At 50.6% G+C, this 71,744-nt stretch overlaps 1 protein-coding gene across 1 annotated transcript; it reads left to right on the forward strand.

Moving 5' to 3' along the window:
* The first annotated feature begins 7,034 nt into the window (after nt 1-7,034).
* On the forward strand, nt 7,035-60,420 carry olfml1 (olfactomedin-like 1). Its single transcript, XM_086008332.1, has 3 exons — nt 7,035-7,408; nt 12,911-13,196; nt 58,199-60,420. The coding sequence occupies exons 1-3, from the start codon at nt 7,277-7,279 to the stop codon at nt 58,990-58,992; spliced, it is 1,212 nt and encodes a 403-aa protein (XP_085864458.1). The 5' UTR covers nt 7,035-7,276; the 3' UTR covers nt 58,993-60,420.
* The last annotated feature ends 11,324 nt before the right edge of the window (nt 60,421-71,744 follow it).

Here is a 71,744-nt window from a genome sequence, read left to right on the forward strand (position 1 = left end):
ACACAGTAGATATTAGTCATAATGTGATAAGGCGTCATGCGGATCAACTGGTAGAGTCGAGAGCAAGGGTCGAACCCATGGTTGTGACAGAGACAACTGTGGAAGACGTTAATGAACCTGAAGCATCTACCTCGGCAGGGAATGTACTTGATGATGATGACACCCAATACATTGGAAACCAAATAGAGGAGGTACCTCAACAACAAGAATCAGAGACTACTGAGAGACGTTATCCAAGCCGCATCAGAAAGCCTCCTGAGAGACTGAACCTTTGAACTGTTATACCTGAAGTTATATATGTATATATGTTATTATGTTATGTTAAATGGGGATATGACTGTTAAGCTAAAAAGGGAGGATTGTGGTGTATGTAACCTGTTCCACCTTAAGAGAACTTAAGCCTGTTCCACCTTAAGAGATGTACTACTTTCTCTGGCTGCTGTATACGTAATACCGGTGGTAACCACACCGGTATATAAGCACTGTGTAGTAATATTGTATTCAGTATGGTCCCGACCTCCAACCAGTAAAAGGCCTGTTGAATTTACTCTTGTAGTCTGTGTAGTAATTATCACTATAACACACAGGCTTAACATTGTCCAAATACAGACATTTTGCTTCCATGCTTCCCAGCTCTGTCTGTTCTTTTTTTACCTCTACAGGCGCGTTCAATGTGACCCTTTTTGCCACAATTTCGGCATTCCAGCTCCGTACACCAGCAGTCATTAGCGTGATGGCCCGTTTTCCCACAACGGTAATGGGGACCGAGTGTAACATATCAAAGTTTGCAGATGATACTAAGATGGGAGGGAAAGTAGTGAGTGAGGAGGACATAAAAAACCTGCAAGGGGACATCGACAGGCTAAGTAAGTGGGCAGAGATTTGGCAGATGGAATACAATACTGGAAAGTGTGAGGTTATGCACTTTGGCAGGAAAAATCGTAGAGCAAGTTATTATCTTAATGGCAAGAAACTGGAAAGTACTGATGTACAAAGGGATCTGGGGGTCCTGGTGCACGAAACTCAAAAGGTTAGTATGCAGGTGCAGCAAGTGATTAAGAAGGCCAATGGAATGTTGGCTTTCATTGCTAGGGGGATAGAATATAAAAATAGGGAGGTATTGCTTCAGTTGTACAAGGTATTGGTGAGGCCGCACCTGGAATACTGCGTACAGTTTTGGTGTCCATACTTAAGAAAAGACATACTTGCTCTCGAGTCAGTACAAAGAAGGTTCACTTGGTTAATCCCGGGGATGAGGGGATGGACATATGAGGAGAGGTTGAGTAGATTGGGACTCTACTCATTGGAGTTCAGAAGAATGAGAGGCGATCTTATTGAAACATATAAGATTGTGAAGGGGTTGGATCGGGTGGATGCGGGGAAGATGTTCCCGATGATGGGTGAAACTAGAACTAGGGGGCATAGTCTTAGAATAAGGGGCTGCTCTTTCAAAACTGAGATGAGGAGGAACTACTTCACTCAGAGGGTGGTAGGTCCATGGAATATGCTGTCCCAAAAAGCTGTAGAAGCTACATCATTACATAAATTTAAAACAGAAATAGACAGTTTCCTAGAAGTAAAGGGAATTAAGGGTTACGGGGAGCGGGCAGGAATTTGGACATGAGTCTAGGTTCGGATCGGTCATGGCCCTGTGGGTAGCGGAGCGGGCCCAGGGGCCGTGTAGCCTGATCCTGCTCCTATTTCGTGTGTCTAATTCTGTTAGATCCAGGAGATGGTTCTGTGATAGTGGATTGGCGGTTAGGATCAGATCAGCCATGATCTTATTGAATGGCGAAGCAGGCTCGAGGGGCCGATTGGCCTACTCCTGCTCCTATTTCTTATGTTCTTATGTTATGTTCTTAGGTGTCGTTCTGCGCACCTTTAGGCTCAGGCGACACCTTGTGAACTCTCCCTGTTGAACTCAACTGGTGAGCCTCCTTTTCCGCCATCTCCATGGAGACACTAACTTCAATGGCCTTTTCAAGAGTAAGGTTGTCCTCAGTAAGAAGGCGCTTCAGTGTGGCTGCATTTTGCAGACCACACACAAGTCTGTCTCTAATGGTGTCATTCAGTACCTCCTTGAACTGGCAGTGTTCCGACAACCTTTTTAAAGCAGCAATAAACATCATCACTGATTCCCCCTCCTCTTGATTCCGTTTGTGAAATCTAAATCTCTCAGCAATAACCAGAGGTTTTGGTGAAAAATGTGCTCCAAGAATTTCCACTAGTTGCTTATATGTTTTAGTTCCTGGCTTATCTGGCTGCACGAGGCTGCGAAGTAAATTGAAAGTCTTCGGCCCGATTACACTCAAAAAGGTAGGCACGACCTTTTCATTTGCCACTGCATTCGCCAATACAAAATAGTCAAAATGTTCCGTATATGCGCTCCATTGCTCCAGATTTTCATCAAAATCACCAACGTTTCCTAATATAGTAGCCATCTCACGTTTCAAATTAAATTTTCTGTTTACTCACTGCACCCATAACGTACGCAGATTCATCCGCTCCTCGTTGCCACTTGTTGTGTCGGTACCTTTCTACCTAGACACAATTTAGGACTCAGAACTCAGAGATTCAAACATGAAGTGCTTTATTGGAAGGAAAGGAAGTTCTGGCAAGTTCCGAACAAAGAGAGCTAAACTTAATCGAGAGAATACCCAACCATTTATCTCCTGTGACAGCGCCACCACAGGTGGGAGGAGAACACACAATACATAACAGAGATGGGTAGGGAAGGCAGAGTGATGGGGATGCGATGAGTGGCACAGCAGGATGAGGTTGAGTGTGGCTTTGCAGTAACGTTTTGTGATCTACTGAGATCATTGAAAGGTTTGTGCCACTGCAGCCTTGTCCTCCTGACAACATCCCTGCTTGTGTCCTCCTGTGCAATGTGCAACCAGGCTGCGCTGGTGTCCTGGGGAGGTGTCTTTCCCCCATTGCAAGGGAAGGGAACCTCCCTGCGTGCTGTGACAGTCATGGGAGTGCCTGGGTGCAGCCGTGTACCTCTGTGCAGCGCCTGTCAGTGTTTGCAGCACATCAATGCTGTAGAACACTGACAGCACAACTGTCAAAATCAATTTGGACATGGCCCCTGTAAGGAAACCGACTGATGACGCGTCATCAAATGACGTCATCAGACCCGCTTCCTATTAATTGGCCGGGAACCTCGCAGGGCGGGGCTTAACAAGGCCAAAATCACTTGGAGGAGGAGGCGGGATGAAGACTGGAGCGGGGTTTGCGGCCGCTGTCTGCTCCGGCCGCACCGGACTCGCCCCGGCGGGCGGTATCGCGGTCTCGGAGTGGGGTCTGAGTCCACAGCCATCCCGACTCAATAGGTGAGCGTGCTACCCACCGAGATAAGGCTGACACCGAAGAAGCCGGGGCTCCTTTGCCTCACTGCTCTGTCACTGCAGGAGAGTGTTGGCGTCATGGTTTTAAAACCCCCTGCAGGTGCAGCCTTTTGTTGCTCCACTTTTCTCCTGCACCCTGAGTGCTGTTTGGAGATCATTAAAAGCCTTTGCAAGCAGACAAGTACTGGAGTCTGGACGGCTGAGTTTTTGCCCTCAAGTCCCCCAGCTTCCTCGCTGTTAGGAATAATTGTCCACCTCGAGCGCAGGCAGATTCTAAGCTGGATGGGTTCATTAGCTCGATGTGAATTCTTACGTAATTCAAATTAAACGACATTGACTTCTGCTTCACATTACGGCCGCTTGCAACTTTTGTAGCGCGGTGAAAATAAAAAAACGCACGTGTTGTCAATTGAGCTCCTATCAACAGCAGCTTGTTTGCTCTCAGCTCTTACCCTCATTAATGTTTCAGGGCGTTCAACAGCCTGAAAACGGTAGCAGCAGCGTAGGGGGGGCACGATTCAGTGGAGCAGGGTGTCAGCGCACAGCGGTAAAGAGATGGTGCGCGCGGCCGGTTCGCTATCGTCCGCTTTGTGTTACTGCCACCCAAGACAAATGCCAGGCCCAATAAGTTAATGATTTACATTTCCATGAGGTACAACAACTCGTTCGTTTCGGTTGAATGTGGAACTCGCTAGCGCAAGGAGTGGTTGAGGCAAATAGATGCATTTAAGGGGAAGCTGGATAAACGCATGAGGGAGAAAGGAATAGAAGGGTACGCCAATAGGGTGAGATGAGGAAGGGCGGGAGGAGGCTCGTGTGGAGCAGAAACACCGGCACGGACCAGTTGGGCCGAATGGCCTGTTCCTGTGCTGTAAAATTCTATGTAATTCTGTGTAACTAAGTATTATTCAAATTTATTCACAGCTTATCAGGAGAGAGCTAAGCTAAGTTTCTATATTATTGAACATAGAATCATAGAATGATACAGCACCGAAGGAGACCATTCGGCCCATCCTGCCTGTGCCGGCTCTTTGAAAGAGCTCTCCAATTAGTCCCACTCCCCCCTGCTCTTTCCCCACAGCCCTGCAAATGTTTCTCCTTCAAGTATATATCAAATTCCCATTCAAAAGTTACTATTGAGGATATAGTCTTGTTGTAGGAAGTCACTGAGTTATGTTCCCCACACTACCGCCTTCCCCCCCGCCCACAGACTGACTATCGGGCGGGGGCCGGAGGAACGCACGATAGTCTCGGCAGGAGGTCCAGCCCCTTTTGAGGTCCGGGTTCTTCCTCCCTCCTCACCCCCCCTCCAGTCTGGCGCCCGCCCACTCTGGGCCGCCGTTGCATCGGCCATCCCAGACGGATTCCAGACTAGAAGGTCCGTGGGGGGGGGGCGGGAGGGAAGAGGAGCCGAAGCAGCAGTGGGGCACAGGGGAGTCCGGATAGTGAGTGGGGGACAACAGGAGGGAGGGCGGGGGAGCGCAGAGAAGCACTGGTGGGCACTCACAGTGACGAAGAACAGCCGTTAAACACAGGTCCCTGCGGGATTCCACTAGTGACTGGCCCATGCAGAGCTGCTTCTATTAATTACTGCCCTTTAGCCCACACAAACGCAATGAATTCGCTTTCCAGTTTCAAATCTGTGTGATTCTTTGTTGAAAGGTTTTTTGGAAGTCACGATACAAGAAATCTGACTTAACAGCCTTCTTAAGTATAGACATCATTTGGGCCTCTTTATAGTCCATGCGAAGAGTCCCAGACCTCAATCAGTGGTTAACTAAGTGAGTCAACATCTCACATGTGTGTCCTGCCCAACATTCATCCCACAAGCAACATTGACGGAGTTCAGTGCGGAGAAGTGTGAAGTGATGCACTTTGGAAGGACCGATATGGAAAGACAGTAAACTATAAATGGCAGGATTTTGAAAAGTGTAGATGAGCAGAGAGACCTTGGTGTCCATATACACAAATTCTTAAAGGTGGCAGGGCAAGTTGATAAGGTGGTTTAGAAAAAGCAAATGGGTCACTTGGGTTTGTAAATAGAGGAATAGAATATAAAAACAAAGAGAAATCATGCTAGAACTTTATAAATCACTGGTCAGGCCTCAGCTGTATTTATTGTGGACAATTCTGGGCCCCACGCTTCAGGAAAGATGTAGAGGCCTTAGAAAGGGTGCAGAGGTTTGCCAGGATGTTACCAGGGATGAAGGACTTCAGTTGTGAGGAGAGATTGGAAAAGTTCGGACTGTTCTGGGAACAGAGGTTAGGTGACCTAATAGAGGTTTTCAAGATGATGAGAGGTTTCGATGGAGTAAATAGGGCAAAAATATTCCCTCTGGCGAGTGGGTCAACAACCAGAGGTTTATAGATTTAAAATCATTGGAAAAAGATCTAGAGGCGCAATGAAAAGAATTTGTTTCACTCAAGAGTTGTGAGGATCTGGAACGCTCGACCTGAACAGGTGGTGGAAGCTGATTGCATCAATAACTTTAAGAGGGAGTTGGACGGGTTCTGGAGGATGAGGAACTCACAGGGTTACGGACAAAAAGCGGGAGCGTGGGACTGAGCGCGACCGCGCTTTCAAAGAGCCAGCACAGGCAACGACGGGCCGAATAGACGCCAGCGGTTCTAGAAGGCGGCTCAACACCACCTTCTCGAGGGACGGGCAATAAATGCCGGCCTTGCCAGCGATGCCCACATCCCAGGAACGAATAAATAAAGAAACACATCGAAAGAAATAACAGGACACAAAAACCACAGCAGCGTACGGTAAAGAAGTGAGACATCAGGGCAGCTTCAACGACGCAACACTCTAGGTCTGGAGTGTCACTCAATGGGGATTGAGGCATCTCAGACAGGCCTCTTGATGCTCTATTGCCGATTCTGCGGCCCGTTATCTCATCAATCAAGGATAGGAACACAGGAGTAGGAGTAGGCTTTTCAGCCCCTCGAGCCTGCTCCACCATTCAATTTGATCATGGCTGATCTGTTCCTCAACTCCAGCTGTACCTCAACGCCTTGGCTCCGTAACCCTTAATAATCTTGCCTAACAAAAATCTATCAATCTCGGTTTTGAAATTTTCAATTGACCCTCACCCTCAACAGCTTTTTGGGGGGGGGGAGAGTTCCAGATTTCCACTACCCTTTGTGTGAAGAAGTGCATCCTGACATCACCCCTGAACGGCCTGGCTCTGATTTTAAGGTTCTGCCCCCTTGTTCTGGACTCCCCCCACCAGAGGAAATAGTTTCTGTCCAATCTACCCCATCAAATCCTTTAATCGTCTTAAACACCTCAATTAGATCACCCCTTAATCGTCTATACTCGAGGGAGTACAAGCCTGGTGAGCACCGTATCGCTAAATGTACCCTACTTCACCATCGTGGAAAACTTGACACAACAGAAAGCCGGAGAGATTTTCAAAGCAATTACCAGATGTTGATGGCTTAGTGTATAGTGAGATTTAATCTGTGCCATGTTTAATCATTTTACTAGCGGTTTCTTCAATGTAAGTATGGTGTAGGAATTGCCTGTGTCTTGCAGTGTAATTAACTTGCCTTTATTTTTTTTATCATTACCTTTTGCTGTTTTATTTGGCTGCTTCTGAGCCCATATGAGTCATTCCACATGGAAACAATTAAGACCTGGAAAAAAAAAACTATCCCGACTCCAAGAACAAATGCACCCTTCGGATGCAGTCGGAGAATTCTGTCTGTTTAAGCCATTAAGTACTAACTTACCAGCTCTGGGCATTGAGCGTTTTAAATGCATCCGTTTTCTTAACTTCTCCGCAGAAATTTCAAACTGTCGTATCTTGTTGCCTGTTTTCAGGACGAGCGAAAACTGAAGACCTCCAATCAAAAAAAAACCCAGCAGGGGTTGGTATTTCACTCCGTACCCTTGAATTTCTTGGAGAAGATTCCCAATCATGGTGGATTGGGTCCTATCACCAAGGCCGTTGATGTTTCTGCTTTTAATCCAAACCTGTGGAGAAGCCCAACGGATGACTCAAGATGCTTTGCTCATGCAGTACATTGAGAGACGCATCATCATACTCGAGGTAAGTGATATAGTCAAAGCCGGGTACGTCTCACGTGCCTTCGAGCTTAGGCTGAAGAACAAAAGCTATAACCTTGAAACTTCTAATTGCTAACGTCAATGACTTGCATCTGAATCGCGTCTCTAATGTGTGCCGGCAGCATTCCTTTGTTGGCTACTTAACAGTGGTATTCAATACCGATAAAAGATCTCAGTGAAGGCATTTATTCTATAGAGTAAATAGAGAGAAATTGTTTCCACTGGTGGGAGGGTCAGTAATTATCAAAAGAACCAGAGGGGAGATGAGGAGAATTTTTTTTTATTTACGCAGCGAGTTGTTGTGATCTGGAATGCGCTGCCTGAAAGGGCGGTGGAAGCAGATTCAGTAATAACTTTCAAAAGGGGAATTGGATAAATACTTGAAAGGGAAAACATTACAGGGCTGTGGGAAAAGAGCAGGGGGGAGTGGGACTAATTGGAGAGCTCTTTCAAAGAGCCGGCACAGACTCGATGGGCTGAATAGCCTCCTTCTGTGCTGTGTTATTCTATGATTCTATGGTGAGTGTAGCATGTTTGAGAGGATCGGGTGTCTATGGAGCTGTGGTTCCCAAAGCTCTCCACCAATGGGGAGATCCAAAGTGGTTACATAGAAACATAGAAGATAGGAGCAGGGGTAGGCCATTCGGCCCCTCGAGCCTGCTCCGCCATTTAATGAGATCATGGCTGAGCATCCAAATTCAGTACCCTGTCCCTGCTTTCTCCCCATATCCCTTGATCCCTTTAGCCTTAAGAAATATATCTAACTCCTTCTTGAATATATTTAATGAATTGGCCTCAACTGCCTTCTGTGGTAGAGAATTCCACAGGTTCACCACTCTCTAGGTGAAGAAATTCATCCTCATCTCAGTCCTAAATGGCTGACCCCTTATCCTTAGACTGTGACCCCTGGTTCTGGACTCCCCTGCCATCGGGAACATCCTTCCTGCATCTAGTCTGTCTAGTCCTGTTAGAATTTTATAAGTTGACACTTAACTGCCCTGTGAAGATACTCAGTTGTCTCAAACTGCTAGAAAGAATATGGACTGCAACGGTTCAAGAAGACGGCCCACCACTACCGCCTTCCCAGGGCAACAAGGGATGGGCAATAAATGCTGGCCTAGCCAGCGACAGCCACATCCTGACAAAGAATAATGATTTCAAAAAATGATGTTCTCCTCAATGTAGAGGAGACTGCATCAGTGGCACTGAATGCAAAGTATTAACAGCACAGAAACAGTCCATTCGGCCCAACAGGTCTATGTTGGTGTTTATGCTCCACACGAGCCTCCTCCCGCCCCTCATGTACTAGATAGAAGGAACTACATGTATATTGCTGTCTCATGTATAAGCCATGGTGTGGAGATGCCGGAGTTGGACTGGGGTGGACAAATGTAAGAAGTCACACAACACCAGGTTATAGTCCAACAGCTTTATTTGAAATCACAAGCTTTCGGAGCGCTGCCTGGGTCCTAAGCTCTGGAATTCCCTCCCTAAACCTCTCTACCTCTCGCTCCTCCTTTAAGACGCTCCTTAAAACTGACCTCTTGGACCCAGCTTTTGGTCACCTGCCCTGATATCTCCTTCTGTGGCTCGGTGTCAAAAATATTTTAAATGATATTGCTCTTGTTAAGCACCTTGGGGGCGTTTCGCCATGTTAAGTGCGCTCTATAAATGTAGTTGTTGTTCACGTGCAACAATCATGTGGGGCCTTAGACAATAGCGTAGGAAGCAGTGTGCAGACGTTGCTCTGACGTGGCTTCTCTATTGATAAGTTATTGAACTGCCGATGAGTGAGGGCAGAAGTTCCAGCCATGGCCTTCATGCATTTCTGCTCTAGTAATCAGCTCTTTGCTGGGATCATCAGGGAAACATTTCCTTCTTAGTGGCTAACGCAACAACAAAGAAAAGACAGCCAAACCAGTTTCATCCTACAAAGATACACATTCCGTCAGCCGTTCAATGTCTACCATCAGTGCTGGTCATGGAGACACCCACACTGAAACCTGCCTAAAAAAGAAAGAATTGCTATAGCGCCTTTCACCACCTCAGGACGTCCTAAAGTGCTTTACAGCCAATGAAGTTCCTTTTGACGTGCAGTCACTGTTGTAATGTAGGAAACCCGGCAGCCAGTTTGCGCACAGCAAGCTCCCACAAACAGCAGTGTGATAATGAACAGATAATTTGTTTTTGTTATGTTGATTGAGGGATAAATATTGGCCAGGATACCGGGGAGAACTCACTCCCCTGCTCTTCTTCGAAATAGTGGCCGTGGGATCTTTTAAGTCCACCTGAGAGAGCAGACGGGGCCTCGGTTTAACGTCTCATCCGAAAGACGGCACCTCCGACAGTGCAGCACTCCCTCAGCACTGCACTGGGAGTGTCAGCCTGGATTTTTGTGCTCATATCTCTGGAGTGGGACTTGTACCCACAACCTTCTGACTCTGAGGCCACAGCGGACACTCTGACTTCCTAAAGAAGTAACTGCAGACGTAAAGAGAGCAAAACTGAGGGGAAGCTATTATTAATAAAAACAGGAAATGCTGGAAACACTCAGCAGGTCAGGCAGCATCTGTGGAGAGGGAAACAGAGTCAACGTTTCAGGTCGATGATCTTTCATCAGAACTGGAAAAAGTTAGAGCTGTAACAGATTTTAAACAGGTACAGGGGCGGGGAAAGGGGGGCGGGGAGGAAAGAACAAAAGTGAAGGTCTGTGATAGGGTGGAAGGCAGGAGAGATTAAGAGACAAAAGTGACGATGGTGCGAGGCAAAAGGAGATGGTCATGGGACAGGTTAAGAAACAAAAGATGGGTCTAGAGGAGGTGTAATTGGGAATGGCAGAATCATCAACAGCTGCCATCCGAAAAAATGGGGGCAGAGGTTATGGTCTGAAATTGTTGAACTCGATGTTGCATCCAGAACTCTGTAAAGTGTCTAATAGAAAGATGAGGTGCTGTTCCTCGAGCTTACGTTGAGCTCCATTGGAACAGTGTCGGAGGCCGAGGTCAGAGAGATCAGAGTGGGAGTGGAGCGGAGAATTAAAGTGACAGCCAACCGGAAGCTCGGGGTCACCCTTGTGGACTGAACGGAGGTGTTCCGCAAAGCGGTCACCCGATGTATTAATAACTGGTCACGACGGTTATGAAGTCTGTATCCCATGTGAAAAGAGGCTAAGTATTTCCAGTTATTTATTCAAGTAATATTGAAGTATTCGAATGCTCTCGCTAGAGGGCCATCAACATCAGTATTTAGTTTATTAACTTTGATATCATTATATCAAGTTCGGAGCAGCAGAGCACTTATAAAAGAACTCAACAAATTATTTATCGTGTAGTACTGAGCAGGGTTTCTAAGCTGGGTCTCGCCAATATTGCTCAAGGATTTATTTCTTAATATCCAGCAATTGGTTTTTCCAGATTTCTAGCTAAGAAAGGGTTAAGTTAGGAGGACAGGTTGCATAGTCTGGGCTTGTATTCCCTCAGAGAATAAAGAAGATTAAGGGGTGATCTAATTGAGGTGTTTATGATGATCAAAAGAGTTGATCGGGTAGATAGAGAGAAACTATTTCCTCCGGTGGGGGGAGTCCAGAACAAGGGGGGCGTAACCTTAAAATTAGAGCCAGGCCGTTCAGGGGTGAAATCAGGGAGCACTTCTTCACACAAAGGGTGGTGGAAATCTGGAACTCTCTCCCCCAAAAAGCTGTTGAGGCCGGGGGTCAATTGAAAATTTCAAAACTGAGATTGAGAGATTTTTGTTAGGCAAAGGGTATTAAGGGTTACGGAACCAAGACGGGTAGATGGAGTTAAAGTACAGATCAGCCATGATCTCATTGAATGGTGGGACAGGCTCAAAAGGCTGACTGACCTATTCCTGTTCCAATGTTCCTATTAAAGCTCCAGATGTGGAGACATCTGCCAAAAATAGCTAGGCCAGAGTGTGAATAGCATATTGAATATACTAGACATGTCGCTGTACAACTCCCAGTACTGTAATTGTAAGCAAAGTATCAGAGACCTACATACATCAACAGTGCCTCTCCATAATACATAGAATCATCGAATCGTACAGCACATTCAGCCCAGTGTGCCTGTGCCATCTCTTTCAAAGAGCGATCCCATTAGTCCCACTCACCCAGTCTTTCCCCATAGCCCTGCAAATTTCTCTCATTTAAGTAATTATCCAATTAGTTAACTGAGTTACTATTGAAGTTACTATTCCACCACCCTTTCAGTCAGTGCATTCCAGACTAAAAAGAAAAAAAAGAAAGTCTTGCATTTCTCCCGCGCCTTTCACGACCACCGGACGTCCCAAAGCGCTTTACAGCCAATGAAGTACTTTTTGAAGTGTAGTCACTGTTGTAATGTGGGAAACGCGGCAGACTAATTTGCGCACAGCAAGCTCCCACAAACAGCAATGCAATAATTACCAGACAATCTGTTTTTTAGTGATTTAAAAAAAAAAATTGTTTATGGGACGTGGGCGTCACTGGCAAGGCCAGCATTTATTGCCCATCCCTAATTGCCCTTGGGAAGGTGGTGGTGAGCCGCCTTCTTGAACCGCTGCAGTCCGTGTGGTGAAGGTACTCCCACAGCGCTGTTAGGGAGGGAGTTCCAGGATTTTGACCCAGCGACGATGAAGGAACGGCCAATATACTTCTAAGTCAGGATGGTGTGTGACTCGGAGGGGAACTTGGGAGGTGGTAGTGTTCCCATGCGCCTGCTGCCCTTGTTCTTCTAGGTGGAAGAGGTCGCGGGTTTGGAAGGTGCTGTTGAAGAAGCCTTGGCGAGTTGCTGCAGTGCATCTTGTAGATGGTACACACTGCAGCCACAGTGCGTCGGTGGAGGAGGAAGTGAATGTTTAAGGTGGTGGATGGGCAGCCAGTCAAGTGGACTGATTTGTCCTGGAGAGATAAATATTGGCCCCAGGACACCGGGGATAACTCCCCTGCTCTTCTTCAAAATAGTGTCGTTGGATCTTTTACATTCAGCTGAAAGAGCAGACGGGGCTTCGGTTTAACATCCCATCCAAAAGACGGCACATCCGACAGTGCAGCACTCCCTCAGCACTGCACTGGGAGTGTCAGCCTAAATTTTTGTGCTCAAGTCTCTGGAGTGGGGACTTGAACCCACAACCTTCTGACTCAGAGGCGAGTGTGTTACCCACTGAGACACAGGTGACACATGGCTCAGATCATAAGAACTCGCTGTGTAAAAAAAAAAAATTCTCTTCATCTGGTTCTTTTGTCAATTCCCTTAAATCTGTGTCCTCTGATTCCCGACCCAGCAGCCACTGGAAGCATTGTCTAATCACATCCTACTGCTTTTATTTCAGGTAACGTTGAATTAGTGACATGCTTCCTCTAATAACGGCACTAATTTCATGCACGACATACCACTTGTGCGTTAGCTACATCATCTAATCCTTTTGATAGGAAGTCAAATGCTTAACGCTAAGGTTATCTCTTCATTAATTCACTTTTTAACAACAGGACCGGCTGGAAAAATGTAACCAGGACATGAACAAGTATGTCAGGGAGTTCAGAGACTTCCGGAAAGAAATCACAGTTCGCTTGGATGGGTTGAGTATTTACAAATCTGAGTTCAAGAATGAGGTGGACATTCTCGGATCCAGAATCGAGAGGATTGAAAAAGACATTGATTATCTGGAGGCACAGCAGCCAACTCAGCCGTGCGTGGAGGTTGACGACAAGTTGGTTGAAGAGCAGATCCAGCAAGCGGAGGAGAGGAAAAAAGCCAAGATCCGGATGGCTTCAGGTGAGAGCTGTTCATTTAATTTTCTTGTGGCAACGATTGGCTCCCCTGTTCTCCTGGAGAAACCTTCTTCTTCCTTTTAACTTGTCTGGGTGTGGGTGATTCTGGCAAGACCCCACATGCCACCCATCCTTCATTGTCCTATAAAGGTCCTGGTAGGCCTTCTAGTTGCACCACTGCAGTCTTATTTTACAGCGATTATTTTGTACAATTAAATTGAATGGACACTTCAGAGGGTGTTAAGTGTCAATCAAGTGCTGTAGAGTCACTTGACAGTTAGAAGAGGCTGGGGTAGCAGATTCCCTTTCTCAAAGGGGACTGGTTGAGCTTTGCAGCTTTCATGGTCACTATTTTGTTCTTGGCTCTCAAGTTTATTGAATGGAATTTCACAACTTACCATGGAGGCATTTGTATTCATGACCATTGGGTTGCTAGCCCAGTAATATAACCACCCAGCACCACACACTGCCATACCCAGACTACGTTATGGCAGGGTCATGGCCCCAAGTGTGCTGTCAGCCATGGCTCAGTGGGTAGTGCACTCTCACCTCTGGGTCAGAAGGATTGTGGGTTCAAGTCCCACTCCAGAGACTTGAACACAATAATTCTAGGCTGACATTCCAATGCAGTGTTGAGGGAGTGCTGCACTGTCAGAGGTGCCATTGTTTGGCTGAGATGTTAAACCGAGGCCCCGTCTGCTCGCTCAGGTGGACGGAAAAAGATCCCATGGTGCTATTTTGAAGAAGAGCAGGGGAGTTCTCCCCAGTGTCCTGGCCAATGTTGATCCCTCAATCAACATCTCTAAAACAGATGATCTGGTCATAATAACATTGCTGTTTGTGTGAGCTTACGGTGCGCAAATCGGCTGCTGCATTTCCTACATTACAACAGTGACTGCACCCCAAAAGTACTTCATTGGCTGTGAAGCACTTTGGGATATCCTGAAGATGTGAAAGGCGCTATAGAAATGCAAGACTTTCTTTTTCCAAAAACCTAAATAAAGCAAGACTTGCATCTCCATAGCGCCTTTCACAACCTCAGGACGTCCCAAAGCACTTCACAGCCAATGAAGTACATCTGAAGTGTAGTCACCGTTGTAATGTAGGAAATTACACTTTTATAATGAAGTGAATACCTCAGTTAAATGGCCATGTATGAACTAGAACGGTGAGAGTCAGCAGCCTATTCAGGCATTTAAGGGTATCACAGCAATAGCAACAAACAAACAACTTGTGCCTTTATATAGCGCCTTTAAAACCCAGTCCCATCTAACCCGCCACAAGAGAGAAATTCTTTTGTAATTGACTTCCTCAGAAAGACTTTGTTGAAACACCCACCACAGCCTGACTCGCGCTTCAGCATCCCCAGTCCAATAAGTGATAGTTAACTCTCTATTTAACGTACTGCTTTGAAACAAAGCTCCACCATCCAAGTATTGTCTAGGGTAAGATTTCTACAGGCACAAGTAAGCTTAAGCAAAACTCAGCTGCCCGTGTCCTAACTCGCACCAAGTCCCATTCACCCATCTCCCCTGTGCTCGCTGACCTACATTGGCTCCCGGTTAAGCAACACCTCGATTTCAAAATTCTCATCCTTGTTGTCAAATCCCTCCATGGCCTCGCCCCTCCTTATCTCTGTAATCACCTCCAACTCCACAATCCTCCACGATCTCTACACTCCTCCAAATCTGGCCTCTTGAGCATCACCGATTTCAATTGCACCACCATTAGCGGCCGTGCCTTCAGCTGCCTAGGCCCTAAGCTCTGGAATTCCCTCCCTAAACCTCTCCGCCTCGCTCCCTCTCTTTCTTCCTTTAAGATGCTCCATAAAACCTACCTCTTTGACCAAGCTTTTGGTCATCTGTCCCATATCACTTTACGTGGCTCAGTGTTGTTTGATAATCGCTCCTGTGAAGCGCTTTGGGACGTTTTGCTATTTTAAAGGTGCTATATAAATGCAAGTTGTTGTTGTTGTAAACACTGATATTCTATGTGGACCTTTCGGAGTGAGTGTTGAGGTGTAGCTGCAGATGGCTTTGTCTTTCCAGTGGCCAAATCCAACCATTTCACCAAAGATCCTTTGACTGCCAAAAATGTAATTTGTGGAAGCAGCAAACACTTAATCCAATAGCAAAATACTGCGGATGCTGGAAATCCGAAATGACAACAGAAAATGCTGGAAAAACTCAGCAGGTCAGGCAACATCCGTGGAGAGAGAAACCGAGTTAACGTTTCAGGTCGAAACCCTTCGTCAGGACTTAATCCAGTTGTATTAAAATTCCTCTCTCTGCTATTTTAACAGAGATTGTAATGGGGCAGTAATTCCTCCCCAAACGCGTGAGTATGGAAGGGGTACTCACGCGTCTGGTCGGAGGAAATGCCGGTTTTCAGCATGCACAGCGCATGCACTGAAAACCGGCATTTCCTCTCCTCTAACCCAAGAGTTGAAGAGGCTAGCGCGTGCGCTGTAGGGGGCAGCGCGTGCGTCTTGGATTTCCTCTGTTTTGGGGGATTTGCGCATGTGTAAAGGCCTCTGGTCTTTACGCTTGTAAAAAGCACACGTAAGTATTTATTTTTACAGGTAAGTGGTGTTTTAGTGCAATGTAGAAATTTTTTTTCCACAGGTTTATTATTTTAAAGAATCTACAATAAGGTAAGTTTCGTTTTAGACCCTTTTTATTAAAAAATTATTTTTTTCAAAAAAAAAAATTATTGTTTAAATTATTTTTTTAAACTTATTTATACTTAATTTAATGATTGGGATGTTTTTTAAAATGTTATTTAAAGTTTAAGTAGTGTTTTGTGGTGCAGTACTTCTCATGAGTTTGACAGTTCTTACTCTCAAACTTATGAATGAAGTTTCCCCTCCCCTGATTGGCTGAACAGTGCTCACCTGATCCCAGCCGGCACATCGCACTAACTACGCCGCTGGGTCAGGTTAGCACAGCGCGCTGACATCAGAACCGGGCCACTGACAGGAAATCCACTGCGGGCCAGGTTTCAGATGTCGGCGCGCAGGGTAAGTGCACATCGGGGGCTTGCACGCGCGGCAAGCCCTCGACACCAAGTTCTGGGCCAATCTGTTTACTTTAAATGGATTAACAGCTCCACTGAAATAGCAGTGAGTTCCTCTTCTGGTCCATTACCGACAGTCATTCATATCCTTGCATCACTACTTACTGTGAGCAGTTCTGGGCACCACACCCGAGGAAGGATATATTGGCCTTGGAGGGAGTGCAGCGTAGGTTTACCAGACTGATACCCGGACTTCAAGGGTTAAGTTACGAGGAGAGATTACACAAATTAGGGTTGTATTCCCTGGAATTTAGAAGGTTAAGGGGTGATCTGATCGAAGTTTTCAGAATATTAAGGGGAACAGATAGGGTAGATGGAGAGAAACTATTTCTACTAGGACTAGGGTCATAGTCTAAAAATTAGAGCCAGATCTTTCAGGAGTGAAATTAGGAAACACTTCCACACACAAAGGGTGGTAGAAGTTTGGAACTCTCTACCGCAAACAACAATTGATGCTAGATCAATTGTTAACTTTAAATCGGAGATTGATAGCTTTCTGTTAATCAAATGTATTAAGGGATATGGGCCAAAGGCGGGTACATGGAGTTAGGTCGCAGATCAGCCATGATCTCTCTGAATGGCGGAACAGGCTCAAGGGGCTGAATGGCCTCCTCCTGTTATTGTTTTACTACAATAAATGATTTATTTTTGTAGTTTATTTTCTCCTGCCCACCTTTCCCAGCCCCTCTAATCTCCCTGTGCCCCATGTACTGACAGGGTTAGACCACAGGTTTGGCAAAAGAACTAGAGGTAAAATGGGGAGAAATGATTTTCATAGAGGGTTGTTAAGACCTGGAACGCACTAACTGAAAGGGTGGAATCAGATTCCATAGGAACTTTCAAAAGGCAATTGGGCATGTATTTGAAGAGGAATAGTTTGCAGAGTGATGGGGGAAAGGCTGGGGAGTGTGACTAAAATGGAGAGCTCTTTCACAGAGCCGGGACAGTCATGATGGGCTGAATGGCCTCCTTCTGTGCTGTACGATTTTATGATTGTATGATTATAGGTTGGAGCTTGTTCCCGCTGTGTTATAAACACAAGAAATAGGAGCAGGAGTCGGCCATTCGGCCCCTCGAGCCTGCTCCGCCATTCAATAAGATCATGGCTGATCTTCGACCTCAACTCCACTTTCCCGCCCGATCCCCATATCCCTTGATTCCCCGAGAGTCCAAAAATCTATCGATCTCAGCCTTGAATATACTCAATTCCAAATTCCAAAGGTTCACAACCCTGTGAGTGAAGAAATTCCTCCTCATCTCAGTCCTAAATGGCCGACCCTCTTATCCTGAGACTGTGCCCCCACCCCCCTGGTTCTAGACTCTCCAGCCAGGGGGACACAGCGGATCACAAAGCAGTAAAGCAGCCTCCACAGCCCTCTGGGGCAGAGAATCCCAAAGATTCACAAGCCCTCTGAGTGAAGAAACTAAGGGTGTGCTGTTCCTCAGCTGGCCACTAGGAGATGCAGAAGCGCAGCCGAAGGATTGTGGGGCGAACGGGGGTGGGGGGGCGGGGGGGGGGAGGCTGGGAAAGGTGGGGGTTGACAGGCCCTCTGTTTTTTTTCTTCTCTCTATGGGAAAGCTCCCGGATGCTGTACAGCGCCTCCCAACATTTCCTAAAGGCGGAGATGCGGCCCTTGACACTCAGACGCAGTAATGGTTACGGTGCTGGATTGTGTAACCTTGGTGCGAATCCTCCCATGACAAGTCTTAAAATTGAATTCAATACAGTTGGTAAGCTGTGGGTTAACGCTGGGGGTGGGGGGGGGGGGGGGTGCAAAATGACCATGGAAGCTACGATACGAACCCAGCTGGTTTGCCAATGCCCTTCAGGCAAGGGAACATGCCTTCCCTGGCCAGTCTGGCCGGCTTGTGACTCTGCTGCGTGGCTAAAGAAGAAAGAAAGAACTTGCATTTCTATAGCGCCTTACACGACCTCAGGATGTCCCAAAGCGCTTTACAGCCAATGAAGTGCAGCCACTGTTGTAATGTAGGAAATGAGGCAGCCAATTTGCGCACAGCAAGCTCCCACAAACACCAATGTGATAAATAGCCAGATAATCTGTTTTTTTTAGTAATATTGGTTGAAGGATAAATATTGGCCCAGGACACGGGGGAGAACTGCCCTGATCTTCTTCGAAATAGTGCCATGGGATCTTTTACATCCACCTGAGAGAGCAGGCGGGGCCTCAGCTTAACATCTCATCCGATAAGACAGCACCTCCAACAGTGCGGCACTCCCTCAGCACTGCACTGGGAGTGTCAGCCTGGATTTAGGGCTCAAGACTCTGGAGTGGGGCTTGAGCCCATGATCTTCTGCCTTGGAGACGAGAGAGTGCGGCCCACTGAGCATAGGCTGACACTTGACTCTTAATGCCCTCTGAAGTTGCCTAGCTAGCCATTTAATTGTCAGGGCTACTGGAGATGGGGAATAAATGCAGCTTTGCTTGCGCGACTATTCACGTGAACAGGCTCACAACCTACCATTGTATGATACACTATCGTAGGTCGCTATCAGTGTTAGCCATAGCTCAGGGAGAAGCACTCAACCCTCTGAATCAGAAGGTCTATGGGTATAAGTCCCACTCCATGAAACTTGAGCACATAATCCAGGCTGACACTCCCAGTCCAGTACTGAGGGAGTGCTGCAGTGTCAGAGGTGCCGTCTTTCGGATGAGACATTAAACCGAGGATCTAACTACCCTCTCGGATGGGCGTAAAAGATCCCATGGGACAATTTTGAAGCAGAGCAGGGGAGTTCTCCCTGGTATCCTGGACAATAGTAACACCTAAAAACAGATTATCTGGTCATTATCACATTGCTGTTTGTGGGATCTTGCTGTGCGCAAATTGGGCTGCCACATTTCCTACATTACAACAGTGACAACACTTCAAATGTATTCCATTGGCTGTAAAGCACTTTGGGACGTCGTGAAAGGTGCTGTAGAAATGAAAGTCTTACTTTCTTGGAGACTTACACCTTCTAGTTCGTCTAGTTTTGCATTAAAGTTTAAACATTTGTCAAAGCTTCTTCAGCTGGTGATATTATGATGTAATGGAATCACCTGGAGCTCATTTCGCACACCTCTACGATCCTAGTAACATGTTTTCTCAGGCACCTTACCAACCCACAGTCTCGCTTTTAAGTCTTTGAGTCGGCAGGCAATTGCGCCCACGCAGATAGAACTAGGCCAGATTGTCTAACTGCAGCAGAGTTAATGAGACGCACCGACATTCCCTTCACTGATGCCAACTTTAAAACTGGGCCCCCCTGCCGAGTTTCCAGCTTCAACTGCAGCAACACTCTCCGAGTACACATCACCATCTTCTGATGCAGCAAGTCTTCCACAACGTCAAGCTGACAGGGAGACAAGTGAAGACCAAGATCGAAGACACACTTTCCTCATTTAGATGTGTGACCTCCTGTTAAACAATTAATCAGCGTTTTCTTCAGAAAAGCTGAGCTCGTTCTTTTGACTTTTTTCCATCCTATTGACAGTAAAATAACACTTGAGACTAGGTGTCAGCCATGGCCCAGTGGGTAGCACTCTCTCTCTCACCTCCAAGGCAAATTAAGTCGTGGGCTCAAGTCCCACTCCAGAGACTTAAGCCCATAATCCAGGCTGACACTCCCAGTGCAGTGCTGAGGGAGTGCCGCACTGTCCGAGGTGCCGTTTTTCAGATGAGCTGTTAAACCCAGGCCCCATCTGCCCCTCTCAGGTGAATATAAAAGATCCAATGGCACTTTTTGAAGAAGAGCAGGGGGAGTTCTCCCCGGTGTCCTGGGGCCAATATTTATTCCTCACCCAACATCACTAAAACAGATTATCTGGTCATTATCTCATTGCTGTTTGTGGGAGCTTGCTGTGCGCACATTGGCTGCCGCGTTTCCTACATTACAACAGTGACCACACTTCAAAAAGTACTTCATTGGCTGTAAAGTGCTTTGGGATGTCTTGAAGTCATGAACAGCACGGGAGAAATGCAAATTCTTTCTATATAGCAGCTCATCAGGATGAAACATCACAGAGCGCTTCCTACACAATGAATCGCCCTGAACTATACGCTGACTGTTCTTATCCAGGATAGCAGCAAAAACTTAATGGGCAGGATTTTCATTGGGCCGTGGAGGCGGGATTGGAGGCGTGTGGGGGGTAAAATCGCGCAATCGGGGGGCACGAACCCATCCCGCCCCCAACCCGCCTCCATGCCAGTTTCAAAGGAGGCGGGTACCCGACCTGTGCTGGGACCCGCCTCCCCGAGGTGGGAAGGGGATTAGTGCCAATTAACTGCCTGTTAACAGGTAGTTAACAGGCAGCTTTTAGCCTAATCCCTATTTTTATTGCTGAAGCGTGGGATTCCCGACGGCTCCAAACCACGCCAAGTTAGCGAGGCGGACCGTCGGGCTGAAGGGCTTGGAGGGTTCGAGATGTCCGGTGTTCAGGTGAGTGATGGGTGCATGAGTGCAAAGGTAAGTGTGTTTGGTGTGTGTAAAGTGTTTAAAGAAGTTTTACTTACATTTACAGCCTTCCTTCAGTTCTCGTGAGTCCCTCATCTCACCGGCACAGAAAGCAGAATGGCCGCGAGCTGTCAAAAATCGCAGCATTCAGCTTTCTGTTCTGGAGAGATCTCTAAATCAGCCTGAGAGGAAGGAATTAACTTGGAGTACAGATTGTCAGTGTTTGACAGCTTCAAAGAGCTGTCAAACGCTGATATTTTATCTGTCAAAAGGTCTTGACAGATGAAATGTCAATCTGTGACATCACCTGTTGCCGGGAGGCCCTTAATTGGCCGGCTGAGCCTGCTGGGCGGGCTCAACAAGGTCAATCAAGTGAAAGTCGCATGGATTGGCCACAACTCGATGGAGGCAGGACTACAACCCCGAAAGATGTAGTCCCGCCTCCTACACACCTCCAGTATCAAAATCCAGCCTCACAACTTGCATTTATATAAGCTTATCGTCTTGTGATTTTTTTTGACCAATTTCCACAAAAAAGATTTGGAAATAAGAGTTGCAGTTTTTTTTTATTTGCTCCGGGATGTGGGCGTCGCTGGCAAGGCCAGCATTTATTGCCCATCCCTAATTGCCCTCGAGAAGGTGGTGGTGAGCCTCCTTCTTGAACCACTGCAGTCCGTGTGGTGAAGGTACTCCCACAGTGCTGTTAGGGAGGGAGTCCCAGGATTTTGACCCAGCGATGATGAAGGAACGGCCGATATATTTCCAAGTCAGGATGGTGTGTGACTTGGAGGGGAACTTGGAGGTGGTGGTGTTCCCAGGCGCCTGCTGCCCTTGTCCTTCTAGGTGGTAGAAATCGTGGGTTTGGGAGGTGCTGCCGAAGAAGCCTTGGTGAGTTGCTGCAGTGCATCTTGTAGATTTACGGGTTGTGTTGTAAAGAAAAATGTATTCACTTAAGTTTAAAAGAAAGGCAATGATACAAAATATGATTAAAATGCTAATGAGTTAGACTTTGAAACTGTTTCCCCATAGCTCCTAAACAATTTCTTAGCTTGTCTCTATAATCGATAAATATGTCACACCCATTGTGCTGGGAAGTCCTTGGTTCCTGGACCCTGGTTCCAGTCACTCAGCAGCAGTTGTCTGACATTGGGACTGAACTCTCTCCTTGAGCTGTGAGCATAGCGAGGTTTAAAACAAAACTGAGACAGAAGCAGAGGAAGTCAGTCAGGATTTTAAACAGAAAGCTGCAAGGGCAAGCTTTCACAGGGCGCAAAATCAGAGAAATTTACTGCACAGAAGGAGGCCATTTGGCCCATCGCGTCTGTGCTGGGCGAAAACGAGCTATCCAGCCTAATCCCACTTTCCAGCTTTTGGTCCGTAGCCCTGTAGGTTTTTAAATGCGATGAGTGTTTCTGCCTCTCCCACCCTTTCAGGCAGTGAGTTCCAGCCCCCCACCACCCTCTGGGTGAAAAAGGTTCCCCTCAACTCCACCTCTAATCCTTCTACCAATTAATTTAAATCTTTGCCCCCTGGTTATTGACCTCTCTGCAAAGGGAAATAGGCCCTTCCTATCCACTCTATCTAGGCCCCTCATAATTTTATACACCTCAATCAAGTCTCCCCCCAGCTTCCTCTGTTCCAAGGAAAACAACCCCAGCCTATCCAACCTTTCCTCATAGCTAAATTTCTCCAGTCCCGGCAACAAAAATAAGGGAGAATGCAGTATGGTGGTTAGGAGCTTATTTTTTTGTTTAAATCAAGCAAGTCCACCCTCTGATGTGGGGAAGCATGGCATGTTGATTATTTTAGTATTACTTACACAAAAACAATTTGTACTGCAGAGTTAGGTGAGCCTGATCATAACCGTTGCTCTATATGTTCAATTGCTTTTAACTATTAACTTTTCATATCTGGCCTTGTCTTACCAGATAGTTTATCGGTCTGCTTTTGAGAAAGTTGAAGAGGCACATATAAAAGACATGAGTATCCAGTTCAGATCATACCCCTATGCTAATATATCTAGAAAATCTCTGGAATTCCCGCCCTGAACCTTTCCACCTCTCCGCCTCTCTCTCCTCCTTTGAGACGCTCCGTAAAACCTACCTCTTTGACCAAGCTTTTGACCTCCTGTCCTAATACCTCCTTGTGTGGCTCAGTGTCTGACAACGCTCCTGTGAAGTACCCGGGGACGTCTTACTATGTTAAAGGCGCTATATAAATACAAGTTGGTGTTGTATACTTAGCTATTGGACCGTGTGGGTCTACTCCAGAATGTAAGGGCGATAGGATCCACTTATGAGCGTGACTGATGCCACTGAAACTCCAAAGGTATCTATTGTAGACAGACTTTGTAAGAAAGTCCTCGGTTCGATTCACTGATTCCCTGCTCCTGGTAAGCAGCCACTGTCAAAAGGAGCACAGTTAAGAGATCTGTCCCCGATCTGCCACATTCCCTTGGAGCGAAGCTCCTAGTGAGAACTGCAGGATTGGTAAGCTTACCCTTTAAGGCAAGAAAGCTTCCCAAAGCGTTTCACGGAGATGAAACCAGATATTCAGCAGTGAAGCAGAAGATGTAAAGGGATGGTGACCAATGCCTTGGTCAATAAGGTGTGTCCTTAGGAGTTATTTGAAGGAGAGGAGTGAGGTAGCAAGGCATGGCCAAAGCCTCTACCACTAACGAGGAGCAGAGGTGGGTGAGGTACTAAATGCCAGTATCAGAGAGCAAGGGGCATGTGCTGGCATACACAACTGATGGGTTGGCAGCGCGAGAGAGGTGAGTCCATATTGGGGCTTGAAGATGAGGACTAGGATTTTCAATTCAATGCACTGGGGAATGGGGAGCCCATAAAAGTTGACGACACGACTTATATGGGTGTTGAAAAGCCAATGGTTGTGTGTGGTGTTGAAAACTGTACCTTCCAGATGGTGTGGGAGTTCCATGCTTGATGGGCCAGGTGAGGAATGTGTGCACAAATGAGGAGCGCGCCTCACTTCCAGCACACCACTGGTGGGAGGTTATAATTGCAGAGTGACAAGCTTGCACAGATATCCCATTATAAATGTGGATATCATTATCGAAAAAATAATGACAAATTGGACAAGATATATGACTTTAAATTGGGGTCTGAATTATTTCTGTGTAACCTTGCAGGTATCTTCCGCCTTCGAATCCCCTTCTCCTGAAGACTACACTTGGTCTTCACTGCTTGGGGAATTTTGGCTTTGGGCAATAGTGTAAAATGGGCAGTCTCGGATCAGCTGCCCACTATACGCCTCTCGTGATTTTCACTAAGGTAACTGAGGAGGACTTCAATCCTGCCTCACCATGAAGAAAGTGTTGACCATGAAGCATCATGTGCCACCCCGTCAGAGATCGACTAATACGTGTCTGCCTTTATCTGAAGGGACCCGGACGATATAAAGAAAGAAAGAAAGAAAGACTTGTATTTATACAGCACCTTTCACGACCACCGGACATCTCAAAGCGCTTTACAGCCAATGAAGTACTCTTTGAAGTGGAGTCACTGTTGTAATGTAGGAAAGGCGGCAGCCAATTTGCGCACAGCAAGCTCCCACAAACAACAATGTGATAATGACCAGATAATCTGTTTTTAGTAATGTTGATTGAGGGATAAATATTGGCCAGGACACCGGGGAGAACTCCCCTGCTCTTCTTCGAAAGAGTGCCGAGGGATCTTTTACATCCACCTGAGAGAGCAGACAGGGCCTCAGTATAACGTCTCATCTGAAAGATGGCACCTCCGACAGTGCAGCGCTCCCTCAGTACTGCACTGGGAGTGTCGGCCTAGATTTTTGTGCTCAGGTTCCTGGAGTGGGGACTTCAACCCACAACCTCCTGACTCAGAGGCGAGAGTGCTGGCCACTGAGCCAGGGCTGACACTAGGGATCAATGTTCCATTTAAGCTGTGGGGCCACAGGGTGGCACGGCCGCACAGCACTCTGGAGGTCCTGCGCAGCCGACTTACCGGCTTTTAAATGGAAAAACCGCGCATACGGCCCAAAATAAATCAGAGGGAACTTTGATAGGGATGGAAGTTATGTTACAGTTATATAAAGCTTCGGTCAGACCCCATCTGGAGCGATTGTGCTCAGTTCTGGGCCCCGCACCTCAGGAAGGATATACTGGCCTTGGAGGGGGAGCAGCCCAGATTCACCAGAATGATACCGGGGCTAAAAGGGTTAAATTATGAGGACAGGACTGGGCTTGTATTCCCTCGAGTGTAGAAGATTAAGAGGTGATCTGATCGAGGTGTTTAAAATGTTAAGAGAATTTGATCGGGTAGACGGAGAGAAACTATTTCTCTGGCGGGGGGAGTCCAGAACAAGGGGGGATCACCTTAAAATTAGAGCCAGGCCGTTCAGGGGTGATGTCAGGAAGCACTTCTTCACACAAAGGGTGGTGGCAATCTGGAACTCTCTCCCCCAAAAACGCTGTTGAGGCTGAAACATAGAAACATAGAAACATAGAAGATAGGAGCAGGAGTCGGCCATTTGGCCCCTCAAACCTGCTCCGCCATTCAATGCGATCATGGCTGATCATCCAAATTCAGTACCCGGTCCCTGCTTTCTCCCAATATCCCTTGATCCCTTTCACCTTAAGAAATATATCCAATTCCTTCTTGAATATATTTAATGAATTGGCCTCTACAGCCTTCTGTGGTAGAGAATTTCACAGGTTCACCACTCTCTGGGTGAAGAAATTCCTCCTCATCTCTGTCCTAAATGGCTTACCCCTTATCCTTAGACTGTGACCCCTGGTTCTGGACTCCCCAACCATCGGGAACATCCTTCCTGCATCTAGTCCGTCAAGTCCTGTTAGAATTTTATAAGTTTCAATGAGATCCCCTTTCATTCTTCTAAACTCCAGCGAGTACAAGCCCAATCGACCCAATCTCTCCTCATACGTCATTCCTGCCATCCCAGGTATCAGTCTGGTGAATCTTCGCTGAACTCCTTCCATGGCAAGAACATCCTTCCTCAGATAAGGCGACCAAAACTGCACACAATACTCAAGATGTGGTCTCACCAAGGCCCTGTACAACTGCAGCAAGACATCCTTGTTCCTGTACTCAAACCCTCTCGCTACGAAGGCCAACACACCATTTGCCTTCTTAACCGCCTGCTGCACCTGCATGCTTACCTTCAGCGACTGGTGCACAAGGATGCCCAGATCTCGTTGCACTTTCCCTTCTCCCAATCTATTGCCATTCAGATAATAATCTGCCTTCTTGTTTTTGATACCAAAGTGGATAACCTCGCATTTATCCACATTATATTGCATCTGCCATGCTTCTGCCCAATCACCCAACCTGTCCAAATCATACGGGAGTTTTTCGGCATCCTCCTCACAGCACACACGCCCACCCAGCTTTGTGTCATCTGCAAACTTGGAGATATTACATCTAGTTCCCTCGTCCAGATCATTAATATGTATTGGTAATATCTGGTGTCCAAGGACCGATCCCTGCGGTATCCCACTAGTCAATGCCTGCCACTCGGAAAAAGAGCTGTTTATTCCAACTCTTTGCTTTCTGTCTGCCAAGTTCTCTATCCAAGTCAATACCTTGCCCCCAATCTCATGTGCCTTAACTTTACACGCTAATCTCTTATGCAGGACCTTATCGAAAGCCTTTTGAAAGTCCAAATACACCACATCCACTGGTTCTCCGTTATCTATTTTACCAGTTACATCCTCAAAAAATTCCAGTAGATTAGTCAAGCACGATTTACCTTTTGTAAATCCATGTTGACTTTGTCCGATCCGGTCACTGTTTTCCAAGTGCTCTGCTATTACATCTTTTATAATGGACTCTAGCATTTTCCCCACTACCGATGTCAGGCTTACCGGTCTGTAATTCCCCGTTTTCTCTCTACCACCTTTTTTCAACAGTGGGGTAACATTAGCTACCCGCCAATCCATGGGTACTGTTCCGGAGTCTATTGAATTTTGGAAGATGACCAGCAATGCATCCACTATTTCTAGGGCCACTTCCTTAAGTACCCTAGGATGTAGATTATCAGGCCCAGGGGATTTATCGGCCTTCAATCCCGTCAATTTCTCTAACACCATTTCCCTACAAATACCTATGTTCCCCGACATCTCTGGGAGGTTATTTGTGTCCCCCTTTGTGAAGACAGAACCAAAGTATGTATTTAATTGGTCTGCCATTTTTTTGTTCCTCATTATAAATTCCCCTGATTCTGACTGCAAGGGACCTACGCTTGACTTCACCAATCTTTTTCTCTTCACATATCTATAAAAGCTTTTACAGTCAGTTTTTATGTTCCTCGCAAGCTTACTCTCATACTCTATTTTCCCTTTCTTAATTAATCCCTTTGTCCTCCTTTGTTGAATCCTAAACTGCTCCCAATCCTCAGGTTTACTGCTTTTTCTGGCCAATTTATATGTCCTCTCCTTGGATCTTATGCTATCCCTAATTTCCCTTGTTAGCCACGGTTGAGTCACTTTTTTTGTTTTATTTTTATGCCAAACTGGGATGAACAAATTCTGTAGTTCATCCATGCGATCTTTGAATGTTTGCCATTGCCTATCCACCGTCAACCCTTTGAGTGACATTCCCCAATCAATCCTACCCAACTCGCACCTCATACCATCGTAGTTTCCTTTATTTAAATTCAGGACCCTAGTCTCTGAGTCAACTACTTCACTCTCCATCTTAATGAAGAATTCTATCATATTATGATCGCTCCGACCCAAGGGGCCTCGCACAACAAGATTGCTAATTAATCCTGGGGGTCAATTGCAAATTTCAAAACTGAGATTGATAGATTTTTGTTAGGCAAGGGTTTAAAGGGTGACGGAACCAAGGTGGGTAAATGGAGATAAGATACAGATCAGCCACGATCTACTTGAATGGTGGAACAGACTCGAGGGGCTGAATGGTCTCTTCCTATTTCTGTGTGGAAAAATATCACCAAGGTTCATCATTAGATATGTACAGAGCTGGGAACAGTGTCAACTCACACGTTTCAAGGTTACTTGCCCAACTGTAATCCTAGATTCAGTCTGTTTCCCAATTCCCAGTCCCAGTCATACATTCAGGACATGGTTCCAGCGATTGCTAACAGCTGGATCCAATTGCAGTTCCTGGAAAAGGTTCACAAGCTCAGCCAACGTAATGTAAAAGACTAAACCAATAAGCTTTGCAAAAACATTGCCATTAATCACTGGGATAGCAATCCTTTTAAAACACTGATACGATTTGATATGTTTTAATGAGAGGGATCTTGCTGGAGCGGGGGCATCTCACGGCCTGTCCCATTAGTTAGACATTTTCCCTTCACACCTCAGTGCAAAAAGGTTTTGCCCCTGGACGTTGCCGGGAGTGCAAGCTGATAAGGGCGCGGCCGAGGACAACGGGGCATCTGGGACCTCGGTGAACGACAGGACCAACCATTTGCAATTGACCCCCAGCCTTTACAGCTTTTTGCGGGGAGAGTTCAAGATTACCACCACCCTTTGTGTGAAGAAGTGCTTCCTGACATCACCCCTGAGCGGCCTGGCTCTAATTTTAAGGTTCTGCTCCCTTGTTCTGGACTCCCCCCACCAGAGGAAATAGTTTTTCTCTATCTACCCGATCACATCCTTTAATCCTCTTAAACACCTCAATTAGATCACCCCTTAATCTTCTATACTCGAGGGAATAAAAGCCCAGTCTGTGCAACCTGTCCTCATAAGTTAACCTTAATCAATGAGATTTAAGGATTGAGAAAGAAACAAAGGAACGATGGAGCAGGAAATCAGGTGAATTAGAGTTAAATCTGGTACAGAAAGAGAAATAAAGAGAGGGAAAGAAAGATTGGATTAAGAGAGAGAGAAAAAAGAGATAGAAAGGAAAAGTAAGCTTTATTTTTTTTAAATTTATATTTGACATTTTTAAAATCTCCAACAACAATTCACTAACTGGGGGAATGAGACTCCACACTTTTAATTGTTCACTTTCTGGGCCAGAGAGGTTGATTGGCAGCAATTAACAATTATCACACCGTTAAAAGGATGCTTATGCTGTTAATTACTAGACTTAACTTTCTGCGGCGAGTTTAATGGGCAATTAATGTGCAAATGCAGCAAGTACATGAGACCCATTGGGAGATCGAGGGCGAGATGCTGTTTTGGTGAAGCTAATGGCGGAGCAGTACAAATCGTCCAGCAACTTGTGGTGATTCAGAACTCACGGGGAATCTCTCTCTCACCACAAGTTGCCAGAAGATTTACACATTAATAACAGCGCTCGTCATTATTTCTTTAGTAAATGCTGGCCCAATATGTTGTTATTAGGTTATTACAGCCTTAGCACAGATGGTAGCACTCTTGCCTGAGTCAGAAGGTCATAGGTTCAAGCCGCGACTCCAGCGACTTGAGCACAAAAATCTAAGCTGACACTCCACTGCAGTACTGACGGAGCGCTGCACTGTCGGAGGGGCAGTACTGAGGGAGCACTGCACTGTCGGAAGGGCAGTACTGAGGGAGTGCTGCACTGTCGGAGGGGCAGTACTGAGGGAGTGCTGCACTGTGGGAGGGGCAGTACTGAGGGAGCACTGCACTGTCGGAGGGGCAGTACTGAGGGAGTGCTGCACTGTCGGGGGGCAGTACTGAGGGAGTGCTGCATTGTCGGAGGGGCAGTGCTGAGAGAGCACTGCACTGTCGGAGGAGCAGTACTGAGGGAGCGCTGCACTGTGGGAGGGGCAGTACTGAGGGAGCGCAGCACTGTCAGAGGGGCAGTACTGAGGGAGCACTGCACTGTCGGAGGGGCAGTACTGAGGGAGTGCTGCACTGTCGGAGGGGCAGTACTGAGGGAGTGCTGCATTGTCGGAGGGGCAGTACTGAGAGAGCACTGCACTGTCGGAGGAGCAGTACTGAGGGAGCGCTGCACTGTCGGAGGGGCAGTACTGAGGGAGCGCTGCACTGTCGGAGGGGCAGTACTGAGGGAGCGCTGCACTGTCGGAGGGGCAGTACTGAGGGAGCGCTGCACTGTCGGAGGGGCAGTACTGAGGGAGCCCTGCACTGTCAGAGGGGCAGTACTGAGGGAGCGCTGCACTGTCGGAGGGGCAGTACTGAGGCAGCCCTGCACTGTCAGAGGGGCAGTACTGAGGGAGCGCTGCACTGTCGGAGGGGCAGTACTGAGGCAGCCCTGCACTGTCGGAGGGGCAGTGCTGAGGGAACGCTGCACTGTTGGAGGGGCAGTACTGAGGGAGCGCTGCACTGTCGGAGGGGCAGTACTGAGGGAGTGCTGCACTGTCGGAGGGGCAGTACTGAGGGAGTGCTGCACTGTCGGAGGGGCAGTACTGAGGGAGCGCTGCACTGTCGGAGGGGCAGTACTGAGGCAGCCCTGCACTGTCGGAGGGGCAGTACTGAGGGAGCGCTGCACTGTCGGAGGGGCAGTACTGAGGGAGCACCGCACTGTCACAGGGGCAGTACTAAGGGAGCGCTGCACTGTCGTAGGGGCAGTACTGAGGGAAAGCTGCACTGTCGGAGATGCAGTAATGATGGAGCGCTGCACTGTTGGAGGGGCAGTACAAAGGGACCGCCTCACTGTCAGAGGGACAGCACTGAAGGAGCACCTCACTGTCGGAGGGGCAGTAGTGAGGCAGTGCTGCACTGTCAGAGGGGCAGTACTGAGGGAGCGCTGCACTGTCGGAGGAGCAGTACTGAGGGAGCGCTGCACTGTCGGAGGGGCAGTACCGAGGGAGTGCTGCACTGTCGTAGGGGCAGTAATGAGGGAGCGCTGCACTGTCAGAGGGACTGTACTGAACGAGTGCTGCATTGTCGGAAGGGCAGTACTGAGGGAGCGCTGCACTGTCGGAGGGGCAGTACTGAGGGAGCCCTGCACTGCTGGAGGGGCAGTACTGAGGGAGCGCCGCACTGTCGGAGGGGCAGTACTGAGGGAGCGCCGCACTGTCGGAGGGGCAGTACTGAGGGAGCACCGCACTGTCGGAGGGGCAGTACTGAGGGACCGCTGCACTGTTGGAGGGGCAGTACTGAGGGAGCGCTGCACTGTCGGAGATGCAGTAATGATGGAGCATTGCACTGTTGGAGGGGCAGTACTGAGGGAGCGCCTCACTGTCAGAGGGACAGTACTGAGGGCGCACCTCACTGTCGGAGGGGCAGTAGTGAGGGAGCGCTGCACTGTCGGAGGGGCAGTACTGAGGGAGCGCTGCACTGTCGGAGGGACAGTACTGAACGAGTGCTGCACTGTCGGAGGAGCAGTACTGAAGGAGCGCTGCACTGTTGGAGGGGCAGTACTGAAGGAGCGCCCCACTGTCGGAGGGGTAATACTGAGGGAGCGCTGCACTGTCAGAGGGGCAGTACTGAGGTAGCGCTGCACTGCCGGAGGGGCAATACTGAGGGAGCGCTGCACTGTCAGAAGGGCAGTACTGAGGGAGCGCTGCAGTGTGGAAGGGGTAGTACTGAGGGAGCGCCGCACTGTCGGAGGGGCAATACTGAGGGAGCGCTGCACTGTCGGAGGAGCAGTACTGAGGGAGCGCTGCACTGTCGGAGGGGCAATACTGAGAGAGCACTGCACTGTCGGAGGAGCAGTACTGAGGGAGCGCTGCACTGTGGGAGGGGCAGTACTGAGGGAGCGCAGCACTGTCAGAGGGGCAGTACTGAGGGAGCACTGCACTGTCGGAGGGGCAGTACTGAGGGAGTGCTGCACTGTCGGAGGGGCAGTACTGAGGGAGTGCTGCATTGTCGGAGGGGCAGTACTGAGAGAGCACTGCACTGTCGGAGGAGCAGTACTGAGGGAGCGCTGCACTGTCGGAGGGGCAGTACTGAGGGAGCGCTGCACTGTCGGAGGGGCAGTACTGAGGGAGCGCTGCACTGTCGGAGGGGCAGTACTGAGGGAGCGCTGCACTGTCGGAGGGGCAGTACTGAGGGAGCCCTGCACTGTCAGAGGGGCAGTACTGAGGGAGCGCTGCACTGTCGGAGGGGCAGTACTGAGGCAGCCCTGCACTGTCAGAGGGGCAGTACTGAGGGAGCGCTGCACTGTCGGAGGGGCAGTACTGAGGCAGCCCTGCACTGTCGGAGGGGCAGTGCTGAGGGAACGCTGCACTGTCGGAGGGGCAGTACTGAGGGAGCGCTGCACTGTCGGAGGGGCAGTACTGAGGGAGTGCTGCACTGTCGGAGGGGCAGTACTGAGGGAGTGCTGCACTGTCGGAGGGGCAGTACTGAGGGAGCGCTGCACTGTCGGAGGGGCAGTACTGAGGCAGCCCTGCACTGTCGGAGGGGCAGTACTGAGGGAGCGCTGCACTGTCGGAGGGGCAGTACTGAGGGAGTGCTGCACTGTCGGAGGGGCAGTACTGAGGGAGCACCGCACTGTCACAGGGGCAGTACTGAGGGAGCGCTGCACTGTCGTAGGGGCAGTACTGAGGGAAAGCTGCACTGTCGGAGATGCAGTAATGATGGAGTGCTGCACTGTTGGAGGGGCAGTACAAAGGGACCGCCTCACTGTCAGAGGGACAGCACTGAAGGAGCACCTCACTGTCGGAGGGGCAGTAGTGAGGCAGTGCTGCACTGTCAGAGGGGCAGTACTGAGGGAGCGCTGCACTGTCGGAGGAGCAGTACTGAGGGAGCGCTGCACTGTCGGAGGGGCAGTACCGAGGGAGTGCTGCACTGTCGTAGGGGCAGTAATGAGGGAGCGCTGCACTGTCAGAGGGACTGTACTGAACGAGTGCTGCATTGTCGGAAGGGCAGTACTGAGGGAGCGCTGCACTGTCGGAGGGGCAGTACTGAGGGAGCCCTGCACTGCTGGAGGGGCAGTACTGAGGGAGCGCCGCACTGTCGGAGGGGCAGTACTGAGGGAGCGCCGCACTGTCGGAGGGGCAGTACTGAGGGAGCACCGCACTGTCGGAGGGGCAGTACTGAGGGACCGCTGCACTGTCGGAGGGGCAGTACTGAGGGAGCGCTGCACTGTCGGAGATGCAGTAATGATGGAGCATTGCACTGTTGGAGGGGCAGTACTGAGGGAGCGCCTCACTGTCAGAGGGACAGTACTGAGGGCGCACCTCACTGTCGGAGGGGCAGTAGTGAGGGAGCGCTGCACTGTCGGAGGGGCAGTACTGAGGGAGCGCTGCACTGTCGGAGGGACAGTACTGAACGAGTGCTGCACTGTCGGAGGAGCAGTACTGAAGGAGCGCTGCACTGTTGGAGGGGCAGTACTGAAGGAGCGCCCCACTGTCGGAGGGGTAATACTGAGGGAGCGCTGCACTGTCAGAGGGGCAGTACTGAGGTAGCGCTGCACTGCCGGAGGGGCAATACTGAGGGAGCGCTGCACTGTCAGAAGGGCAGTACTGAGGGAGCGCTGCAGTGTGGAAGGGGTAGTACTGAGGGAGCGCCGCACTGTCGGAGGGGCAATACTGAGGGAGCGCTGCACTGTCGGAAGGGCAGTACTGAGGGAGCGCTGCAGTGTGGAAGAGGCAGTACTGAGGGAGCGCTGCACTGTCGGAGGGGCAATACTGAGGGAGCGCTGCAGTGTGGGAGGGGCAGTACCGAGGGAGCGCTGCAGTGTGGGAGGGGCAATACTGAGGGAGCCCTGCACTGTCGGAGGGGCAATACTGAGGGAGCCCTGCACTGTTGGAGGGGCAGTACTGAGGGAGCGCTGCAGTGTGGGAGGGGCAGTACTGAGGGTACGCCGCACTGTCGGAGGTGCTGTCTTTCAGATGAGATGTTAAACCGAGGCCCCGTCTACCCTCTCAGGTGCATATAAAAAATTCACAGCAGGATTGGGAAGAACAGCAGGGGAGTAATTGGCTGTAAAGCACTTTGGGTTGTCCTGAAGTCGTGAAAGGCGCTATATAAATGCAAGGCTTTCTTATTTAAATTTAAAATCTCCTTATAGTTACCTCACCATTTTGAAATTATGTTTTTCTCTCTTGCTCTTTGATCATGTTCCATTCCTTACTTCCACTCCTCTCCCACCATTGGAGCACAGGAGCAGGAGAAGGCCATTCAGCCCCTCGAGCCTGCCCGCCATTCATTGAAGTCATGGTTGACCTGCGACCTAACTCCATCCACTCGCCTTGGCTCCATAATCCCTTTTATAACCTCGGCTAGCAAAATCTATCGATCTCAGATTTAAAATGATTAGTTGAGCTGGCATCTACTGCTCTTTGTGGGAGAGAGTTCCACACTTCCACCACCCTTTGTGTGAAGAAGTGTTTCCTAACTTCTCTCCTGAATGGCCTGGCTCTGATTTTAAGGTTATGCCCCCTTGTCCTGGACTCCCCCCCCCCCCCCCCCCCCCCCCCCACCCCACCAGTGGAAAAAGTTTCTCTCTATCCTAGCAATTCCTTTCAAAATACTAAATACCTCAAGACATTCAATGGCATTACCATCGCTGAATCCCCCACTATCAACATCCTGGGGGCTACCATTGATCAGAAACTGAACTGGACCAGCCATATAAATACTGTGGCTACAAGAGCAGGTCAGAGGCTGGGAATTCTGCGGCGAGTGTCTCACCTCCTGACTCCCCAAAGCCTTTCCACCATCTACAAGGCACAAGTCAGCAGTGTGATGGAATACTCTCCACTTGCCTGGATGAGTGCAGCTCCAACAACACTCAAGAAGCTCGACACCATTCAGGATAAAGCAGCCCGCTTGATTGGCACTCCATCCACCACCTTCAACATTCACTCCCTCCACCACTGGTGCACCGTGGCTGCAGTGTGTACCATCTACAAGATGCACTGCAGCAACTCGCCAAAGCTTCTTCAACAGCACCTTCCAAACCCGCGACCTCTACCACTTAGAAGGACAAGGGTAGCAGGTGCATGGGAACTTCACCACCTACAAGTTCCCCTCCAAGTCACACACCATCCTGACTTGGAAATATATCGGCCGTTCCTTCATCGTCGCTGGGTCAAAATCCTGGAACTCCCTCCCTAACAGCACTGTGGGAGTACCTTCACCACATGGACCGCAGCAATAAATGCTGGCCTTGCCAGTGACGCCCACATCCCAAAAATGTAAAAAAAAATTGTTATCTTCTTGGATGACACTAACCTCATTGTAGCAACCCACAGCGTAGTCCAATATCTTCATTTTTCATCGATTCAAGGCTAGAAATTATTGTTCATTACCTCCTGTGTCCAAATGACTTAATGGGTTGCTGCAACAAAAATGAGGCATTTACTCAAAGAATTAGTATGTTACAACCTCTTTAATTCCATCCCAATAAATGAGCTTCACTCGGTGGAATATGTTCCCGTTCATGTTGATGCTTTTGTAGTCAAAAGCAATCCTTGTTGTTGGACCCAGGGAGGAGCCAAGCTCGTCAACTGAGTTGCAAACTTCTTCCATTTATGATTGTCAGCTCCTTTTTGAATTTTAGAAAGCGTCTTTCACAACCTCAGGATGTCCCAAAGCACTTCACAACCAATGAAATACTTTTTGAAGTGAAGTCACTGTTGTAATGTAGGAAACGCGGCAGCCAGTTTGCGCACAGCAAGCCCCCACAAACAGCAACGTAATAATGACCAGATATTCTGGTTTTAGTGATGTTGATTGAGGGATAAATTTTGGCCCCAGGACACCGGGCAGAACCCCTCTGATCTTCTTCGAAATAGTGGCCGTGAGATTTTTTACATCCCTCCGAGAGAGCAGATGGGGCCTCGGTTTAACGCCTCATCCCAAAGGCGGCACCTCCGACAGAGCAGCACTCCCTCAGTACTGCACTGGGAGTGTCAGCCTGGATTGCGTGCTCAAATCTCTTGAAACCACGACCTGCTGGCTGTGAATCCACTGGGTCCCAGTGAAATTTCTGAACGTTTTTAACAGCTGGTCTTTTACAACTCAGTGGTCTGTCTAGAACCTTCAAAGAGAGGTAGTCGGACCAGATGGCTTCTGTAGAATGTGAGAAAAGAGAAGGAACTATTCTGTAAGGAAATTATTTTTAGTTTAGCACAGCACTTGCAAGCCATTATTTACTTTTTACTACATGAGGTGTTAGTTAGGTTTAATAATGAGTGTAAAAATACATGTGGTACTTATACCATTCACCTGCGCTCTATTAGAATCATTGAATCATAGAATAGTACAGCACAGGAGGAGGCCATTCGGCCCATCGAGTCTGCGCCGGCTCTTTCGAAGAGCAATCCCGTTAGTCCCACTCCCCCGCTCTTTCCCCATATCCCTGCAATTTCTTTCTCCTTCAAGTATTTATCCAATTCCCTTTTGAAGCTACTATTGAATCTGTGTCCACCGCCCTATCAGGCAGTGCATTGCAAATCCTAACCACTCGTTGCATATAAAAGTTTTTTCTCATGTCGCCTCTGGTTCTTTTGCCAATCACCTTAAATCTGTGCCCTCTGGTTATCGACCCTTCAGCCACTGGGAACAGTTTCTCTTTATTTACTCTGTCTAAACCCTTCATGATTTTAAACACCTCTATCAAATCTCCTCTTAGCCTTCTCTGCTCAAAGGAGAACAACCCCAGCTTCTGATGGCCTGTACGGGGATCGAACCCACGACCTTACCGTTATTGGTGTTCAATAAATTTGTTCAGCAGTTAAAGCTTGAGACAAAGTCTGGTGTCAAGTTATTCTGTTACGTTACAAAGACAAGGAGCCGCATAGGATTTAATCAGTAGCTGAAATAATCTGGGTACATAAAACCTGCATTGTTACCCAGGTAGTTTTTTTTATTTGTTTATGGGATGTTGGTGTTGATTTATTGCCCATCCCTGGTGAGCCACCTTCTTGAACCACTGCAGTCCACATTATTGTGTTTCACAGCAGTTTGTTACAACTGAATGACTTGCTGGGCCATTTCAGAGGGCAGTTAAGAGTCAACCACATTGCTGTGGGTCTGGAGTCACATAGAAGCCAGACCAGGTAAGAATGGTAGATTTCCTTTTCTAAGGGGACATCAGTGAATCAGATGGGTTTTTATGACAATCCAGTAGATTTATGGTCACCGTTACTGACACTAGCTTTTTACTCCAGATTTATTTAATTGACTGATTAATTAATTAAATCAGCTGTCGTGGAGGGATTTGAACTCACGTCCACTGGATCAGTAGTCCAAGCTGCCTGAATTACTAACCCAGTGACATTACCACTATGCTACCATTCCCTTGTCTAAAACAATGCATTACTGTGGCATTGCTCAAAGAAAGAAAGACTTGTATTTCTATAGCGCCTTTCACGACCACCGGACGTCCCAAAGCGCTTTACAGCCAATGAAGTACTTTTTGAAGTGGAGTCACTGTTGTAATGGAGGAAACGCGGCAGCCAATTTGCGCACAGCAAGCTCCCACAAACAGCAATGTGAAAATGACCAGATCATCTGTTTTAGTGATGCTGATTGAGGGATAAATATTGGCCCCAGGACACTCCCCCTGCTCTTCTTCGAAATAGTGGCCGTGGGATCTTTTACATCCACCTGAGAGAGCAGACGGAGCCACGGTTTAACATCTCATCCAAAAGACGTTAAGGCCCATGGCATCCAGAGGAAAGTGTCTAACTTCATTTCCAAAGGAAAAAAAATAACTGATCAAGAGACTATGGGGCAGAAATCCAACTCGCGGCGGCCCACATTGCGCCTAAATAACAGGCGGCCAGGAGTTGCCAATTGAAAAGGATGAGGAGGGCGGGGTGGGGGGGGGGGCACCTCAGATGACCCATTGACACCCAAGGCCCACCTGATCTGCAGTGCCTTCTGGTCCGGTAACGCCTCGATTTGAAAATTCTCATCCTCGTGTTCAAATCCACCCCCTCCCATGGCCTCGCCCCCCCCCCTCCCTATCTCTGTAATCTCCTCCAGCCCCACAACCCCCCCGAGATCTCTGCGCTCCTCCAATTCTGGCCTCTTGAGCATCCCTGATTTCGATCGCCCCGCCATTGGCAGTCGTGCCTTCAGCTGCCTGGGCCCTAAAATCTCTGGAATTCCCTCCCTAAATCTCTTCACCTTTCCTCCTCCTTTAAGACGCTCCTTAAAACCTAACTCTTTGACCAAGCTTTTGGTCACCTGTCCTAATATCTCCTTATGTAGCTCGGTGTCAAATTTAGTTTGATAATCGCTCCTGTGAAGAACCTTGGGATGTTTCACACTGTTAAAGGTGCTACATAAATGCAAGTTGTTGTTGTTGTTGATGCCAGACTCATGCGGGCCTGTGAATGGGCAAACTGATCATCTGCCTGAACCAGGAGTGAGGCCGCTTTACTGTGCAGGTATGTTGTAGGACCCTGGCACAGGAGCGGTTAATGTGTTAGTCTGAAATCTCTCGCTTCCTTTGTTCAGTAGACAAGTTAACCTATTTAAAATAAATTCACGGCCTATATATTTTGGCCGTTTTGATAGGGGATGAATCCTTTTGCATCCAGCTGAGATGGCAGCTCGTGGCCCATTGGGCAGCACCCTCGCCTCTGAGTCAGGAGGTTGTGGGTTCATAGTCCCACTCCAGAGACTTAAGCACAAAAATCTAGGCTGACACACCCAGTGCAGTACTGAGGTGCTGCCTTGCAGATGAAACTTTAAACCAATGTCTTGTCTGCCCTCTCAGGCGGATGTAAAATAACGCACAGATGCTATTTCAAAGAAGAGCAGGGGAGTTAACCAATGTTCCTGCTAATTCTTTTCCTTACATGGGTCCTTTAAATTTGCTGCGGCAGCACTGGCGAGCGGTCTGTGCGGGACCCCGCCATTGGCGAGCGGTCTGTGCGGGACCCCGCCATCGGTGAGCGGTCTGTGCGGGACCCCGCCATTGGTGAGCGGTCTGTGCGGGACCCCGCCATTGGTGAGTGGTCTGTGCAGGACACCGCCATCGGTGAGTGGTCTGTGCGAGACCCCGCCATTGGTGAGCGGTCTGTGCGGGACCCCGCCATTGGTGAGTGGTCTGTGCAGGACACCGCCATCGGTGAGCGGTCTGTGCGGGACCCCGCCATTGGTGAATGGTCTGTGCAGGACCCCGCCATTGGTGAATGGTCTGTGCGAGACCCCGCCATTGGTGAATGGTCTGTGCAGGACCCCGCCATTGGTGAATGGTCTGTGCGGGACCCCGCCATTGGTGAATGGTCTGTGCAGGACCCCGCCATTGGTGAATGGTCTGTGCGAGACCCCGCCATTGGTGAATGGTCTGTGCAGGACCCCGCCATTGGTGAATGGTCTGTGCAGGACCCCGCCATTGGTGAGCGGTCTGTGCGAGACCCCGCCATTGGTGAATGGTCTGTGCAGGACCCCGCCATTGGTGAATGGTCTGTGCGGGACCCCGCCATTGGTGAGCGGTCTGTGAGGGACCCCGCCATTGGTGAGCGGTCTGTGCGGGACCCCGCCATCGGTGAGTGGTCTGTGCGGGACCCCGCCATTGGTGAGCGGTCTGTGCGGGACCCCGCCATTGGTGAATGGTCTGTGCAGGACCCCGCCATTGGTGAATGGTCTGTGCAGGACCCCGCCATCGGTGAGCAGTCTGTGCAGGACCCCGCCATTGGTGAGCAGTCTGTGCAGGACCCCGCCATTGGTGAGCAGTCTGTGCAGGACCCCGCCATCAGTGAGCGGTCTGTGCAGGACCCCGCCATCGGTGAGCGGTCTGTGAGGGACCCCGCCATTGGTGAGCGGTCTGTGAGGGACCCCGCCATTGGTGAGCGGTCTGTGCGAGACCCCGCCGTTGGTGAACGGTCTGTGAGGGACCCCGCCATTGGTGAGCGGTCTGTGCAGGACCCCGCCATTGGTGAGCGGTCTGTGCAGGACCCCGCCATTGGTGAGCAGTCTGTGCAGGACCCCGCCATTGGTGAGTGGTCTGTGCAGGACCCCGCCATTGGTGAGCGGTCTGTGCGGGACACCGCCATCGGTGAGTGGTCTGTGCGGGACCCCGCCATTGGTGAGCGGTCTGTGCGGGACACCGCCATCGGTGAGTGGTCTGTGCGGGACCCCGCCATCGGTGAGTGGTCTGTGCGGGACACCGCCATCGGTGAGTGGTCTGTGCGGGACCCCGCCATTGGTGAATGGTCTGTGCAGGACCCCGCCATTGGTGAATGGTCTGTGCGGGACCCCGCCATTGGTGAGCGGTTTGTGCGGGACACCGCCATCGGTGAGTGGTCTGTGCGGGACACCGCCATCGGTGAGTGGTTTGTGCGGGACACCGCCATCGGTGAGTGGTCTGTGAGGGACCCCGCCATTGGTGAGCGGTCTGTGAGGGACCCCGCCATTGGTGAATGGTCTGTGCGGGACACCGCCATCGGTGAGTGGTTTGTGCGGGACCCCGCCATTGGTGAGCGGTCTGTGCAGGACCCCGCCATTGGTGAGCGGTCTGTGCGGGACCCCGCCATTGGTGAGCGGTCTGTGCAGGACCCCGCCATTGGTGAGTGGTCTGTGCGGGACACCGCCATCGGTGAGTGGTTTGTGCGGGACCCCGCCATTGGTGAGCGGTCTGTGCGGGACCCCGCCATTGGTGAGCGGTCTGTGCAGGACCCCGCCATTGGTGAATGGTCTGTGCAGGACCCCGCCATCGGTGAGCAGTCTGTGCAGGACCCCGCCATTGGTGAGCAGTCTGTGCAGGACCCCGCCATCAGTGAGCGGTCTGTGCAGGACCCCGCCATCGGTGAGCGGTCTGTGAGGGACCCCGCCATTGGTGAGCGGTCTGTGAGGGACCCCGCCATTGGTGAGCGGTCTGTGCGAGACCCCGCCGTTGGTGAACGGTCTGTGAGGGACCCCGCCATTGGTGAGCGGTCTGTGCAGGACCCCGCCATTGGTGAGCGGTCTGTGCAGGACCCCGCCATTGGTGAGCAGTCTGTGCAGGACCCCGCCATTGGTGAATGGTCTGTGCAGGACCCCGCCATCGGTGAGCAGTCTGTGCAGGACCCCGCCATTGGTGAGCAGTCTGTGCAGGACCCCGCCATCAGTGAGCGGTCTGTGCAGGACCCCGCCATCGGTGAGCGGTCTGTGAGGGACCCCGCCATTGGTGAGCAGTCTGTGAGGGACCCCGCCATTGGTGAGCGGTCTGTGCGAGACCCCGCCGTTGGTGAACGGTCTGTGAGGGACCCCGCCATTGGTGAGCGGTCTGTGCGAGACCCCGCCATTGGTGAACGGTCTGTGAGGGACCCCGCCATTGGTGAACGGTCTGTGAGGGACCCCGCCATCTGTGAGTGGTCTGCGCGGGACCCCGCCATTGGTGAGCGGTCTGTGAGGGACCCCGCCATTGGTGAGCGGTCTGTGAGGGACCCCGCCATTGGTGAGCAGTCTGTGAGGGACCCCGCCATTGGTGAGCGGTCTGTGCAGGACCCCGCCATTGGTGAGCAGTCTGTGCAGGACCCCGCCATTGGTGAGCGGTCTGTGCAGGACCCCGCCATTGGTGAGCGGTCTGTGCAGGACCCCGCCATCAGTGAGCGGTCTGTGCAGGACCCCGCTATTGGTGAGCAGTCTGTGCAGGACCCCACCATTGGTGAGCGGTCTGTGCAGGACCCCGCCATTGGTGAGCAGTCTGTGCAGGACCCCGCCATCAGTGAGCGGTCTGTGAGGGACCCCGCCATCAGTGAGCAGTCTGTGCAGGACCCCGCCATTGGTGAGCGGTCTGTGCGGGACCCCGCCATTGGTGAGCGGTCTGTGCGGGACCCCGCCATTGGTGAGCGGTCTGTGCGGGACACCGCCATCGGTGAGCGGTCTGTGCGGGACCCCGCCATTGGTGAGCGGTCTGTGCGGGACACCGCCATCGGTGAGTGGTCTGTGCGGGACCCCGCCATTGGTGAGCGGTCTGTGCGGGACACCGCCATCGGTGAGTGGTCTGTGCGGGACCCCGCCATCGGTGAGTGGTCTGTGCGGGACACCGCCATCGGTGAGTGGTCTGTGCGGGACACCGCCATTGGTGAATGGTCTGTGCAGGACCCCGCCATTGGTGAATGGTCTGTGCGGGACCCCGCCATTGGTGAATGGTCTGTGCAGGACCCCGCCATCAGTGAGCGGTCTGTGCGGGACCCCGCCATTGGTGAGCGGTCTGTGAGGGACCCCGCCATTGGTGAATGGTCTGTGCGGGACACCGCCATCGGTGAGTGGTTTGTGCGGGACACCGCCATCGGTGAGTGGTCTGTGAGGGACCCCGCCATTGGTGAGCGGTCTGTGAGGGACCCCGCCATTGGTGAATGGTCTGTGCGGGACACCGCCATCGGTGAGTGGTTTGTGCGGGACCCCGCCATTGGTGAGCGGTCTGTGCGGGACCCCGCCATTGGTGAGCGGTCTGTGCAGGACCCCGCCATTGGTGAGTGGTCTGTGCGGGACACCGCCATCGGTGAGTGGTCTGTGCGGGACACCGCCATCAGTGAGCGGTCTGTGCAGGACCCCGCCATTGGTGAGCGGTCTGTGCGGGACCCCGCCATTGGTGAGCGGTCTGTGCAGGACCCCGCCATTGGTGAATGGTCTGTGCAGGACCCCGCCATCGGTGAGCAGTCTGTGCAGGACCCCGCCATTGGTGAGCAGTCTGTGCAGGACCCCGCCATTGGTGAGCAGTCTGTGCAGGACCCCGCCATCAGTGAGCGGTCTGTGCAGGACCCCGCCATCGGTGAGCGGTCTGTGAGGGACCCCGCCATTGGTGAGCGGTCTGTGAGGGACCCCGCCATTGGTGAGCGGTCTGTGCGAGACCCCGCCGTTGGTGAACGGTCTGTGAGGGACCCCGCCATTGGTGAGCGGTCTGTGCAGGACCCCGCCATTGGTGAGCGGTCTGTGCAGGACCCCGCCATTGGTGAGCAGTCTGTGCAGGACCCCGCCATTGGTGAGTGGTCTGTGCAGGACCCTGCCATTGGTGAGCGGTCTGTGCAGGACCCCGCCATTGGTGAGTGGTCTGTGCAGGACCCCGCCATTGGTGAGCGGTCTGTGCGGGACACCGCCATCGGTGAGTGGTCTGTGCGGGACCCCGCCATTGGTGAGCGGTCTGTGCGGGACACCGCCATCGGTGAGTGGTCTGTGCGGGACCCCGCCATCGGTGAGTGGTCTGTGCGGGACACCGCCATCGGTGAGTGGTCTGTGCGGGACCCCGCCATTGGTGAATGGTCTGTGCAGGACCCCGCCATTGGTGAATGGTCTGTGCGGGACCCCGCCATTGGTGAGCGGTTTGTGCGGGACACCGCCATCGGTGAGTGGTCTGTGCGGGACACCGCCATCGGTGAGTGGTTTGTGCGGGACACCGCCATCGGTGAGTGGTCTGTGAGGGACCCCGCCATTGGTGAGCGGTCTGTGAGGGACCCCGCCATTGGTGAATGGTCTGTGCGGGACACCGCCATCGGTGAGTGGTTTGTGCGGGACCCCGCCATTGGTGAGCGGTCTGTGCAGGACCCCGCCATTGGTGAGCGGTCTGTGCGGGACCCCGCCATTGGTGAGCGGTCTGTGCAGGACCCCGCCATTGGTGAGTGGTCTGTGCGGGACACCGCCATCGGTGAGTGGTTTGTGCGGGACCCCGCCATTGGTGAGCGGTCTGTGCGGGACCCCGCCATTGGTGAGCGGTCTGTGCAGGACCCCGCCATTGGTGAATGGTCTGTGCAGGACCCCGCCATCGGTGAGCAGTCTGTGCAGGACCCCGCCATTGGTGAGCAGTCTGTGCAGGACCCCGCCATCAGTGAGCGGTCTGTGCAGGACCCCGCCATCGGTGAGCGGTCTGTGAGGGACCCCGCCATTGGTGAGCGGTCTGTGAGGGACCCCGCCATTGGTGAGCGGTCTGTGCGAGACCCCGCCGTTGGTGAACGGTCTGTGAGGGACCCCGCCATTGGTGAGCGGTCTGTGCAGGACCCCGCCATTGGTGAGCGGTCTGTGCAGGACCCCGCCATTGGTGAGCAGTCTGTGCAGGACCCCGCCATTGGTGAATGGTCTGTGCAGGACCCCGCCATCGGTGAGCAGTCTGTGCAGGACCCCGCCATTGGTGAGCAGTCTGTGCAGGACCCCGCCATCAGTGAGCGGTCTGTGCAGGACCCCGCCATCGGTGAGCGGTCTGTGAGGGACCCCGCCATTGGTGAGCAGTCTGTGAGGGACCCCGCCATTGGTGAGCGGTCTGTGCGAGACCCCGCCGTTGGTGAACGGTCTGTGAGGGACCCCGCCATTGGTGAGCGGTCTGTGCGAGACCCCGCCATTGGTGAACGGTCTGTGAGGGACCCCGCCATTGGTGAACGGTCTGTGAGGGACCCCGCCATCTGTGAGTGGTCTGCGCGGGACCCCGCCATTGGTGAGCGGTCTGTGAGGGACCCCGCCATTGGTGAGCGGTCTGTGAGGGACCCCGCCATTGGTGAGCAGTCTGTGAGGGACCCCGCCATTGGTGAGCGGTCTGTGCAGGACCCCGCCATTGGTGAGCAGTCTGTGCAGGACCCCGCCATTGGTGAGCGGTCTGTGCAGGACCCCGCCATTGGTGAGCGGTCTGTGCAGGACCCCGCCATCAGTGAGCGGTCTGTGCAGGACCCCGCTATTGGTGAGCAGTCTGTGCAGGACCCCACCATTGGTGAGCGGTCTGTGCAGGACCCCGCCATTGGTGAGCAGTCTGTGCAGGACCCCGCCATCAGTGAGCGGTCTGTGAGGGACCCCGCCATCAGTGAGCAGTCTGTGCAGGACCCCGCCATTGGTGAGCGGTCTGTGCAGGACCCCGCCATTGGTGAGCAGTCTGTAAGGGACCCCGCCATTGGTGAGCGGTCTGTGAGGGACCCCGCCATCAGTGAGCAGTCTGTGCAGGACCCCGCCATTGGTGAGCGGTCTGTGAGGGACCCCGCCATTGGTGAGCGGTCTGTGAGGGACCCCGCCATTGGTGAGTGGTCTGTGAGGGACCCCGCCATTGGTGAGCGGTCTGTGAGGGACCCTGCCATTGGTGAGCAGTCTGTGAGGGACCCCGCCATTGGTGAGCAGTCTGTGCGGGACCCCGCCATCAGTGAGCAGTCTGTGCGGGACCCCACCATTGGCGAGCGGTCAGTGTGGGACCCCACCATCAGTGAGCGGTCTGTGAGGGACCCCGCCATTGGTGAGCGGTCTGTGAGGGACCCCACCATTGGTGAGCGGTCTGTGCGGGACCCCGCCATTGGTGAGCGGTCTGTGCAGGACCCCGCCATTGGTGAGCGGTCTGTGCAGGACCCCGCCATCAGTGAGCGGTCTGTGCAGGACCCCGCTATTGGTGAGCAGTCTGTGCAGGACCCCACCATTGGTGAGCGGTCTGTGCAGGACCCCGCCATTGGTGAGCAGTCTGTGCAGGACCCCGCCATCAGTGAGCGGTCTGTGCGGGACCCCGCCATTGGTGAGCGGTCTGTGCGGGACACCGCCATCGGTGAGCGGTCTGTGCGGGACCCCGCCATTGGTGAGCGGTCTGTGCGGGACACCGCCATCGGTGAGTGGTCTGTGCGGGACCCCGCCATTGGTGAGCGGTCTGTGCGGGACACCGCCATCGGTGAGTGGTCTGTGCGGGACCCCGCCATCGGTGAGTGGTCTGTGCGGGACACCGCCATCGGTGAGTGGTCTGTGCGGGACACCGCCATTGGTGAATGGTCTGTGCAGGACCCCGCCATTGGTGAATGGTCTGTGCGGGACCCCGCCATTGGTGAATGGTCTGTGCAGGACCCCGCCATCAGTGAGCGGTCTGTGCGGGACCCCGCCATTGGTGAGCGGTCTGTGAGGGACCCCGCCATTGGTGAATGGTCTGTGCGGGACACCGCCATCGGTGAGTGGTTTGTGCGGGACACCGCCATCGGTGAGTGGTCTGTGAGGGACCCCGCCATTGGTGAGCGGTCTGTGAGGGACCCCGCCATTGGTGAATGGTCTGTGCGGGACACCGCCATCGGTGAGTGGTTTGTGCGGGACCCCGCCATTGGTGAGCGGTCTGTGCGGGACCCCGCCATTGGTGAGCGGTCTGTGCAGGACCCCGCCATTGGTGAGTGGTCTGTGCGGGACACCGCCATCGGTGAGTGGTCTGTGCGGGACACCGCCATCAGTGAGCGGTCTGTGCAGGACCCCGCCATTGGTGAGCGGTCTGTGCGGGACCCCGCCATTGGTGAGCGGTCTGTGCAGGACCCCGCCATTGGTGAATGGTCTGTGCAGGACCCCGCCATCGGTGAGCAGTCTGTGCAGGACCCCGCCATTGGTGAGCAGTCTGTGCAGGACCCCGCCATTGGTGAGCAGTCTGTGCAGGACCCCGCCATCAGTGAGCGGTCTGTGCAGGACCCCGCCATCGGTGAGCGGTCTGTGAGGGACCCCGCCATTGGTGAGCGGTCTGTGAGGGACCCCGCCATTGGTGAGCGGTCTGTGCGAGACCCCGCCGTTGGTGAACGGTCTGTGAGGGACCCCGCCATTGGTGAGCGGTCTGTGCAGGACCCCGCCATTGGTGAGCGGTCTGTGCAGGACCCCGCCATTGGTGAGCAGTCTGTGCAGGACCCCGCCATTGGTGAGTGGTCTGTGCAGGACCCTGCCATTGGTGAGCGGTCTGTGCAGGACCCCGCCATTGGTGAGTGGTCTGTGCAGGACCCCGCCATTGGTGAGCGGTCTGTGCGGGACACCGCCATCGGTGAGTGGTCTGTGCGGGACCCCGCCATTGGTGAGCGGTCTGTGCGGGACACCGCCATCGGTGAGTGGTCTGTGCGGGACCCCGCCATCGGTGAGTGGTCTGTGCGGGACACCGCCATCGGTGAGTGGTCTGTGCGGGACCCCGCCATTGGTGAATGGTCTGTGCAGGACCCCGCCATTGGTGAATGGTCTGTGCGGGACCCCGCCATTGGTGAGCGGTTTGTGCGGGACACCGCCATCGGTGAGTGGTCTGTGCGGGACACCGCCATCGGTGAGTGGTTTGTGCGGGACACCGCCATCGGTGAGTGGTCTGTGAGGGACCCCGCCATTGGTGAGCGGTCTGTGAGGGACCCCGCCATTGGTGAATGGTCTGTGCGGGACACCGCCATCGGTGAGTGGTTTGTGCGGGACCCCGCCATTGGTGAGCGGTCTGTGCAGGACCCCGCCATTGGTGAGCGGTCTGTGCGGGACCCCGCCATTGGTGAGCGGTCTGTGCAGGACCCCGCCATTGGTGAGTGGTCTGTGCGGGACACCGCCATCGGTGAGTGGTTTGTGCGGGACCCCGCCATTGGTGAGCGGTCTGTGCGGGACCCCGCCATTGGTGAGCGGTCTGTGCAGGACCCCGCCATTGGTGAATGGTCTGTGCAGGACCCCGCCATCGGTGAGCAGTCTGTGCAGGACCCCGCCATTGGTGAGCAGTCTGTGCAGGACCCCGCCATCAGTGAGCGGTCTGTGCAGGACCCCGCCATCGGTGAGCGGTCTGTGAGGGACCCCGCCATTGGTGAGCGGTCTGTGAGGGACCCCGCCATTGGTGAGCGGTCTGTGCGAGACCCCGCCGTTGGTGAACGGTCTGTGAGGGACCCCGCCATTGGTGAGCGGTCTGTGCAGGACCCCGCCATTGGTGAGCGGTCTGTGCAGGACCCCGCCATTGGTGAGCAGTCTGTGCAGGACCCCGCCATTGGTGAATGGTCTGTGCAGGACCCCGCCATCGGTGAGCAGTCTGTGCAGGACCCCGCCATTGGTGAGCAGTCTGTGCAGGACCCCGCCATCAGTGAGCGGTCTGTGCAGGACCCCGCCATCGGTGAGCGGTCTGTGAGGGACCCCGCCATTGGTGAGCAGTCTGTGAGGGACCCCGCCATTGGTGAGCGGTCTGTGCGAGACCCCGCCGTTGGTGAACGGTCTGTGAGGGACCCCGCCATTGGTGAGCGGTCTGTGCGAGACCCCGCCATTGGTGAACGGTCTGTGAGGGACCCCGCCATTGGTGAACGGTCTGTGAGGGACCCCGCCATCTGTGAGTGGTCTGCGCGGGACCCCGCCATTGGTGAGCGGTCTGTGAGGGACCCCGCCATTGGTGAGCGGTCTGTGAGGGACCCCGCCATTGGTGAGCAGTCTGTGAGGGACCCCGCCATTGGTGAGCGGTCTGTGCAGGACCCCGCCATTGGTGAGCAGTCTGTGCAGGACCCCGCCATTGGTGAGCGGTCTGTGCAGGACCCCGCCATTGGTGAGCGGTCTGTGCAGGACCCCGCCATCAGTGAGCGGTCTGTGCAGGACCCCGCTATTGGTGAGCAGTCTGTGCAGGACCCCACCATTGGTGAGCGGTCTGTGCAGGACCCCGCCATTGGTGAGCAGTCTGTGCAGGACCCCGCCATCAGTGAGCGGTCTGTGAGGGACCCCGCCATCAGTGAGCAGTCTGTGCAGGACCCCGCCATTGGTGAGCGGTCTGTGCAGGACCCCGCCATTGGTGAGCAGTCTGTAAGGGACCCCGCCATTGGTGAGCGGTCTGTGAGGGACCCCGCCATCAGTGAGCAGTCTGTGCAGGACCCCGCCATTGGTGAGCGGTCTGTGAGGGACCCCGCCATTGGTGAGCGGTCTGTGAGGGACCCCGCCATTGGTGAGTGGTCTGTGAGGGACCCCGCCATTGGTGAGCGGTCTGTGAGGGACCCTGCCATTGGTGAGCAGTCTGTGAGGGACCCCGCCATTGGTGAGCAGTCTGTGCGGGACCCCGCCATCAGTGAGCAGTCTGTGCGGGACCCCACCATTGGCGAGCGGTCAGTGTGGGACCCCACCATCAGTGAGCGGTCTGTGAGGGACCCCGCCATTGGTGAGCGGTCTGTGAGGGACCCCACCATTGGTGAGCGGTCTGTGCGGGACCCCGCCATTGGTGAGCGGTCTGTGCAGGACCCCGCCATTGGTGAGCGGTCTGTGCAGGACCCCGCCATCAGTGAGCGGTCTGTGCAGGACCCCGCTATTGGTGAGCAGTCTGTGCAGGACCCCACCATTGGTGAGCGGTCTGTGCAGGACCCCGCCATTGGTGAGCAGTCTGTGCAGGACCCCGCCATCAGTGAGCGGTCTGTGAGGGACCCCGCCATCAGTGAGCAGTCTGTGCAGGACCCCGCCATTGGTGAGCGGTCTGTGCAGGACCCCGCCATTGGTGAGCAGTCTGTAAGGGACCCCGCCATTGGTGAGCGGTCTGTGAGGGACCCCGCCATCAGTGAGCAGTCTGTGCAGGACCCCGCCATTGGTGAGCGGTCTGTGAGGGACCCCGCCATTGGTGAGCGGTCTGTGAGGGACCCCGCCATTGGTGAGTGGTCTGTGAGGGACCCCGCCATTGGTGAGCGGTCTGTGAGGGACCCTGCCATTGGTGAGCAGTCTGTGAGGGACCCCGCCATTGGTGAGCAGTCTGTGCGGGACCCCGCCATCAGTGAGCAGTCTGTGCGGGACCCCACCATTGGCGAGCGGTCAGTGTGGGACCCCACCATCAGTGAGCGGTCTGTGAGGGACCCCGCCATTGGTGAGCGGTCTGTGAGGGACCCCACCATTGGTGAGTGGTCTGTGCGGGACCCCGCCATTGGTGAGCGGTCTGTGCAGGACCCCGCCATTGGTGAGCAGTCTGTGCGGGACCCCGCCATCGGTGAGTGGTCTGTGAGGGACCCCGCCATCAGTGAGCGGTCTGTGCAGGACCCCGCCATTGGTGAGCGGTCTGTGAGGGACCCCGCCATCAGTGAGCGGTCTGTGCAGGACCCCGCCATTGGTGAGCAGTCTGTGAGGGACCCCGCCATTGGTGAATGGTCTGTGAGGGACCCCGCCATTGGTGAACGGTCTGTGAGGGACCCCGCCATCAGTGAATGGTCTGTCAGGGACCCCGCCATTGGTGAGCGGTCTGTGCGGGACCCCGCCATCAGTGAATAATCTGTGAGGGACCCCGCCATTGGCGAGCGGTCTGTGCGGGACCCCACCATTGGTGAACGGTCTGTGAGGGACCCCGCCATTGGTGAGCGGTCTGTGAGGGACCCCATCATTGGTGAGCGGTCTGTGTTGCCGCGCTGCCGCACACCTTAGGGGAAGCATTGGAGTTCTCCCCGGTGTTCTGGCCAGTATCTATCCCTCAACTAACATCACTAAAACAGATTATCTGGTTATTATCACATTGCTGTTTGTGGGAGCTTCCTGTGTTCAAATTCGCTGCCGCGTTTCCTACATTACAACAGTGGCTACATCTCGATAGTACTTCATTGGCTGTAAAGTGCTTTAGGACGTCCTGAGGTCGTGAAAGGCGCTATGTACATAGAATTTACAGCACAGAAACAGGCCATTCAGCCCAACTGGTCCATGCCGGTGTTCATGCTCCACACGAGCCTCCTCCCGCCCTACTTCATAAAAACATAAGAAATAGGGGCAGGAATAGGCCACTTGGCCCCTCGAGCCTGCTCCGCCATTCAATAAGATCATGGCTGATCTTGGGCTCAAAGCCACTTCCCCGCCCGCTCCCCATAACCCTTCACTCCCTTATCTTGCAAAAATCTGTCTGTCTCCACCTTAAATGTATTTAATGACCCAGCCTCCACGGCTCTCTGGGGCAGAGAATTCCACAGATTTACAACCCTCTGAGAGAAGAAATTCCTCCTCATCTCAGTTCTAAAAGGGCGACCCTTTATTCTAAAACTATTCTCCCAAGTTCTAGATTTCCCCACGAGGGGAAACATCCTCTCTGCATCTACCTTGTTGAGCCCCCTCAGAATCTTATATGTTTCAATAAGATCACCTCTTATTCTTCTAAATTCGATTGGGTATAGGCCCAACCTGCTCAACCTTTCCTCATAAGTCAACCCCCTCATCTCTGGAATTACCCTAGTGAATCGTCTCTGAACTGCCTCCAGTGCAAGTATATCCTTCCTTAAATAAGGAGACCAAAACTGTACGCAGTACTCAAGGTGTGGTCTCACCAATACCTTGTACAGTTGTAGCAGGACTTCCCTGCTTTTATACTCCAACCCCCTTGAAATAAAGGCCAACATTCGATTTGCCTTTTTGATTACTTGCTGTACCTGCATGCTAACTTTTTGTGTTTCATGCACAAGGACCCCCAGGTCCCTCTGAACTGTAGCGTTTTGTAATCTCTCTCCATTTAAATAATAATTTGCTTTTTTATTTTTCCTGCCAAAGTGGATAACCTCGCACTTTCCCACATTATACACCATCTGCCAAATGTTTGCACACTCACCTAGCCTGGCTATATCCCTTTGCAGATTCTTTGAGTCCTCTGCACAACTTGCTTTCCCACCCATCTTTGTATCATCCGCAAACTTGGCTACATTACACTCGGTCCCTTCATCCAAGTCATTAATGTAGATTGTAAATAGTTGAGGCCCCAGCACCGATCCCTGTGGCACCCCACTAGTTACCGTTTGCCAACTGGAAAATGATCCATTTATCCCGAGTCTGCTTTCTGTTAATTAGCCAATTCTCTATCCATGCTAATATATTACCCTCAACTCCGTGAGCTCTTATCTTATGCAGTAACCTTTTATGTGGCACCTTATCGAATGCCTTCTGGAAATCCAAATACACCACATCCACTGGCTCACCCTTGTCCACCCTGCTTGTTACATCCTCAAAGAACTCCAGCAAATTTGTTAAACATGATTTCCCTTTCATAAAACCATGCTGACTCTGCTTGACTGCATTATGATTTTCCAAATGCCTGGCTACTGCTTCCTTAATGAAGGACTCCGGCATTTTCCCAACGACAGATGTTAGGCTAACTGGTCTACAGTTTCCTGCTTTCTGTCTCCCTCCTTTCTTAAATATTTACATTTGCAGTTTTCCAATCCGCTGGGACCTCTCCAGAGTCCAGGGAATTTTGATACGTCTGACCCCATCAGCAGATCCTTCTATACCTTTCTCCCTCATGTGCTTATCTAGCTTCCCCTTAAATGTGTCTATGTTATTCACCTCAACCACTCCCTGTGGTAGCGAGCAATGTTCCCGCTAAGCTGCACGGCCGGGTAGTCACCTGTAAGGTCCTGCGCAGGCCGCTCACCGGCCTTTACTTTGTAGATACCGCGCACAGGCAAAAATTTGAATGGGCCGCGCATTGGGGGAGGCAGGACGCGCAGGAGGCAGTGCAGCTTACGGGGGACACTGGTTGTGAGGCTGTGGAACGCACTTCCCGGGTTAGTGGTTGAGGCACAGAAACAGGCCATTCGGCCCAACCAGTCCATGCCGGCGTTTATGCTCCACTCAAGCCTTCTCCCGTCTTTCCTCATCTAAATCTATCAGCATAATCCTCTATTCCCTTCTCCCTCATATGCTTATCTAGCCTCCCCTTAAATACTATTCGCTTCAACCACTCCCTGTGGTAGCGAGTTCCACATTCTCACCACTCTCTGGGTAAAGAAGTTTCTCCTGAATTTCCTATTGGATTTATTAGTGACTATCTTATATTGATGGCCCCTAGTTTTGCCTGTCAGCAATTTAAGCCACTTTATATAAGTAAGTGGAAACATCCTGTCGATAAGGATCTATCCTTGGCCCCCTCCTATTTCTCATCTACATGCTGCCCCTCAGTGACACCATCCGGCAACACAAGGTGAGTTTTCACATGTACGCTGATGATCCCAAGCTCTACCTCTCCTCCACCTCTCTCGAACCCTCCACCGTCTCTATACTATCAGTCTGCATGTCCGACATCCAGCACTGGATGAGTAGAAATTTCCTCATTAAATATCGGGAAGACCGAAGCCATTGTCTCCAGTTCACGGCACAAACTCCATTCCCTTTCCACTGATTCGATCTCACTCCCCGGCAACTGTCTAAGGCTGGCCAAGACTGTTCACAACCTTGGTGTCATATTTGATCATGAATTGAGCTTCCTAACTCTTATCTGTTCTATCACTAAGACCGCCCATTTCCACCTTCGTAACATTGCCCGTCTCTGCCCTTACCTCAACCTATCTACTGCCAAAACCCTCATCCATGTCTTTATCACCTCTAGACTTGACTATTCCAACGCACCACTGGCTGGCCTCCCATGTTCTACCCTCCATAAACTTGAGGTCATCCAAAACTCTGCCACCCGTGTGCTAACTCGCACCAAGTCCCGCTCACCCATCTCCCCTGCGCTCGCTGACCTACATCGGCTCCAAGTTAAGCAAGGCCTCGATTTTAAAATTCTCATCCTTGTTTTCAAATCCCTCCATGGCCTCGCTCCTCCTTATCTCTGTAATCTCCTCCAGCTCTATAATCCCCCTTGACCTCTGCGCTCTGCCTATTCTGGACTTTTGAACATCCCCGATTTTAATTGTTCCACCATTAGCGGCCGTGCCTTCAGCTGCCTGGGCCCCAAGTTCTGGAATTCTCTCCCTAAACCTCTCCGCCTCTCTCTCCTCCTTTAAGACGCTCCTTAAAACCTACCACTTTGACCAAGCTTTTGGTCACCTGTCCTAATGTCTCCTTATGTGGCTCGGTGTCAAATTTGTTTTTTGTTAAAGCTCCTGTGAAGCGCCTTGGGACGTTTTACTACGTTAAAGGCGCTGTATAAATACAAGTTGTTGTTGTTGTTGTCTGCATCTACCCTATCAAAACGCTTTTAGAATCCTAAAGACCTCTATCAGGTCACTCATCTGCCTCTTTTCTATATAAATACAAGTCTTTCTTTTTTCCACTTAAGTTACAAAATTGGCGAAAGGACGGACATTTTATTTGTGTTAGCTTTGCAGTAAACTTAAAAAGAAAACTATATCATTTTCTAACTTCACTGCCAAAAGAATGCCCCTGCTGTTCACAAAGAGCAACTTGCTCAATGTTCTCTCTCTCAGTGGGAGGCAGATGTATTCACAATTGCTTCAGTCATTACCAGCCATCCTAAACTGTGCACAGTTTAGGTCTCCTTACCTAAGGAAGGATATACTTACCTTGGAGGTGGTGCAACGAAGGTTCACTAGATTGATTCCTGGGATGAGAGGGTTGTCCTATGAGGAGAGATTGAGTAGAATGGGCCTGTACTCTCTGGAGCTCTGAAGAATCAGAGGTGATCTCATTGAAACATGTAAGATTCTTACAGGGCTTGACAGAGTAGATGCTGAGAGGCTGTTTCCCCTGGCTGGGGAGTCTCGCACCAGGGGTCACAGTCTCAGAATAAGGGGCCAGCTATTTAGGCATGAGATAGAGGAAAATTCCTTCACTCAGAAGGTTTTGAATCTTTGTAATTCTCTGCCTCAGTGGGCTGTGGATGCTCAGTTCATAAGTATATTCAATACGGAGATCGATACCCGGTCTGGCCAACATGTGACTCCAGACCCACAGCAATGTGATTGACTCTAAACTGCCCCTCTGAAATGGTCTAGCAACCCGCTCGGTTGTAACAAACCACTTCGGAAAAAAATAATAAGAATAAAACTGGACGGACCACCCGGCATTGACCTTGGCACCGACTTCGGACACAACAACGGCACACGCAGCCCAGTCGACCCTACAAAGTCTCCCTCACCAACATCTGGGGACGTGTGTCAAAATTGGGAGAGCTGTCCCACAGATGAGTCAAGCAACAGCCTGACATGGTCATACTCACAGAATCGCACCTTGTTTTGGAGGAGCGCAGAGATCACGGAAGGTTGTGGGGCTGGAGGAGATTACAGAGATAATGAGGAGCGAGGCCATGGAGGGATTTGAAACGAAGGATGAGAATTTTGAAATCGAGGCGTTGCTTAACCGGGAGCCAGTGTAGGTCAGCGAGCACAGGAGAGATGGTGAGCGGGACTTGGTGCGAGTTAACACACGGGCGGCAGAGTTTTGTATGACCTCAAGTTTATGGAGGGTAGAACATGGGATGCCAGACTCCTCCATCACCATCCCTGGGTATGTCCTGTCCCACCGGCAGGACAGACCCACCAGGTGTGCCAGTACAGTGGTATACAGTCGGGAAGGAGTGGCCCTGGGAGTCCTCAACAGTGACTCCGGACCCCATGAAGTCTTATGGCTTCAGGTAAAGCATGGGCAAGGAAACCTCCTGCTGATTATCACCTACCGCCCTCCCTCAGCTGATGAATCAGTACTCCTCCATGTTGAACACCGCTTGGAAGAAGCACTGAGAGTAGCAAGGGCACAGAATGTATTCTGGGTTGGGGACTTCAATGTCCATCACCAAGTGTGGCTCGGTAGCACCACTACTGACCGAGCTGGCCGGGTCCTGAAGGACATAACTGCCAGTCTGGGCCTGCGACAGGTGGTGAGAAACCAACACGAGGGAAAAACCGCTTGACCTCATCCTCACCAATCTACCTGTCGCAGATGCATCTGTCCATGACAGCATTGGTAGCAGTGACCACAGCACAGTCATTGTGGAGATGAAGTCCCGTCTTCACACTGAGGACACCCTCCATCCTGTTGTGTGGCACTACCACCGTGCTAAATGGGATAGATTCAGAACAGATCTATCAGCTCAAAACTGAGCATCCATGAGGCGCTGTGGGCCATCAGCAGCAGCAGAATTGTATTCCAGCACAATCTGTGACCTCATGGCTCAGCATATCCCTCACTCTACCATTACCATCAAGCCAGGGGACCAACCCTGGTTCAATGAGGAGTGTAGAAGAGCAGGCCAAGAGCAGTACCAAGCATTTCTAAAAATGAGGTGCCAACCTGGGGACACTGCAACACAGAACTACATGCATGCTAAAAAGCGAAAGCAGCATGCTTTAAACAGAGCTAAGTGATCACACAATCAACGGATCAGATCAAAGCTCTGCAGTCCTGCCACATCCAGTCACGAATGGTGGTGTACAATTAAACAACTAACAGGAGGAGGAGACTCCATGAATATCCCCATTCTCAATGAGGGTGGAGCCAAGTACAGGAGTGCAAAATACAAGACTGAAGCAGTTGCAAACATCTTCAGCCAGAAGCCCCGAGTGGATGATCCATATCGGCCTACTCCCGAGGTCCCCACCACCACAGAAGCCAGTCTTCAGCCAATTCGATTCACTCCACATGATATATCAAGAAATAGCTGAGCGCACTGGACACAGCAAAGGCTATGGGCCCCGACAACATCCCGGCTATCGTGCTGAAGACGCGCTCCAGAATTAGCCGTGCCTCTAGCCAAGCTGTTCCAGTACAGCTACAACACTGGCATCTACTCAACAATGAAAACTGCCCAGGTATGTCCTGTCCACAAAAAGCAGGACAAATCCAATCTGGCCAATTACCGCCCCATCAGTCTACTCTCAATCATCAGCAAAGTGATGGAAGGTGTCGTCGACAGTGCTATCAAGCGGCACTTACTAACCAATAACCTGCTCACTGATGCCCAGTTTGGGTTCCGCCAGGTCCACTCGGCTCCAGACCTCATTACAGCCTTGGTCCAAACATGGACAAAAGAGCTGAATTCCAGAGGTGAGGTGAGAGTGACTTCCCTAGACATCAAGGCAGCATTTGACCGAGTCTGGCATCAAGGAGCCCCAGTAAAACTGAAGTCAATGGGAATTGGGGGGAACCTCTCCACTTGCTGGAGTCATACCAAGCACAAAGGAAGATGGTTGTGGTTGTTGGAGGTCAATCATCTCAGCCCCAGGACATCGCTGCAGGTGTTCCTCAGGGCAGTGTCCTAGGCCCAACCACCTTCAGCTGCTTCATCAATGACCTTCCCTCCATCATAAGGTCAGAAGTGAGGATGTTCGCTGGTGACTGCACAGTGTTCAGTTCCATTCGCAACTCCTCAAATAATGATGCAGTCCATCCCCGCATGTAGCAAAACCTGGACAACATTCAGGCTTGAGCTGATAAGTGGCAGGTAACATTCGTGCCACACAAGTGCCAGGCAATGACTATCTCCAACAAGAGACTGTAACCACCGCCCCTTGATTTTCAACGCCATTACCAATGCCGAATCCCCCACCATCAACATCCTTGGGGTCACCATTGACCAGAAACTTAACTGGACCAGCCACATAAATACTGTGGCTACAAGAGCAGGTCAGGGGCTGGGTATTCTGCGGCGAGTGTCTCACCTCCTGACTCCCCAAAGCCTTTCCACCATCTACAAGGCACAAGTCAGGAGTGTGATGGAATACTTTCCACTTGCCTGGATGAGTGCAGCTCCAACAACACTCAAGAAGCTCGATACCATCCAGGACAAAGCAGCCCGCTTGATTGGCACCCCATCCACCACCTTAAACATTCACTCCCTCCACCACCGGTGTACCGTGGCTGCAGTGTGCACCATCTACAAGATGCACTGCAGCAACTCGCCAAGGCTTCTTCAACAGCACCTCTCAAACCCGTGAACTCTACCACCTAGAAGGACAAGGGCAGCAGGTGCACGGGGCCACCACCGCCTCCAAGTTCCCCTCCAAGTCTCTCACCATCCTGACTTGGAAATATGTCGCCGTTCCTTCATCGTCATTGGTTCAAAATCCTGGAACTCCCTCCCTAAGCACTGTGGGAGCACCTTCACCACACGGACTGCAGCGGTTCAAGAAGGCAGCTCACCACCATCTTCTCAAGGGGCAATTAGGGATGGTCAACAAATGCTGGCCTTGCCAGCGACGCCCATATCCCAGGAACGAATAGAAAAGAAAAGATTTTTGGGCAGTATGGGAATCAAGGTTTATGGGTATAGGGTGGGAAAGTGGAGTTGAGATCGAAGATCAGCCATGATCTTATTGAATGACGGAACAGGCTCAAGGGGCCGTATGGCTTACTCCTGCTCCTAATTCTTATGTTGTTAAACTGGATAAGGACTAATGCAAAGTAGAAGAACTGTTGTCAAACGTACCATGTCAAAGTTTTCAAGATATTAGGGGGAACTGATGAGGTAGATAGAGAGAAACTATTTCCACTGGTTGGGGAGTCCAGGACTGGGGGCATCGTCTAAAAATTAGAGCCAGACCTTTCAGGAGTGAAATTAGGAAACACTTCTACACACAAAGGGTGGTAGAAGTTTGGAAAAAGAAAAGAAAGAAAGACTTGCATTTATATAGTGCCTTTCACAACCACCGGACGTCCCAAAGTGCTTTACAGCCAATGAAGTACTTTTGAAGTGGAGTCATTGTTGTACTGTGGGAAACGCGGCAGCCGATATATGCACAACAAGCTCCCACAAACAGCAATGAGATAATGACCAGATAATCTGTTTTTTGTTATGTTGACTGCGGGATAAATATTGGCCCAGGACACCGGGGAGAACTCCCCTGCTCTTCTTCGAAATAGTGGCCGTGGGATCTTTTATGTCCACCTGAGAGGGCAGACGGGGCCTCGGTTTAACATCTCATCCGAAAGACGGCACCTCCGACAGTGCGGCACTCCCTCAGCACTGCACTGGGAGTGTCAGCCTAGCTTTTGTGCTCAAGTCCCTGGAGTGGGAACGCTCTTCCGCAAACGGCAATTGATGCTCGATCAATTGTTAATTTCAAATCTGAAATTGATAGATTTTTGTTAACTAAAGGATTTGGGGCAAGGGCGGGTAGATGGAGTTAGGTCGCAGATCAGCCATGATCACATTGAATGTCGGAGCAGGCTCGAGGGGCTGAATGGCCTCCTCCTGCTCCTATGTTGTCTTACCAAAAAAAGCATTTTGCGTCAATGATATCCACAGATTAAATGACGGCTCTTCATACTTTTAATCTTGGTTTATTTTTAAGAGTTATCTCTATTTTATATTTTGTCTCCCGCCACCAACTCCCCCCCCCCCCCCCCCACCCCACACCTGCAGATTGTCAAATTGTGCTCGCTGGCATCAAGTCTCTGAAGATCGTTAAGAAAGCGGGAGAGGTGCGGGGCTCTTGGATAAAGGACCCCGCCCGAGGTTTTCAGAAGATTTATTTCTTGAGCGGGACCAGCGGAAACTTTCTGACCGAGTTTGGCAGCATGAAGGCCTTCACGGAGAGTGCGGGCAGGCAGACAGCCAAGAGAGTGGTCCTCCCTTTCGCCTGGCAGGGGACGGGCCACGTGGCGTACAACGGCTTCCTCTACTTCCACCGTAACAACACCCTCAACCAGATCATCAAGTATGACATCCGGAACCGGACCGTCAGCGACCGCATGCTCCTGCAGGGGGCGGGCCGAGCTCCGGCCTACCAGCTCTCGCCCTACACGTTCATCGACCTGGCTGTCGACGAGCAGGGCCTCTGGGCCATCCACGCCGAGCCAGATGGCACCATCGTGGTCACCAAGATCGACCAAGGCAGCCTGGCGGTGGAACACTCGTGGGACACCTCCTGCTCCAGCAAGGGGGCAGAAGCGGCCTTCATGGTCTGTGGCACCCTTTACGTCGTCTACAACACCCACTACGGTGGCCGCTCTCATGTCCAGTGCCTCTACGATGTCACCGACGTTGTGACCAGCGCCGACCTGCCGGTGCTCTACTTTCCCAAGCGTTACAGCAGGCATTCCATGATCCATTACAACCCGCGGGAACACCAACTCTACGCCTGGGATGACGGCTATCAGACAATCTACAAACTCATCACCAAACAGAAACTTGACCACCAGCCCGGTTTCCAATAATGTCCATCTTCTTATTATTTTTACACGCGCTCATATAAAGTGGCCGAAACGGCTGACCATTGGTCATCGTGCTTGTGACTCAACCAATTGTAGATAACCCCACTCCTCCCAAACTGAACAACTTTAGCTGGCTTTTTTATTTTTCATTCACCCAAAGCCTCCCCGCCACCGACAAGTCAGGAGTGTGATGGAATTCTCTCCACTTGCCTGGATGAGTGCAACTCCAACAACACTCAGAAAGCTCGACACCATCCAGGACAAAGCAGCCCACTTGATCAGCACTTCGCCTGCATGACTAAACATTCACTCCCTTGACCAACGGCGTACCACGGCTGCAGAGTGTACCATCTATAAGATGCATTGCAGCAACTCACCAAGGCTTCTTTGGCAGCACCTCCCAAACCCACCTAGAAGGACGAGGGCAGCAGACGCATGGGAACACCACCACCTCCAAGTTCCCCTCCAAGTCACACACCATCCCGACTTAGAAATATATCGGCCGTTCCTTCATCGTCGCTGGGTCAAAATCCTGGAACTCCTTCCCTAACAGCACTGTGGGAGCACCTTCACCACACGGACTGCAGCGGTTCAGGAAGGCGGCTCACCACCACCTTCTCGAGGGCAACTAGGGATGGGCAATAAATGCCGGCCTTGCCAGCAACGCCCACATCCAGAGAACGTTGTTAATTAGTTCTGATTTTTAAAAAAGGGCAAAGAACAAAATTGCAAAAGTTGGTAATACCCAGCAAGTCCAAACACACCTGTGAAGAGGAAAGGGAGGTGATGACAGGTGGGATCAGGACCCAGTGCAGGTGAAGAGAAGAGTGTCCTTCCTGTTTCCAGATGCTGGCGGATCTGCTGCGTATTACCAGTCACTTTGGACTTACATTTCCAGAGGAGATTGTCCTGATCTCCTGCCGTAACTTCTAACGGCCCCCCCCTACCCCCGGTGAAGTGACATAAACGGTTATTCCGGGGAACCTCCCAACAGGAGGCGCAGGGAAGAACTCCCCGCGGCCCCTAGCATTTTAATTTCAGCCGTTCTGTTGCTCTGTTGTGTGCGCTATCCACTCAGTAGTCAAGAGGCAGGTCTGTTGCCTCCTGTCACAGAGAGCCAGTTAATGGGTTAAATGGCCAGCGAGCGCGCTTGGGGATTTTTTTTTGCTGAAAAGCTGAAAAGAGGTGATGAGGACTGGGTGACGTACAAGGTCCTGCCAAGGAGGCAGTGAGAGGGCACTAAACGAGCGGGCTCTTGGCTTGCCTCTATTTCTCTTCCCTTGGACCGCCCCACCGCCTCCTCCCTCACTTTGTTCAGTCCTATTCAGGGCCTTGCTCACCTCCCAGTTCACAGTTCTGACGGAGGCTCGACGTCCCCCAAAAGATTAACCCCTCTTTTCCTTTTCCAGCCGCTTTTCATTTCCAGTTTCTGCGGGGGCGGGTGTGGGTGGGTGGCAGGGGAGGGTTATTTTTTCCCCTTAGTTTAGGTTTTATTTTGTTCTGCACTTTCCCACTTTATAATCTTGTGACGTTGATTCTCATTTACAACGATGATGAAGTCTCCACCACTCATCCCGCCCACGTTTATAACTGTCTATACCGGCCAACTAACCATAGCCATTTCCCATCACCATAGGAGTCAATGACACAGGTGTGGCCTTCAATGTCTTGAGCACGCTGGCTATTTCAGGCAATTCAATCAGCTTTTCGCACCTCGTTAAAGTGCGACTAATTTTATTACTTAATCTTCTCCACTCACCATTTTAAAAGCCCCACTGGTTTTGAGTAGCATTGGGCCTACACTCTCTGGAGTTTAGAAGAATGAGAGGTGATCTCATTGAAACGTATAAGATTCTGAGGGGGACTGACAGGGTAGATGCTGAGAGGTTGTTTCCACTGGCTGGAGAGTCTAGAACCAGGGGGCATAGTCTCAAGATAAGGGGTCAGCCATTTAAGACTGAGATGAGGAGGAATTTCTTCACTCAGAGGGTTGTGAATCTTTGGAATTCTCTGCCCCAGAGGGCTGTGAATGCTGAATCATTGAGTATATTCAAGGCTGAGATCGAAAGATTTTTGGACATTAAGGGAATCAAGGGATATGGGGATCGGGCGGGAAAGTGGAGTTGAGGTCGAAGATCAGCCATAATCTTATTGAATGGCGGAGCAGGCTCGAGGGGCTGTATGGCCTACTCCTGCTCCTAATTCCTATGTTCTTATATTCAGGCGAATTGAAGTGTCTATTAAATGCCTTTCCATTCGTACCGTCAGGTATTCACCTGAGGAGCTTGTTATGTTCATTAATAACTAGACATTCTTATTATGAACACAGCTAGCTTCTAGCTAGTCATTTATTCAGTACACGTTCTCTAGGTACAGTATCTGCAGCGATGCAGCGTGTGTGCTCCTGTGTGCAGGCTGCCATCTTGACTGTTGCCTTGTGGGTAGCCTAGTGCCTCATGGGTAATGTAGTCTTAATATCTATACAGCTGGGTAGTGTAGTCTTATATACATACAGCTATATACAGCTCTACGCCTCCACCTAGTGTCCACTATAGAATGACATGCTATTGATCACTACATCCCCCTTTCTTTGAGGTTTAACAAAATCAATATCAATCAACTTTCAAGAAAACAATAAAGATAATATCAGTAACACTTTTGTTAGTGCTCTATAAACATAAACATTTTCAAAACAGTCAACACATTTTCAAAGCTTTACATTGTACTCAAAGATTAAGTCTATCAGGCTCTTTTACTTCACGTGTGGATCTTCTCAACACGGGTAAGTCTGATGTGTCTTCATGAGATTGTTCTGGCGGTGAATGACAAGATGCAGTTGCGGCATTGTCATCAATCTGCTCTTGTATAGATCGAGGTCTCCTTGCGATCTTTGCTTGGAGAGGGTTTCAGTGTTTCCTTCACTCTTCATGCCATAACTCTCAATGTAGTCAATGCACTCTCGAAAAACTGCTGGCAGCTGGATCCCATCATACAGCATAGTCCTCTCAGCAGCCTCGGCTAATGGAACACCAAAGATTGGCCTGAGGAAAGAAGGAGTATCCATCGGAACTGCTTCCTGCTCTGGTGCAGGCTTCTTCTTTTTCTTTTTCTCTTTCCACTGCTTAACAACATCTGCTGCGGTTATATCTTTGGACTTTTTCTCCTTGTGTTTTTCCTCTTTGTGCTTTTCTTCCTTTGGCTTCTCTTTGACCTTAAAGTCTTTTTCTTTCTTCTTGGAGAAACTAGGCTTTTTGAAGACATGGATACCCTTTGGCCTTTTCATCCTTGATGGGCTCTCTGCTTCATCACCTGAGTCATCTGGTCTGCTTATGGCACAGTTTATATGGTAGACTCTCTTGACCAGTTCTAAGTTTTCACAAGCTTTGTCACCTAATATCGAATCAAGTCTTTCAGCCACAACAGAAAACATGAGATGATGCACTTTGTCTTTGACTGTCACTTTAAGTCTGCATACACCTAAGCTATCTATTTTCTGTCCATTATAGCTCTTCAGTAGTACTGACTTTTTCTGTATTTTGGGCTTTTCTTTCATATTTTTTATGTCACTCATACTGATTAAGTTTGCTTTTGCCCCAGTGTCCAGTTTCAATGTAACTAATGCTCCATTTATCTGCAGTGGGATCATCCATTTGTCCACTTTTACTGCATTGACTTTATGTTCAGCATTGTCCATTTCTGAGGGCTGCACATTTTCTGTATCTTTTTTGATATCGTCACATGACACCATTCCTACAAAAAATGTCTCACTTAAATCAGTGTCCTCAATCACATTAACTTGTTGCCCTTTCGTTGTTTTTACTTTTGAAAAGCATTGTTTGGCAAAGTGATTCTTTCCATTACACTTTGTGCACATTTTTCCAAATGCTGGGCATTGTCTTAACTGGTGTTTGTAACCACAGCGTTTACAATTAAAAATGTCATCCTCCGATTGCTTTTCATTTCTGTTCTGCCCATGTTTCTTCCCCTTGTAGGACATAGCACCGACAGCAGCATTATCACTCATTACAATCGCATCATTATTGATTTCACTGAAAGTCTTCGCGTGCTTTCGAGCTAGCTCGCTGGCTTGGCATATTTTCACCGCATTTTCCAAATTTAGTTCGGTTTCTCTCAATAGACGTTCCCTGACTTTTTTATCATGAATACCAAACACAATCTGGTCACGAATCATGGATGCTTTGAGCTCAGAGAAATTACATGTCTGTGCTTTCAGTTTCAGATCAGTTATAAAGCTATCAAAAGTCTCATTTTGTTGCTGTGTCCGAGAACGGAAGATGTATCTTTCATACGTCTCATTCTTTTTGGGAGAGCAATGTGCATCAAATTTTTTTAGCACATCTTCTAATTTTTCTCTGTTCTCCACTGGATTAAATACAAATGTATTAAATACCTCTATCGCCTGTGGGCCTGCAATCGTAAGCAGCAACGCTATCTTCCTTGCGTCTGGCTTCGTACCGAATCCGATGGCTGCAATGTAGAGTTTGAATTGTTGTTTAAAAATCCGCCAATTGTAGTCGACATTTCCCTCGAGATTCAAACGCTCTGGTGGCTTCAAATTCTCCATGTCGCTTTTCACAATTTTCAGCAGCTCTTCACCAACCTGGTACCATGTTATTTTCATTAATAACTAGACATTCTTATTATGAACACAGCTAGCTTCTAGCTAGTCATTTATTCAGTACACATTCTCTAGGTACAGTATCTGTGCTCCTGTGTGCAGGCTGCCATCTTGACTGTTGCCTTGTGGGTAGCCTAGTGCCTCATGGGTAATGTAGTCTTAATATCTATACAGCTGGGTAGTGTAGTCTTATATACATACAGCTATATACAGCTCTACGGCTCCACCTAGTGTCCACTATAGAATGACATGCTATTGATCACTACAGAGCTGAGTGCCTCAGTGCTGTGGTGTCGCTCTTTGTATTGGTGAGTGTGGTGAAACAGTGGCTGAGTGTCAGGATCATGTCGCCCGGCTGCAGGATTTCATTGTCTTTTGCTCCATCCTTCTGGCAAAGTGTTGCTTCCCTCTCCTCCTCAGGATGTTGATGGCTCCAAGATGCACTGCAGCAACTCGCCAAGACTTCTTCGGCAACACCTTCAAAACCCGCAATCTGTTCCACCGAGAAGGACAAGGGCAGTAGGCGCATGGGAACACCACCACCTCCAAGTTTCCCTTCAAGTCACACACCATCCCGAATTGGAAATATATCGGCTGTTCCTTCATCGTCGCTGGGTCAAACTCCTGGAACTTCCTCCCTAACAGCACTGTGGGAGCACCTTCACCACACGGACTGCAGCGGTTCAAGAAGGCGGCTCACCACCACCTTCTCAAGGGCAACTAGGGATGGGCAATAAATGCTGGCCTTGCCAGGGACACCCACATCCCAGGAACAAATTTTAAAAAACATGACCAAGGTACAGCTGGAAGCCAAACTGGCTACTGACACGATGGTGTGGGGAGGGCGGGGGGTAATTGTAGGCGGGTGTGGCCACACCAAGCAGGCATTATTGGCATTGGTCCCCGTTATATGCCCCACCCCATATTCAGTATATCAGTATAACGGTTGGCCAATGCGATGCTGCCGGTTTAGCCAAACCACCCAATTCCAATCTCACCCCCACTGTTTTTATTCAACGCTTTGCGTTTTTACCGTCCACTGCTTATAGCGGGATAATCGGGTCGGCACCAACTATATGCGGTGAGGGCTGGCCCACGAACTGCACCGCCCACATACAATGATCAGAACTTTATTCAGTAAGAATCTTTTCTGCCTGAAAGTGAGTTAAGCCCAGGCTGCACTCTTCAAACTTCCGATTTCGGCCTCCTGTGTATAGCCCCAGTCCCAAACCAACTACCCCACCATCGACGGCGGACCCCTCAACCACCTTGGCCACACTCTTCCGAGACCCCTCCGCCTTGCTACCTTGCTCACCTGCCTTTAAAATCTTCCTCCAAGATTCTCTTTAACCTTGTCCCCCGCCAAACTCTCAGACTACTGCCCAACATCATTTCCTCTCTGTAAAACGCCTTGTAACCTTTAACTGTGTGAAAGGGGTTATAATTTCCCCTCTAATTCGCCCCCTCACCCCACCTCACCGTGTTCATTCCATTGTACAGTTTTAAACTCAACTCTACTTTGTCACTAGAATTAGTGAACAGTGGCAAATAAACCCCACAAGGGTCAAATGTCAATGCTGTAGTGCCTTTTATTAATTTGTTATTGGGATGTGAGCAACACTGGCCATTTATTGCGCATCCCTAGTTGCCCTTAGGACATTTGGAGTCAACTGCGTAGTTTGGGATTGGAGTGATGTGTAGGCCCGACTGGGTAGGAATGACGGATTGTCTTCTCCGAAGGACATCTATGAACCAGTTGGGTTTTTCCAACAATCCAGGCACTTTCATGGTCATATTTTTCCCCTGGGGTCAAGTCCACAGATCACCAGATTTATTGAATTCTATTTCACAACAATCCACTTTGACTCTTTAAATCCGGTGTCAGAAATCCTGAACGTGGGAAGCTGAATGGATTCCTCGCCTCGCATTCCTCGATCTAACAGTGATGGCCCTGGTTAACTCGACATGTGGTGCTTTCTTCTTTCCCGTGAGGAAGAGTCGCATTTTCTTTTGCACAACCAGCCAAAATCAGAAGCCCGCTCTTACGGAGAATCGGAGATGTGAAAGTACGGGACCACCAGACGTCAAAACCAACTACAATACATCAAAAAATCTTCTGTTGCTGCGCACATCCATTACATGTCCACATCTCCGATGGCAATGCCTATGTAAACTTGTCACGCTGTAATTATCCTGCCCCGTCCAGTCGTGAAAGGTGGTGGACCATTAAACTAACGGGAGGAGGAGGCTCCATGAATAACCCCATCCTCAATGATGGCAGAGCCCAGCACATGAGCGCAAAAGACCTGGACGAAGTTCAGGCTTGGGCTGATAAGTGGCAGGTAACATTTGCGCCACAGAAGTGCCAGGTAATGACTATCTCCAACAAGCGAGAGTCTAACCACCGCCCCTTGACATTCAACAGCATTACCATCGCCAAATACCCCACCATCAACATCTTGGGGGTCACCATTGACCAGAAACTTAACTAGACCAGCCACATAAATACTGTGGCAACAAGAGCAGGTCAGAGGCTGGGTATTCTGTGGCGAGTGTCTCACCTCCTGACTTCGCAAAGCCTTTCCGCCATGTACAAGGCACAAGTAAGGAGTGTGATGGAATACTCTCCACTTGCCTGGATGAGTGCAGTTCCAACAACACTCAAGAAGTTCAACACTATCCAGGACAAAGCAGCCCACTTGATTGGCACCCCATCCACCACCTTAAACATTAATTCCCTCCACCACCGGCATACCATGGCTGCAGTGTGTACCATCTACAAGGTGCACTGCAGCAACTCGCCAAGGCTTCTTCGGCAGCACCTCCCAAACCCGACCTCTACCACCTAGAAGGACAAGGGCAGCAGGCTCCTGGGAACACCACCACCTCCAAGTTCCCCTCCAAGTCACACACCATCCCGACTTGGAAGTATATCGCCGATTTTTATCGTCATTGGGTCAAAATCCTGGAACTCCCTCCCTAACAGCACTGTGGGAGCACCTTCACCACACGAACTGCAGCGGTTCAGGAAGTCGACTCACCACCACCTTCTCGAGGGCAATTAGGGATGGGCAATAACTGCTGGCCTTGCCAGAGACGCCCACATTCCATAATCACATTTTTTTATAAATTATACCCTCTCACCAATGGTGGCGCTTTAGCAAAATTTTGCATCTCCCAGCTCACCGGTCTGTCCTGTCGACAATATGTTATCCTGCGACAAAACTCTAGTTCTCAGATTCCTGTGTGTTTTGCTATTTAAGTAAAAATAATAACAGAGCACCAAAGTATATTGTATTTTTTTATTTGTTCTTGAGAGTTACTGCCCAACGCTAGTTACCTCAGCAATTGTTTATGCAAATGAATGGTTTGCTACGCCACTAACAGTCAAGCGCATCGTGTGAGTTTGGAGTCCGGTGTGGGCTAGAAGTGTGGAACTCTCTCCCGTAAAAAGCAGTAGATGCTAGCTCAATTCATAATTTTAAATCGGAGATTGATAGATTGTAGCTAGCCAAGGGTGTTGAGGGATATGTAGCCAAGGCGGTTGGAGGGAATTAGGATATAGATCACCCACGATCTCATCGAAAGGCGGAACAGGCTCGAGGGGCTGAATAGTCTTACTCCTGCTCCTATTTTCCTAAAAGACATTAGGGCCACATGGACATGTTAGTGGAACGGGCAGACAGGCGGCAGTTAAAGAGAGTGAATGTGTGTAAATGACTATTTCCTCTGGTTAGGGAGCCTGTGATTAATGTTCATCAATTTAAAATTGTGCTAAGAATAAGGAGCGAGGTTAGGAGAAATGTCTTTGCACAGAGGGTTGTTGGAGCCTGGAATGCTTTGCCAAAGGAAATGGTTGAGGCCGAGACAACAGCATCTTTTAAAGGAAAATTGGATAAATATTTGCAATAGAGGGCTATGGGGAGACGGCAGTGTAGTGGAATTAATTTAGGGCTGCTCCAGCAATGAGCCAGTACAGACCCGATGGGTTGAAAAGCTTCCTTCGCTGCTATAAACCTTTGTGGTACTGTGAAGCGATTCAAGCCAAACTCCACTGTTGGCTTCATCTCAGTCGCCTACTGTACTTGACAGAACGCTTTGAATTAGAATATTCTGGGTTCAAGCCCCACTTCGCATAATCAACGCTGACATTTCAGTGCAATATTGAGGGAGATCTTCGACCTCAACTCCACTTTCCCCCCCGATCCTCATATCTCTTGAGTCCCTTAGAGTCCAAAAATCTATCGATCTCAGCCTTGAATATGCTCAACGACTCAGTATCCACAGCCCTCTGGGGTAGAGAATTCCAAAGATTCACAACCCTCTGAGTGAAGAAATTCCTCCTCATCTCAGTCTTCAATGGCCTCTCCTTATCCTGAGACTATGCCCCTAATTCTAGACTCTCCAGCCAGGGGGAAACAACCTCTCAGCCTCTACCCTGTCAATCCCCCTCAGTATCTTATATGTTTCAATGAGATCACCTCTCATTCTTCTAAACTCCAGAGAGTGTCGGCCCAATCTACTCAATCTCTCCTCATTGTGGGAGGTGCCATCCTATGATCGGTTAAGGTGGATTTTGGAGATCCCACGGCACTATTTGAAGAAGAGCAGAGAGTTCTCCCTGTGACCTGTACAACATTCATCCCTTCACCAACACCACCAAAAAAACCATTAACCAGCCATTCATTTGATTGCTCTTTGTGGGACCTTGCTGTGCGCAAATTGGTTGCAATGCTCGCCTACAAAACAACAGTGTCTGAACTTCAAACATTCATTGGTCGTGCTCTGGGATGTCTTGAGGAGGTGATAAAATGCTATATAAATGCAAGTACTTTTTTTTAATCTTTCTTTATAACTATCAATAAAATAGTTGATAGCAGTAAAAGTATCAGTAAATCTTTGACTCGATATTTTTTTATTTTTTGAAAGAAAAAGGTTTCTACCTAGCAACCTCGCTCAGCTGCTTTTACTGTAACATCAAATTAGACCAACACAACAGAGGCGTGCAGGTAGCCTGAAAGCCCATGGCCAATCCAAAGTGAAGCGATGCCTGGTACATCAATGTGTCGCACAGTTAGGCAAGCTTCCCTGGGTATAATGGACACGAGGTGGGCGTGAGGGGGCTGGCCTTGTTTTAGCACTCCAGCACACCCTCCCCAGAACATAGACGTGCAGCCTGCCCGGTTAGAGAATAAGATGAAGGAGGAGGTGACCTTGGCCGTCACTGGCATTGGACACATTGACGCTGATCTACAATTGGCTCTGTGTTGATATGAAGCCCTTGGAGATAGTTCCTCAAAGCCTTGGCTAGCTAGGCTTGCCAGGTTCTGCAGATGGTAAAATGGCAAGTGCAGACAGGCTGTTAATGGTGCCTGCTGATCGCCCTGGCATGACTTCTATCATCCTGGACCACTTTAATCACAGTATTCGTGTTGCATCCAAACCCAACTCGATTATTAACTTTACTTTAACTTCCAACTCATTATAGCTTTCACTGAGATAGCTTTGGCTCAGTGAGCTCCCGTGAGATTGGAAGAACTCCTTTTCATACACACTCATTTCTTCACCAGTTCCTGCTCTGCTGAAGTCCTGTGAATGATTCACCTGCGGTCCACTTTCTAGCAATGTGGCGACAATAATGAGACTTCAGGGCAGTGCTGAGGGAGTGCTGCACGGTCGGAGATGCCGTCTTTTGGATGAGACGTTAAACCGAGGCTCCGTCTGCCCCTCTCGGGTGGATGTAAAAGATCGCACGACACTATTTCGAAGAAAAGCAGGGGGAGTTATCCCCAATGTCCTGGGGCCAATATTTATCCCTCAATCAACATCACTAAAAAACAGGTGATCTGATCATTATCACACTGCTGGTTGTGGGAGCTTGCTGTGCGTGAATTGGCTGCTGCGTTTCCCACATTACTACAGTGACTACACTCCAAAAACTACTTCATTGGCTGTAAAATGTTTGGGACGTCCTGAGGTCACGATACAAGTCTTTCTTTCTTATTAATATTAGGACATTTTAAAAACAAACCAACCGAAATGAGTGAATAAAACTTGGTCGCCCACAAATAAAATTCCTAAAATATGTATTGATAAAGCTGCCATAAATATTGAAAAAATAATAATAAAAACTAACACGTTACTGTAAAGCTACTTAAACGTTGCAACAAAGAACATGCATAGCGTGTGTCCCTTTAAAGGTCTCACCGCAGGTGATGGTTCGCTTGGCAGAAGCCCAGGAGGCACGGGGTAGATTTCTGTCTTCATCCCGTGGTCAGTAAGCATCATCTGGACAGAGCATGACAGGAAAATCCTGTGGGAAGTGTTAAGTCTGTGTGTTCCAGTTGTATTAAGATTAATTACTGACACAGACTACAAGAATAAAGTTCAACAGGTCTTTACTAGTTGGAGGTCAGGACTATACGAAATACAATATCACTACACAGTACTTATATACCGGTGGTCACCACCGGTATTACGTATACAGCAGCCAGAGAAAGTAGTACATCTCTTAAGGTGGAACAGGCTTAAGTTCTCTTAAGGTGGAACAGGTTACATACACCACAATCCTCCCTTTTTAGCTTAACAGTCATATCCCCATTTAACATAACATAATAACATATATACATATATAACTTCAGGTATAACAGTTCAAAGGTTCAGTCTCTCAGGAGGCCTTCTGATTCGGTTTGGATAATGCCTTTCAGTGGTCTCTGATTTTGTTGCTGAGGTGACTCTTCTTGTTGGTTTCCTATGTATTGGACGTCATCATCAGGTACAGTCCCTGCCGAGGTAGATGCTTCAGGTTCATTAACGTCTTCCACAGTTGTCTCTGTCGCAACCATGGGTTCGACCCTTGCTCTTGATTCTACCAGTTGATCCGCATGACGCCTTATCACATTGTTACCAATATCTACTGTGTACATCAGAGGTCCTTGTCTGGCCCGGATTGTTCCGGACTGCCATTTTTCGTTTCCATAGCCCCTTGCCAACACTGGTTGTCCTACGTCGAAACTTCGAGTGGACTTGTTATTAATATGCCGGAACTGTTTGTTTTCCACTTCCCTCCGCACATTTGGTTTTAACAAGTCCAACCTGGACCGCAACCTCCTGTTATAAAACATCATGGCAGGACTTTGGTTAGTCACTGCATGAGCAGCGTTTCGATATGCCATTAGGAAATTGTCCACCTTCTGTTGTAACGGAACCTGATCATCGTTCATGGCCTTTATTGCCTTTTTGAATGTTTGGACAAATCTCTCGGCCAACCCGTTTGTCGCCGGATGATATGGGGCAGAGGTATAATGTTTCACCCCATTCTTCTTTAAGAATTTTTGGAATTCTTCCGACATGAACTGTGGTCCGTTGTCCGAACATATCTGTTCTGGCAATCCGTTCCTTGCGAATATTGTTCTTAACACCGCAATTGTCTTTTCTGAAGTAGTGGTATTCATCTTGATCACTTCTGGCCATTTGGAATGTGCGTCCACTGCAATTAGGAACATGGAGTCCATGAATGGACCAGCAAAGTCAATATGTACGCGTTGCCATGGGGCTGAAGGCCATTCCCATGGGTGTAGCGGTGTGATCGGAGGTGCATTTTGCACTTTTTGGCACCCAGCGCAGCTTTTTGCCAACTCCTCTATCTGTTGGTCAATGCCCGGCCACCATACATAAGCCCTAGCAAGACATTTCATCTTAACTCCCCCCAGATGACCTTCATGCAGTTCCTTTAGAACTCTTTCCCGTAACTTGGGAGGAATAATCACTCTTGTCCCGTACATCAAAGTACCATGGCAGACGGACAGCTGGTCTCGCCTTGCTGAGAATGCCGGTAACAGAGGATCACCATGTGTTGGCCATCCCTTCACTGTCACCTCGTAAACTCGGGACAGTGTCAGGTCGTTCCTGGTTTCTCTTTCAATACTTGCATTGGTGACTGGTAAACACTCGATGGTGGTCGAATGAAATAACTCAACAGGGTCAACTTTCATCGTCTCTTCCGCTTCAGGTAGTGGCAGGCGCGACAGCCCATCAGCATTGCCATGCTGCTTTGTACCTTTGAATTCTATTTGATATTGATGTGCCCCTAGGAAAAGGGACCATCTCTGGAGTC

This window comes from Somniosus microcephalus, chromosome 15 (genome assembly GCF_052327205.1).
Source record: "Somniosus microcephalus isolate GS21.2 chromosome 15, FLI_Smic_1.0, whole genome shotgun sequence".
In the NCBI taxonomy this organism is placed as follows: Eukaryota; Metazoa; Chordata; class Chondrichthyes; order Squaliformes; family Somniosidae; genus Somniosus; species Somniosus microcephalus.

Excerpts from the sequence above, each read along its gene's own strand:
- olfml1 (XM_086008332.1), top strand. The coding sequence starts at position 7,277 with ATGGTGGATTGGGTCCTATCACCAAGGCCGTTGATGTTTCTGCTTTTA. Across the intron at positions 7,409-12,910 it reads GACGCATCATCATACTCGAG|GACCGGCTGGAAAAATGTAA; the intron begins GTAAGTGATATA and ends TTTTAACAACAG. Across the intron at positions 13,197-58,198 it reads CAAGATCCGGATGGCTTCAG|ATTGTCAAATTGTGCTCGCT; the intron begins GTGAGAGCTGTT and ends CCACACCTGCAG.